The 63384-nt window shown below is 59.9% G+C and overlaps 20 protein-coding genes and 1 pseudogene across 20 annotated transcripts, besides 3 other annotated features; all 21 read left to right on the top strand.

Moving 5' to 3' along the window:
• Positions 1–930: 930 nt before the first annotated feature.
• Positions 931–1878, top strand: DRBD3 (RNA-binding protein, putative; the record flags this gene model as incomplete). The annotated part of the gene is made up of 1 exon (XM_010705455.1): positions 931–1878. One exon carries the CDS (start codon positions 931–933, stop codon positions 1876–1878), a length of 948 nt encoding a protein of 315 aa, XP_010703757.1.
• A 7018-nt stretch (positions 1879–8896) lies between these two features.
• Positions 8897–9442: a repeat region.
• A 1292-nt stretch (positions 9443–10734) lies between these two features.
• LPMP_041120 (methyltransferase, putative) lies at positions 10735–11796 on the top strand (the record flags this gene model as incomplete). Its single annotated transcript, XM_010705454.1, has 1 exon — positions 10735–11796. One exon carries the CDS (start codon positions 10735–10737, stop codon positions 11794–11796), a length of 1062 nt encoding a protein of 353 aa, XP_010703756.1.
• Positions 11797–13042: 1246 nt separating this feature from the next.
• FBP (fructose-1,6-bisphosphatase, cytosolic, putative) lies at positions 13043–14098 on the top strand (the record flags this gene model as incomplete). The annotated part of the gene is made up of 1 exon (XM_010705453.1): positions 13043–14098. One exon carries the CDS (start codon positions 13043–13045, stop codon positions 14096–14098), a length of 1056 nt encoding a protein of 351 aa, XP_010703755.1.
• A 2193-nt stretch (positions 14099–16291) lies between these two features.
• On the top strand, positions 16292–16798 carry LPMP_041100 (hypothetical protein; the record flags this gene model as incomplete). The annotated part of the gene is made up of 1 exon (XM_010705452.1): positions 16292–16798. One exon carries the CDS (start codon positions 16292–16294, stop codon positions 16796–16798), a length of 507 nt encoding a protein of 168 aa, XP_010703754.1.
• A 708-nt stretch (positions 16799–17506) lies between these two features.
• LPMP_041090 (hypothetical protein) lies at positions 17507–18418 on the top strand (the record flags this gene model as incomplete). The annotated part of the gene is made up of 1 exon (XM_010705451.1): positions 17507–18418. One exon carries the CDS (start codon positions 17507–17509, stop codon positions 18416–18418), a length of 912 nt encoding a protein of 303 aa, XP_010703753.1.
• An 828-nt stretch (positions 18419–19246) lies between these two features.
• Positions 19247–20143, top strand: LPMP_041080 (cytochrome c oxidase assembly factor, putative; the record flags this gene model as incomplete). The annotated part of the gene is made up of 1 exon (XM_010705450.1): positions 19247–20143. One exon carries the CDS (start codon positions 19247–19249, stop codon positions 20141–20143), a length of 897 nt encoding a protein of 298 aa, XP_010703752.1.
• Positions 20144–21204: 1061 nt separating this feature from the next.
• On the top strand, positions 21205–23328 carry LPMP_041070 (hypothetical protein; the record flags this gene model as incomplete). The annotated part of the gene is made up of 1 exon (XM_010705449.1): positions 21205–23328. The coding sequence occupies one exon, from the start codon at positions 21205–21207 to the stop codon at positions 23326–23328; it is 2124 nt and encodes a 707-aa protein (XP_010703751.1).
• A 1108-nt stretch (positions 23329–24436) lies between these two features.
• On the top strand, positions 24437–27355 carry LPMP_041060 (annotated as a pseudogene).
• Positions 27356–27953: 598 nt separating this feature from the next.
• On the top strand, positions 27954–28280 carry LPMP_041050 (hypothetical protein; the record flags this gene model as incomplete). Its single annotated transcript, XM_010705448.1, has 1 exon — positions 27954–28280. One exon carries the CDS (start codon positions 27954–27956, stop codon positions 28278–28280), a length of 327 nt encoding a protein of 108 aa, XP_010703750.1.
• A 1947-nt stretch (positions 28281–30227) lies between these two features.
• Positions 30228–34115, top strand: LPMP_041040 (hypothetical protein; the record flags this gene model as incomplete). The annotated part of the gene is made up of 1 exon (XM_010705447.1): positions 30228–34115. The coding sequence occupies one exon, from the start codon at positions 30228–30230 to the stop codon at positions 34113–34115; it is 3888 nt and encodes a 1295-aa protein (XP_010703749.1).
• Positions 34116–34709: 594 nt separating this feature from the next.
• LPMP_041030 (hypothetical protein) lies at positions 34710–37361 on the top strand (the record flags this gene model as incomplete). The annotated part of the gene is made up of 1 exon (XM_010705446.1): positions 34710–37361. The coding sequence occupies one exon, from the start codon at positions 34710–34712 to the stop codon at positions 37359–37361; it is 2652 nt and encodes an 883-aa protein (XP_010703748.1).
• Positions 37362–38119: 758 nt separating this feature from the next.
• LPMP_041020 (hypothetical protein) lies at positions 38120–38542 on the top strand (the record flags this gene model as incomplete). The annotated part of the gene is made up of 1 exon (XM_010705445.1): positions 38120–38542. One exon carries the CDS (start codon positions 38120–38122, stop codon positions 38540–38542), a length of 423 nt encoding a protein of 140 aa, XP_010703747.1.
• Positions 38543–39095: 553 nt separating this feature from the next.
• LPMP_041010 (hypothetical protein) lies at positions 39096–40505 on the top strand (the record flags this gene model as incomplete). The annotated part of the gene is made up of 1 exon (XM_010705444.1): positions 39096–40505. The coding sequence occupies one exon, from the start codon at positions 39096–39098 to the stop codon at positions 40503–40505; it is 1410 nt and encodes a 469-aa protein (XP_010703746.1).
• A 633-nt stretch (positions 40506–41138) lies between these two features.
• Positions 41139–41659: a repeat region.
• Positions 41660–42135: 476 nt separating this feature from the next.
• On the top strand, positions 42136–43203 carry LPMP_041000 (phospholipid/glycerol acyltransferase, putative; the record flags this gene model as incomplete). The annotated part of the gene is made up of 1 exon (XM_010705443.1): positions 42136–43203. One exon carries the CDS (start codon positions 42136–42138, stop codon positions 43201–43203), a length of 1068 nt encoding a protein of 355 aa, XP_010703745.1.
• A 1249-nt stretch (positions 43204–44452) lies between these two features.
• Positions 44453–44910: a repeat region.
• A 235-nt stretch (positions 44911–45145) lies between these two features.
• LPMP_040990 (phospholipid/glycerol acyltransferase, putative) lies at positions 45146–46114 on the top strand (the record flags this gene model as incomplete). Its single annotated transcript, XM_010705442.1, has 1 exon — positions 45146–46114. One exon carries the CDS (start codon positions 45146–45148, stop codon positions 46112–46114), a length of 969 nt encoding a protein of 322 aa, XP_010703744.1.
• Positions 46115–47419: 1305 nt separating this feature from the next.
• Positions 47420–48265, top strand: LPMP_040980 (hypothetical protein; the record flags this gene model as incomplete). Its single annotated transcript, XM_010705441.1, has 1 exon — positions 47420–48265. One exon carries the CDS (start codon positions 47420–47422, stop codon positions 48263–48265), a length of 846 nt encoding a protein of 281 aa, XP_010703743.1.
• An 823-nt stretch (positions 48266–49088) lies between these two features.
• Positions 49089–49760, top strand: LPMP_040970 (hypothetical protein; the record flags this gene model as incomplete). Its single annotated transcript, XM_010705440.1, has 1 exon — positions 49089–49760. The coding sequence occupies one exon, from the start codon at positions 49089–49091 to the stop codon at positions 49758–49760; it is 672 nt and encodes a 223-aa protein (XP_010703742.1).
• A 1795-nt stretch (positions 49761–51555) lies between these two features.
• LPMP_040960 (chloride channel protein, putative) lies at positions 51556–55113 on the top strand (the record flags this gene model as incomplete). The annotated part of the gene is made up of 1 exon (XM_010705439.1): positions 51556–55113. One exon carries the CDS (start codon positions 51556–51558, stop codon positions 55111–55113), a length of 3558 nt encoding a protein of 1185 aa, XP_010703741.1.
• Positions 55114–56127: 1014 nt separating this feature from the next.
• On the top strand, positions 56128–57003 carry LPMP_040950 (hypothetical protein; the record flags this gene model as incomplete). The annotated part of the gene is made up of 1 exon (XM_010705438.1): positions 56128–57003. One exon carries the CDS (start codon positions 56128–56130, stop codon positions 57001–57003), a length of 876 nt encoding a protein of 291 aa, XP_010703740.1.
• A 669-nt stretch (positions 57004–57672) lies between these two features.
• On the top strand, positions 57673–61422 carry LPMP_040940 (hypothetical protein; the record flags this gene model as incomplete). The annotated part of the gene is made up of 1 exon (XM_010705437.1): positions 57673–61422. The coding sequence occupies one exon, from the start codon at positions 57673–57675 to the stop codon at positions 61420–61422; it is 3750 nt and encodes a 1249-aa protein (XP_010703739.1).
• Positions 61423–61731: 309 nt separating this feature from the next.
• LPMP_040930 (hypothetical protein) lies at positions 61732–63075 on the top strand (the record flags this gene model as incomplete). Its single annotated transcript, XM_010705436.1, has 1 exon — positions 61732–63075. The coding sequence occupies one exon, from the start codon at positions 61732–61734 to the stop codon at positions 63073–63075; it is 1344 nt and encodes a 447-aa protein (XP_010703738.1).
• Positions 63076–63384: the final 309 nt, after the last annotated feature.

Raw genomic sequence — 63384 nt, 5'->3', positions numbered from 1 at the left:
TCTTGTCGTCCGTTACTCGTTCTTCTGTGTTGGTGCTTGGTGGTGGTGGTGGTCCGTCTGTCTGTCCGTCTGTGTGTGTGCGTGTGTGTGTCAAGTAGCGCTCTTGATTTCCCTCGTGTTCTTTTGTCTCTGCCCGTATTTTATTCCTCTCCTCTTCCTCCCCCTGCCGCTCACAACGCCAACCCACGCACTCACTCGTGTTCACTTTTTTCGCTTTGCTTTGTCTTTCGCTTTGCCTCGCTCACCTCGTGTTGTCTCTTCTCCTCCTCGTTCTCTTAAGTGCAGTCGCCATCACTAAGAGAAGAAAGGTGGATATTGCTGAGAAGGGCAGATAAACCGACTAACGACTGTACTTCTCAATCACCCTTTCTGCTTTCCTTCTTCTCCCCGTTTCTCTCAGTCTGTGGTTCTCTGTTTTGGCTTGCACGTGTATGCGTGTCTCTCTCTCTCGGCTGCTCTTCTCTTTCGTCTTTGCTTTCTGCGTGTGACCCCTCCTCCTCTTCTCCTGCCAGCCGTACTTTCCTCCGTTCAAATTTCGATTTCGCGTTTTGCGTGTGCGGTGAGGAATTTTTCGTGTTGCGTCTGTACGTTTTCTTCCTCTCCCTCTCTCATCTCACTTATTCATTCGGCCTTTTCTCTCTCTCTCGCACTCCCACCCACACTAGCGCCCTCTCTTCCCCGTGTCAGCCAACGAGATTCTTCCCCGTGTTATTAGCGTTCTTCTCGCCCGTGCCTTTCGCTTTTTTGTGTTTGTTGTTGATGGAAAACAGAACCAAGTAGATTTGTGCTCCCCCTTACTCCTCCTTTCCTCTCTGCCCCCTCGTGCGTCTCTGATCTGCGCGGACACTCGTCTCTTTCGTCTTCCACTTTTCCCTCGCCCCCCCCCCTTCTGTAGCCCCGCCGCTATCCCTTCTCTGGCACGTGCGTCTCATGTACGGACAGCAGTTCGTGCCCGGTCAAATGTACGGCCAACCCAACATGATTCCCTACCAGCCTGGCGTGCTGTCTCCTTCCATGTCCACTGGCGTGTCAGTGATGCCCAACTACGCCCCTCCTTACCAGAACGGGATGCCGCCAGCTTCGATGCAGCAGCAGCAGCAGCAGCAGCAAGGACAGGGACAGGCCCAGGGGCAGACTATGCCGCAGACGCAGCCGCGGCCTCGAAACAACGAGATTGGCAACACAAGCTCCGTCATTCATATGCGCAACGTCACACCCGAAGTGACGCAGCTTAGCATTCAGAACCTGGCCCAGAACTTTGGCGACATCAAGCACATCGTGATGCTGCGACAGATGAATCAGGCCCTCATCGAGATGAAGAGCCCCAAGAGTGCCGAACAGCTGGTGGACTTCTTTAAGGAACCCGGTTACGCGGAAATCGATGGCCGCCGTGTGTACATCCGTTTTAGCACCCACCAGAACCTCACCGCCACGCAGCACGCGACTCGCACCCTGCTGGTGTCGATGTTCAACACGCAGTATGACGTGTCTACCGCGGCTCACATTACGCCAGAGATTGTGTACCAAATCTTTGCTAGCTACGGCACCGTGGAGCGTATTGTGGTGCTGCCCAAGAACGAAAGTAGCCAATGGAACCACAACCGTGTTCAGGCGCTTGTCCAGTTCGACGCTCGCGAGTCCGCTGAACATGTGAAGAATATTCTGCAGGGTCAGCCCGTGACCCTCGGCGAGACCATCACTTTCACTCTCGACATTCAATTCTCACGTATGGACGAGATCAAGACGACGAACCCAACGACGTCGCTTGTCGTCGACGACGAAGGTGCCCACCGCCCTGCGGGGGCGATGGACCCCATGGCGATGAACGCAGCGGCGATGACCACCACCAGTATGTATCCGCCGATGGGATGGAGCTAAGCGCTGCTGCATACACTTTTCGGCCTGCCACAGCGATATAATCATCGTGAAGCCAAAGTGCACAAACGGAGAGTACTGAGAGAAGTGTGTGTATGCATGCATGTGTATGTGGATACGCGAACAGGTAGACGGTGTGGAGGCCGGGGAATTTTCTCTGTATTCTTGGGTGTGTGTGGTTGCGTGGGAGAAGGCGAGCGCGTTCGTTGATTCATCTGTGTGCTTGCGCGTGCGATGTATGCCCTTCATATCTGTCGAGTGAGCGAATGGAGGCGCGCGGCGTCAACCCAGGCAAGCGCACACGAACCTCCTCATCGCCATTCTTTTCTTTGCGGTAGAGCACTGTTGCGAGTCTACTTGGATCGATCCTCTTGCTCTATTTTATTATCCGCGTGCTCGTGCAGAGGTTCAGGTCTCTCTGTTCCATCTCTCTCTCTCTCTCTCTCTCTGTGCGCGCGGCGAGTAGTAAGAGAGCACATCTGCTTGCACACTGAGATGCAGATGGCGTTGGGGCTTCTATGGCTTCTTGAGTCTCGTGAGGCCATAGGGCCAGTACCGCAGGCAACCTATGCAAATAGAGAGCGGATGAAGAGAGACAATGAGAGAGAATGAGCGGGTGCAACCGGACGCGGTCTGCACCGCATCACTCACTGCACCCTTCTTCCTCCTCGCCCCTTCCCCGCCTCTCTTGTTGGTAAGCCTTGTTAGTCCTCAGCCTGCTGATGCCTGCACCCCACGTTGCACCCTTCATTATCTCCTTTCGTATCTCGCAGTGGAGCATTCCCACCTTGTTGATCTCTCCTCGATGTGTTGCTGATGGCGTTTTGCTTTTTTTTTTCATCACACATTTTCTCCTTCATCTCTCTTCCTCCCTTGTGCGTGTGTATGTGTGTGTGCGGGTCTACGCGTCTTGACTCTCTTTGTGGTTTTTCTCCGTCTGGTTCTCTCCTCCTCATCTCCGCTCACTCTGGCCTTTATACGTTCCTTCCTCTCCCGATGCCTGCTTTCTCATCTGGTGTAATCATCGCCTTCGATCATGATCAAGCACACGCTCACGCATACGCAACTACCTCCTCCTCCTCTCTGCGACTCTGTACAGACTCTCCTCCGAGCCCCCCTTTTTGCTTACTTTCGGCGGCGTGTGACGTCAGACGTGTTTTCTTCTCCCCCCCCCCCTTCGTTTAGGGTCAATAGAGGGGAAAGGGGACCCACATATATATATATATATATATATGGAGATCTACACTCACGTGAAAGTCCACAGCCATGCGTGCCTGTGCGCCCACGTGAACAGAGAGCGGATGATCGCGGCGGGATGGCATCGCTCTTTTCTTTTTCATTTCTCCCGCGAATGTATAGCGGCGTTGGGGTGTTTGTCTCTGTGCGCTTGTCGGCAGTTCGTGCGTGCGTGTCTGCGTCGTTTTTCTCCTATTTCGCCCCCCCCCCTTTTTGCAATATTTCTCTCTATCTTAGAGAAAAGGAAAGATAAACGGTGCCCTCGACTTTGATTTCCCCTCCCTTCCGTTCTTCCACTTGCTTCTGTGCGTGTATGTGCTTGTGTGTGCGTGTGCGTGTGCGTGTGGTTTCAGGCAACGCTTATTTTGCTGTCCTTTTTTTTTCCGGCACACCTCGTGGTGATTTCCTTGTTTGTCCAGCATAGCACTGCCATTTCTCTTCTGCGCCTTCGCCCTCTCTACGTACGCGTGTGTGTGGGATTGCGCTCTCGATAGTTCCCCTTTGTCTCTGGTGGGCTTTCTTTACCGCCTTCTCTCTTCTTCATTGTCTTTGTGTTTACTTGGCAGGGCCGGGTCTCTCCCTGCGTCGCTATTTTCTACCCTCCCCCGCACCTCCTCGTCGCGGAACTCCTTCCTCCTTTGCTCTGTCCTCTACTCTGGGTTCGCGAGCGAGGATGTTCCGCCTGTTTGATCGACCTTCTCCCGCCCGCTCAAGCACAAACGCGCGCGCAGGAGAAGAGGTGACCAGCGAGGCGCATGGGTCATGCCGATATGTAACGGGGAGGCCGCAGGCGGTGTTCGCTGTAGGGGTGGGGGGGGGGGGGGTATCCTGCGGATTGCGAAGAGCATGAGAAGAGGCCGGGAGTGGGGAGCGGATGTGCCAACACGCATGGGCCCGTCCGATGCGCTCGCTGTTGCCGGCACCTGCACGGGAGGCAGCACGAATGCCGACGGGCGAACAGCACCACAAGGAAAGCTCAAGCAAGAGGGAGGCCGAAGGGTCCTCTGAACCACAGCTTCACTGTCGTGTTCTGTGATGTTTGTGGCTCGTTGAGATGCAGCTCGCGCCTGCTGCTCTTGTTCTTTCCTCTGCTGTTGTTTACACGCCCTTCCCCTTTGCGCGCGCGCCCCTCACTGCGTCTGCCGCTGCGAACGCCTTGGTTACTTTTCCCTCTCTGTTTTCTTCCACACCTCACGTCAGCACCCGCCCCCTTCTTCCCGGAGCCATTCCCCTGCTCTCTCTCTCTCTCTTCTGCACTTTTTCATGTTATCGCCACGAAGTGACGCTTACACAAACGAAAAATAAAACCCCCAAAGAGTGCACGCACGCAGAGAGAGAGGGGGAGGGGGTGGGGAAACAGCAGAAACGTCTTCTTCTCGCGCGCGCGTGTGTGTGCGTGCGTGCGTGTACATGTCGTTGCCGCGGTATACCTGTGCTGGGTCCATTTGTTGTCTTCATGTCGCTCCTTCTTCTTTGCTTGTTTGGTGCTGCCTTTCCCTCTTTCCCCTCCCCCTCTCTCCCGTGTTCTCTTTCATGTTGGCTAGCGTCGTGGTGTTTCCTTTCTCCTCTCGTCCTCGTAACTCTCTCTCTCTCCGTCCAAGTGTATGCCCCATCAACCGCCCTTCCCCCTCTCCTAAGCGCTCTGTACGTACACGCTGCATTCAAGACGCGCACACATACACAGAGAGGGACAGATAGCCACACATAATTCAGAGAGAGAGAGAGAGTTTTTCTTTTCTGACTATCGCCTCGCCCTTGCTGCTTCGCTAGTGACCTCCCGCGGGTGGCCATGACTACCGCCGCGAAGATGCGGAAAGAGGGAGCACAACCACATATTTTGTCACCTGCTGAAGTAGGGAGACAAGGGAAAGCGAGAAGTCAAGGGCGCCTATAGCACAATGTAGACAATAGACGAGTGCAAAAGGGGCAGGCAATGGTGTGATGTGGGGGAGAGGGGGGACGTCTCAATTTGTCCTCCCCCTTTTCTCTCCCCGCTCCGTCTTGTTTCTGTCTTTCGCCTCCCTCCCTCACGCTCTCCTTCTTACGCACACTCGCCTACTCACGCCCAGACCCCCGCAAGTGGTGATCGTCTGCCCCCCTCTCCTCCTTCACCACCCGCACACACGCAAGCGCTCCGCCATTTTTGTTGCTCGTTGCGCTTGGTCTCTTCCGCTTCGACTTCCTCCTTTCCGTCTGCTCCCCCATCCCCCCATCCCTCACTTTTTCCCTTTCTTGATTGCTGTTGTCTCCGCCTCATCATCTTCTGCTCTGAAGGCCACGACGAGGATGCCCCATTATTACGCCTTGTGTCCACCGCCATAGCGCTGAGCTGTGGTTGTGTTTTTCGTTGCTCGTCTGTCGCGCGCGCATGTCCGCCTCTCCCTTCTGGAGTCGGGCGCTTTGGGTGTATTCATCGCGTCGGCTTCTCGGTGTGGCCCAAAAGGCAATGCGCGGGTGCCTTCCTCGAAATTGGAAGGAGTGTGAAGTGTGTGGCGGGCTGGGAAGAGCGGCAGGAGGAGGGGGGCGTACGAGGCCCTTTATGCATATGCGAATTTCGAAGCGCCACATAAAGTTGATTCCGTGTTGGACTGTGTGAGCGGTGTGTGGATCTGTCAGCCGCATTGGCAATCAGTGAGGCGACGGCACGGGCCACAAGGGGCCTTTCAGGGAATCAAGCAGCAAAATAAAGTCAGCAAACAGACTGAGCGACACGAGAGCGCATGCGCTGTAGCGAAACTCTTCTTTGGTCTTCTCTCGCTTTCCTTTTCTGGTTTGGAGTTCTTCAGCGCCCGTCCGGTTCCCGTGGGGAGGCGGCGGCTGAGGAAAAGCCCCCGAGAGAATCACCACTGCTGCCGTCTGCGTGTGTGTGTGCGTGTGCGTGTGCCTCTCTCTCTCTGATGGCTCAACTCTTCTACCACTTCTTCTTTCTTTGACGCTCGTGGGACGGTCTTTACGGTGTGTGCGCTCGCAGTCAGAGACACAGGACGAAAAGCGCTGCGTGTGCGAGTGCGGCACACACCTGTCTCGCCTCTCCCTCCCTCCCACTGCGCTCATAGCATGCACGCGTGTGTCGACCGGTGTTCCTCTCCTTCCCTCCCCCCCCCCCGGTGGCGGTACACCCGGCACTCGTACTTATCTCTCGTTCGTTTTTTCGTCTTCTCTATTTTGTTGGTGTGTGTGTGTGTGTGCGTGTGTGTGTGTGTTCGTGTAGCTCCTCTAACTCTCTCTGTGTGCGATTCATCCAGGCGTTCATTCTCGTGTCTGTCCGCGACGTCGCCTCTTTGCAACTCCGCCTACTCCCCTCCTCGAGCAGCTGGCGTCTTTCTCCGTGGCTCTCACTTGCCTGGTGCAGGCGAGTGTGGGAGAGAAGAGAAAAGCGCTCGGGTCCCTGCGACCCAGACGATAGAACGGAAAGGGAAAACAAACGGAAGGGCAAAGATGCGGCAGTGCGTGCAGCGAGTGCAGACACGGCGGAGCGAAGGAAAAGCACCAGCAGGAGAACACAAGAACAGGGCACACCGAGGGTGCGAGCCGGAGCCCCCGAAGACGCAATGCAAGCATCCAGAAGATCGCTGTACAAATTTACAAGAAACTGAGTTCACATTTGTTTTTTGTTGGCCTGGTAGCGCCTGCTAGGCTGTTAAGCTGATGGTGTGGGGCTCAGCGAAAAGTCCTGCACGCTCTTGTTGTCAAGGACCAGAAGGCAAGGAGGGAAACGAAATATGGAGGGGGAATAACGCCGAGGATTCAATGCGGCAACGTGATGAAAGGCGCACTCTTCATCCATCTTCTCTGCTCTCTTGCTCGATACTCTGAGATGGTCGCGTCTCAGCGCTCTCCCCTTTTCTTTTTCGTTGCCTGTTTCATACGTTGCGTGTCTCTGTGGTGGAGGGCCTGTGTGTCTGTGTATAATGCGAGATGCGGGCATTCTTTTCAGCTTCACGTGCGCGGAAGAGACAACGTAAGAGCGAAGGACACACGCGAGTACGCACCAAGCAGAAAAGAAAGGGTGGTGGATGAAGAGCAGAGAAAAAGCTGCTAATGTGCGCTGCCGCCCTTGCCGCACCGCATCGTATCACCTCCCCCTCCTGCCATACACTCCCGCGTTTCCTCGACAAGGAGCGTGAAGGTGACAGGGACTCGTGCAGACACCCACACACGCACGTGCAGCCGCCGCGCCTGTGCATGTGTTTCCTACTTTTCCCTCTGCTGCCAGCGAAACAAATTGATGCTCGCCGCTAAGTAAATATTTTCTATCTTGTTTTGTTGGCCCTTTTCCCTTCTCGCGGTGGTCCCTCTCTGTCCATTTTGTTCCGTCGTCTCTGGCGCTTTAATTAAGGCCACCCCCGTCCTACCCGTCCTCTTCCCCTCTCTGTCTGTCTGTCTGTCTGTCTGTCTGTGTGTGTGTGTGGGGGGGGGGATGTGGACTCTTCCCATCTCTCGTCTTTTTCCCCCTCTTCCTATCGAGTACTGCGCCTGGACCTTCATCGACAACGCGCAGGAAACGAGGTGAGTCCCAGCCGGTTGTGTGAACGCCTCTGCTTGCATTTTTTCGTGTGGAGCGGCGGTTGCCTTGCACTTTTCTCTTCCCGTGTCTCCCCCTCCCTCCACTCCCTCCCTCCATCCGCGTTGGTCTTTCCATTATCCCCTCCGTCTCCCCTCCCTCTCCCCTCGAAGCTTTGCTTGCATATTGGATCTCTGTTTTTCCTCGCTGTGTATGTGTGTGTGGTCGTCGACTTGTGCTGCTCTCACTTCTCTTCTTTTAGGTAATCCGCATGTTTTCTCGTTTGCCTTTGCTCGTTCTTGTCTGTAGCCGACTCGTGCCGACCACCCGCGGCTGGGAGAGGGTTAAGGCGAGGAGACGGAGTGTGTAGGGAAACCGTGTGCAGACCACAATAATGATGACGACTCTGATGGCACTTCACAAACTCTATTCTGCCGCTCTCTCTCTCTCTCTGTACGTATGACTCTCTCTCAGGTGCTTGTTTGCGTATAATCGCTTTCCCTCGACGGCTTATCTCTACTCAGCTTTGGTGTTTCTGCGTCTGTCCGTGTGCGTCTCTCTCCTCACTTCCTCAGTGTAGTTGTTACCCCTGCACCCGTTGTTGCTTTGCGTAGAGCGTATGTGCGTGTGCGTGTGTGCCTCGCTAGCACGCACACACGCACACATGACTCTCCCCCTTTCCGTTGTCGCCGTGTCTCTTTTCTTTTAGAGGGGTCTGTTGACTGTACTCGTATGCGTGTGTATGTGTGTGTTAGTCCGTACTTCCCGTGCTTCGGTGATGTCATTGTTTGCTTTTCCGGATGGGTGCCTCCTCCCCTCCCTTCTCTGCCTCTCCGTTGCTTCGGCGTTTGGCTGACTTGACTCGGCTGCCTTCTTTTCCTCTTCTCTCTTTGGCTTCTGTACGCGTTGTCTGGTTTTTCTTCTCTGTTGTATCGTGTCACGCGCTCGCTCTCCCACCTTCAGCTTTAAAGAACAAAGAGAAAGATGCGACGCCTACACCGTATCCCACGTTGCAGGCCAGGCAAGCTCACATGCAACGTGGGTAGTAAGAGAAAGAGACCAGTCGTGAGCTGTGCTTCCTGTCGGGACTCCTGTTTGTTTCACGTTCTCCCACCGTCTCTCCTTCTCTCTCTGGCCTACTATTCCCCCCTCTCTGGACTTCACACGGCCACTTTGATCCATTGACGAAGTTCACGAGAGCACCACGATGTCACCGGCTACGAGTCTCTCGCCCTGTTGTCTCTTGCTTTTCCTATCATGTGTGGGCCCGTCTCTCTCCCGCCCTGATGATGAGGCACATCTCAGCGCGGTATCAGAGGCCACTACCCATGCTGTGTAGGTAAGCCACGCAGTCCTCATCCCTGCCAAGGCAGGATCACTGCTGGTGGTGAGAGGGTTGGGTATCGAAAAGATGAGGGAGGGTCACGACGACGTATTGCTACCGATGTTGTCGGTTGGGTTGTAGATGGCACTGCGTCGGAGCGACTTGCGACAGAGGGAACACGTCTGTGCCACCCATGTAATGGGTGAGGTATCAGCGCGACCCGAACGTATCCCATTCATCCCTCAACAGCCTACTCGTATGCGCAGGCTGCGTGTCACCCCGAGGGAGGCTCCAGGTGGTGTCTCGCACAGTGGAGGCGTCTGTTAGGTGGGCGGATAGAGTTTGAGAGAGGGGCTATGCTCGAATGGCTGAGTCGGCGCACTGGTGTACCGCGTGTCCAGCTCTGCTTCACACCAAATAATTGGCTCGTGACAGGGCGGGTGTAGGAGTGGAGTTTGGCCCATGTGCTGTATGGCAGAGAATGCACACGTTGAGTAATAAGATCTCTCCTTGTGATGCGATGGGCTGGTGCTCGTGATTCGAGTGTCAACGTACGACTGTGTATGTCTTTTTAGTCTGCGTGTTAAGCAGAGACAGTGAGTGCCGCAGTCAGTGAGCGGGCGAACAGGAGAGAGTGAGAGAGACGCCTGTAAAAACAGAGAACGGACAGCACAGCCCTTTGAGTCTTCCCGCTACATTTTGCTTGTTCTCATTGGAGCGTACACGCGCACAGACGCCAGCGCGCACAGCAGACACGAGCCCTTCCGTCATTGCACCACGTGCAAGTGTGCGTGTGTGCGCCTGTCGTTCCACCTCTCTCTCTCTGTTTCTCTCTCTCTCAGCGTCTCATCATTATCTCCCCCCCCCCCATCCCACCGTCATCACCGCCATCAAAAGAAAACGTAAGGCACAGTGCGTTCTCCAGTGATGCCACCACCGACACCTTTGGGTGTGTGTGTGTGTCGCCTCCTGCATGCAAAGATAGAAATGCGTGGAAAGAGAAGGTTACTGCAGTCTGTCAACTGCCCACAGCCATTCGCCGCTGCGCCAACGCCGCGCCTCGTCAGTCATTCGGGCAGAAGCGCAAGCCCGAAGGGGTACGTGTGAGAGCAGACGGAAGCGTGTGGGACTAGGCAGCTAGGCGGAAGTGAAGGAAGAGATGAGGCCTGGCTTTCGCCTAGGAAGCGCGCGAGATACGCCTCGACCACTTCATTGCCTTCGCCTCTCACGCACTTCCTCTTGCACCACTGCACGTATACCACCTACTCGCTTACGTGCGAAGGGCTGGCGATGAGTGGGCGATACTACAGCGGACCTCAGCACTCTTCAAAGGCGCGGGGATCCTCTGAATAAGAGAGTCCGTGCTTACATCCATGCGGTGCGGATACGGCACCTGCTCTGCTTTCTGTCGCTCGATCACCTCCTGGGACAGACGCGCAGACAGAGACACAAGAGTCCTCCAGTCGATACTACTCTTGATGCTCTGCCTCACACCGACCCTCACACATCCTTCTCCCACGCACCCCCTCTTCTTCCTTCTGTCCTGAGCATTGCTGCCGCCACCACTGCACCCCTGCGCCTCTCTTCACTTCCTTCTTTCGTCTGCTGCTCACGTGATGCGTGGCACGCAGGAGCTCAGACGGATGCACAGACACAGCGATCTGCTCACATCTTCGGTCTTTAATACCTGCAGCTGTCGACAATGCATTAGCATCACGCGCGCTCACACCCCTCTCCCTCCCACAACGACCACAACTGTAACCCACAGGTGTGCACACGCCACTGGCACAGCGCTATGGCGTTCATGCTGCTGACTGGCTTCCTGGGGGCATACATTGCTCTCTGCGTGTGGGCACACCAATGCGTCCTGCGCACAGGCCAACTCGCGAAACGTACCCAGCAGTTTACCGATGCTTCCGGCTGCGCAAGGTCGGTGGAGTACAAGACCATCTGCGGAGACTGGGGGACGGCGATGGTGGTACGGGAAATCTTCAAGGACATGGTCTACACACGCCACGGCATTGACATTCCTGTGACCGGTAGTCCGTTGGTGATCGATGTTGGCTGTAACATTGGTCTTTTTAGCATGTTCGTGCTGGAAGTGAATCCGCACGCCGTCGTCGTAGCAGCGGAACCGATTCCTTGGCTGTGTGCGCTGGCGAAGGAGAACACGGCACGCTACGGGCAGCAGGTGTGGGTAGAGCAAGTTGGCATCTCGGCTGCTTCCCTGAGTGACGCAGAGTTTCTTGTCGATCCGCGCGTAATGGCTGGCGCCTCGATGTACGAGACGGAGATTACACGCGCGTGGAAGGACGCCGCGCTTTGCAGGCAGCTGTCGGTCGTGGGCCGCGACAACGTCACCGCGGGTAACCTGCCTGCGCAACCTACCCTACTCCTGTGCTCGCTGCTGGAGATGCCTGTTCTGCAGTGGCTTGTCACACTCCTGCTCATGCCAGCGTTGGTACTGTTTGTCATCTTTTTACTCCTCTCTCCGTCGAAGCGGAGGCACGTGCGATGCGACTGCGTGCCATTCGCTGAGCTTCTCGAGCGCTCGACGCTCCACATGCCAGACGTTGCGATGCGTCGCCGCATTACAGATGGGCCGATCGCTCTGGTGAAGGTAGACGTCGAGGGGGCCGAGTGGGACGTTCTCCTCGGTATTGCCGACTCAGAGTGGAGACGCATCGAGCAGATCGTCATTGAAGTGCACGACGTGCAAAACAGGGTTCGCCGTGTGGAGCAGCTGTTGAGGGCGAAGGGATTTCAGGAGGTGCACATCGCACAGGAGGAGTGGGTATCGCATAATGTGCTGCGCATTCACTCTGTCTTTGCCCGCCGCACCAAGACCGAAGGGTGAAGAGGCTGTCCTGCTGTTCGGTATGTGCACCTCACTGGTGGAGGAAACAGAGAGGGCCAAGGAGCGGTGGCGCGACGCCCGCTTCCCGTATCCACGCTGTGTATACGCCACGGCACCTCTCTGTGAAAAATGCATTTGGCGTCGTGCATCACTGCACATAGCCGCTCGAGTGTGGTGTCTCATCATGAGCGACTCGTGGCTGTCTGTGTCTCTTATCGTTTACCGCAACGACTCCGCTGCCTTATCGCCCACGTCTTTGTTAACCCGATCATCGCTGATTTCGTCAAGGAGAGCAGACGTGCGTGTCGAAGACGAAGCGCAGCTGCGCGTGTCCAGCCCACACGTGTGTACAGAAGCCCTTCGTGTAAAAGAGAAACAAAGGAAAACGAAGCCACAACTGTCGCACTCTTCTCCAGCTCTCACTCCTCCCCCCTTGCTGCTGTGGTACAGCATCTCCGCCCTGTGTTGCGAGGCACTCATGCGTGTCAGTGCCTGTTTGTTTGCAGTGGACTTCTCGCCTATCAGCGCTTCCTAAGCATCCTCCTGTGTGACTCTCTCTTTCTCATTCTCACCGACCGTCTCTGCTCCGGACCCCCACCTCCGCCATTGCTCTCTCTCTCTCTCTATCTACACACACGCACACCCACGCGCACAACGTGTGTGCTGTGAGAGCGTTGCCTGTTGAGCTCCCCACCCGCCCCGACTCTCCTCGTGCAGATACACATAGTCCTCCTCCCTATCTCTAGCTCACGTACGATACATACGCCTGTGTGGGCATATATCAACCCTGCCGCACAGATACCCGCGACGTTGTAGCACCACGTGCATAGTTTTCCCTTTGGTTTATCCCCCCCCACACACACACACACACGTCCAGCGAGGCTCTTTCCACTCCTGCACAGTACCGTCCTTCTTCTGCTCCCCATTCCGCGCTGCCACATCTTCAGCTATCCGGTGGCGGCTCTCTGTTTTGCGGGCCGCGGTCTCTCTCCACTTGCTTCTTCTCAGTACGGAATATACTACGACAACGACGACCACTACGACTACGTTCTTCTCCGTCAATTGCTTCTCTTGCCATATTTTAGGCTAACCCCTCCTCGTGCTCTCTCAGATAGGTCTATCACTACAGCAGTCTAGGACTCGGACACGTCGTCGGTGTTGCCCCCTCCATTCCAGCCTTCACCTCCCCTTTCCTTCCACACTTACCCCAAGCCTCCCACCGCAGCCGCGGCTCCCTTTGCTGAAAATGAACACCAGTCGCACCCTCACCCCCATTACCCTCACCCAGTACATCATCAAGAGCCAACCGCCACATTCTCGCGGCGAGTTCACGCTCTTGATGATGGCGATCCAGACTTCGGTGAAGGTGATTGAGAAAAACATCCGACGTGCTGGAATGAAGGGCATGTTAGGCTACATTGCTGGGCAGTCGGCGAACGCAACAGGCGACCACCAAGCGAAGCTAGACGTAATATCGAACCTAGCTTTCAAGGCATACCTGCTGAGCTCCACCAGCGTGTGTGTGCTCGGCAGCGAGGAGGAGGAGCAAATGATTATCGCCGAGAACAGCCACCGTGGCGACTACCTCATCTTCTTCGATCCTCTCGACGGCAGCAGTAACATTGATGCCAACGTCTCCGTAGGCTCTATCTGGGGTGTGTGGCGGCTGCCAAAAGGAACCACCATAAACAGCATTGAAGACGCCAACGCCGTGATCCGCTCGCTTAAGGGGACAGATATGGTTTCTGCTGGCTACGCCGTGTACGGCAGCGCCACGAACCTCGTGCTGACGAGCGGGCACGGCGTGGACGGCTTCACCCTGGACCCAAACATCGGTGAGTTCATCTTGACGCATCCGCACATCAGCATCCCGAAGAAACGCAGCATCTACAGCGTCAACGAGGGCAATTACGGCAAGTGGGAGCCATGGTTTAAGGAGTACATCAGCTACCTCAAGATGAACAAGTCGACCCGTTACAGCGCGCGCTACATTGGCTCCATGGTTGGCGACATCCACCGCACGCTCCTCTACGGCGGTATCTTCTGCTATCCGAAGGACTCAAACCAGGTGGAGGGAAAGCTGCGCTTCCTGTACGAGGCCGCACCGATGGCTATGCTCGTGGAGCAGGCAGGCGGTAAGGCGATGGGCAGCAATGGCCGTATTCTAGAGCAGTCCATCACTCGCCTTCATCAGCGCACGCCGGTCTACTTGGGCAGCCGCCAGGAGGTGGACCTGTGCATGGCCTTCCGCGACCGCAACATGAAGATGGAGACGCGAGCGCCGCTTTCCAGCAAGCTCTAGCAGCTTCTTATCTGTGTGTGATACCTGCAACCAGTGTATGTGTGCGTGTGGGTGGGTGGGTGTGCCTGTATACACGTGCATCTCCGCCCCTCCGGCATGCTTCACGGAGAGTAACCACAAAGACACACCCAACCACGCGTCCACCCACACACATACACACACATACGCTGACACGTATCGTGCTGAGCAAACGGTGGCCATCCCCCCGCCCCTACAAAGGAGAAGGAATGGGAAACAAAACGAAGCACTGACAGCGAAACAACTGCACCTTCAGCTTTGGCCCTTCTCCTCCTCCTCCCCCTCCCCACTTACCCTTGCTGGCCCGAGTGAGTTTCTCTCCCATTCCTCACTCATTGCTCATGCCTGCCCGGCGGTGGTGGAGCATCCGACACGTGGATGGCTGAAGGCGGAAAGAGTGCCAGGCGGGAGGAATGATGAGAAGTCCGAGGGGTTACATGGGGAAAAAGAATGAACGGAATAAGGGAGACAGTGGAGCATCGGTGAGACGGATGGTGGTGGTGAAGGTTGGAGGAGGGTTAGGGCCGCTCAGCCGTTGAAATTCAAAACGAAGCCTTATTGCCCTCGGCGTCATCCGCACTTCCTCCGCCCCCCTCTGGTCTGCTTTGCCGCGCATTTACCTTCTCAGCGCCCATCCAAGAAGAAAACAACGGAACGGAGCAAAACACCTAATGCAAACAGTGTGGGTTCTGAGAGCGCCAAGAGCGGCGTAGGGCGGGGAGTCGGCAACTGTGCAGAGGCGAGGGTGGCGCGCCGTGTTGTGTCTGTCATTCCTCGCCTCTCGCTCTTACTCCCTTTCCCCTCCCCTCCACTGAATTCCTCTTCCCATGCCTTCATTCTCCTCCGCACCGCTCTCCTAAGAAGTACTCCACACTCACGCACCGAAACAGGGCGCGTGTGGTGAAACAGTCGGGGGAAACGCCGACTTTGCTGCCCGTCCCCCCCCCCTTTCTTTCAATTATTTCTGTTCTTGTCGATTTCTTCCGTCTTTCTCTCATCGCCCTCGATCACCGACGCGCGCTGGCTACACCCCTCCATTCCTCTCGCGCAGATGGGCCGTACTGGGGGAAGGGGGAGGGGCGTGCTTCTTTCTCGCTCTTGCCTCTTTCAGTTATTGGGTGTGTGCCACTGGCCCCCCCCGCCTCTTTCCCCTGGTGTGGGCATGTGCAACCCTGCGGCGCTTCCTGCGGACTTACTCACCCAGTCGCCCACGCACCCGGGGAAAGCGGTGGGGGGGGGGGCCAGTGGCAGAGTGCGAAGAGAAGACCCCCCAACAAAAACGGCGAGGGCAGCAACAGCACACTGACCCCCCTCCCTCTCAGGCACTTGCGCTTCTTCATCGGCTGTTGTGGTGAGCATGGTGAGTTGTGCTACCCCCTCTACGCCTGCACATCGCTTATTCACTGCACGGGTGCGTGCGTGTCTGGTGCCTCGCTGCTCCTCTCTTCGCCTGCGCGGTGACCCTCTTTCCCTGCCCCCCCCCCTCACAAGACGCTTTTCGCCTCACCCTCCAAAACAAACGTAAGTGTCGCCTCTCGTCCCTCTCTCGAACTCGGGCGCCGCACTTGCCCCACCCCCCTTTTGTTGACTCGTGCGTTGAGTCGACCCTCTCAATACGACGCGCCATGCACAACGGTGGGAACAAGCGGGAGAGCGAGGATGGCGTGCTGGCTGGGTGGCACTCTTTCGTGGGTGTCTGCAAGTGGAGCCGCCTTGTCTAGTTCTTGTATACGTCCCTCACTCCCTCACCGTTGCCTCGCCTGTTGGTGCGCTTGCGTTGAGAGGTGCGTCAGAAAATGACACGGGGGCGGCCACGTGCGACCCGCGGCTTCCCTCGAGGGATCTAGCGTGGCTAGTGGACATGCTTCGAGCTCCCTCTCTCTCTCTCTCTCGCTGCCAGGTCCTTCCTTACATACGGCGCCTACGTCGAGTTACACATCTATGCAAATAAGTTCTGGCTCTTGTCCTTGCACCCCTATTAGCACTTGCCCCCTGAGTTCCTCTACTCTTTCCCCGCTCCGGCACCTTGATCCCCCTTCTCCTTCTTTGACTTGAGCGACGCTTAGCGTTTTGTTCTTATTCATGTCGTTCACACTCGGCGCTTTACGCAACCGCGTGATATTGTCATCCCCCCACATTCCTCTGCATAATAGTCCAGAGAGAGAGAGATCGACGATGCCACCAAAGTTCACCCACCCGCGGCTGGTGCACCACGTGAACCTGTTCACGCGCATAAAGGCGTGGTGGCTTGGCATCGAGAACCCCGAGGTGCTCTCCCGATACGGTGAACGGGGTGTTGTGCGAACGGCGTGGATCGAGTGGCGTGGCACGCTGGCCATATGCGCTGGCGGCTTTGTTTTGTTTGTCGGCCGTCAGCAGTCGAAGCGCGCGAATGACATTTTAGAGAATATTGAGCTGAACCGCCAGCGCTACTACCAGCGAGACTTTAAGCCGACGTACGTGCCGGGCGCGCCGGGCGGCGTGTACGATGGTGTAACGGGATATAGTTACCGCGATGGGCCCAGTGGACTCATGATTAACGCTGATAAGAAGCTTGTCTCGGATGAATCGCGGGCAGAGCGAGGGGAGCGCCTGGCGAAGACTGAGGTGACGCCGGAGATGGTCACCCATGCGCGCAATTTACTGCACAGCAGACGCTACGAGGGCACGCCAGAAGGCTGAGGAGGACACGACGTGTTAAAGTCTACCGGTAGCGGTGGTGTGACGCTGTCGGCTACTTAGACAGCGGCCACGTACACAGATACGCGTTTCTCTGTGACCTCGCACTTCTGCACGTTCTGTGTGGGCTCTCTCTCTCTCCCTCCCTCTGTGCTTCTGCTGGTGCGACTTCTTTCGGCTCTTTTTGTACTCGTGCTGAGCTGCTCGGCACCCTCGCGTACAGGCGTGCGCGTCGGGGGAGCAGCGACGGCGGAACTGCAGACACGCGTGAAGAGGCTCTCGCACTTTCTCTCTTGGGCTGCCTCCCACTCCTACATCTAGTAGACTGCAGCCCCCCTCTCTTTTGCCTTTTCGCTCTGTCCTCCCTGCGCCTCTCTCGTCTCCCTGTGGAGGACTTGAGTGTGCGGCGTTTACGGCGGTGTGTGTGGGCGTGTGTGGCCGATCGCCTTCATGTCTTCACCTGCCTTTGTTGCCCCCCCCCCTCTCTCTGCCCCTCTCTCTCTCTCTCTCTCGGCAGCCGCTGTGCACACCTCTGCCCTATTCACTCTGCACTTCAGCCCACACACCCACCCACACACACACACACACGCACTGCGCTTATCGCTGAGGGTCGAAGTGGCCCGCACAGGTGCGTCCGATCACGTCTTTTTTTCGTGACTTGTGTGCCATCAAAACGCTTCTTTGGCGCTAAGACAACTCGGTTGGTTCACCATGTCCTCGACGCACACTGCACCGCCCACAATGGCTACGAAGCGGTGTTACGCACCCCAGTTCCTCGAACCGGGTCAACATATCAAGGTCGCTTCCCGCAAGCCGGCTTCAAAGCTATGGGGTGCGGCAGGAGGTGACCCACTCGCCGGCAGGCCGCCACGCGATCCGTGGGAAGACTTGGACGACAGTGCTGAGGAGCCGTGCTCCACGTTGGCCGGTGAGCCTGGCTCGCAGCGGCCCCATCGCCACCACACTTGCACATCCGGCGGCCACCCGTACTCGGATCGGCTCAGCGCGTCGCGCAGCAACGCTGCGAGCACATCGCCGCACAGCAAGGAGGGCAGAAGCAGTGACTTGGCGCCGTCCACAGAGGCAACACCCCCTATGGACGACCTCAATGCAGCCGGTGACGAAGACGTTGACTGTGGCGCAACCATCAACAATGACCGTGAGAAGAACTACTACAGCGCCACGTCGGTTCTGCCAGAGCTGTCGGCGGCTGAACGAGCGAAGCGAGTGCGCGATGCGCAGCAGCGCGCTCTGGAAGCCAAGCACCTAAATGCGCTCGCGCATCAAAGGGTGGCGCCACGGCCCAAGACGCTGGTACGCAATCGGCATGGCAGGCTCAACGCGATCGCTATACACCCGGCATCTGGGACAGAAAAAGAGGCTGGGCCCACGATGCTCATCTCCGACACTCCTGCCAGTCCAAGCGGCCAACCAAAGATGATGCAAGGGTGCTCCTCAACGCCGCCAGAAGCGCAACCGGAGCCACCAAGATCACACGATGATGAAGGCGGCTCCGATAGCGGAGTCAAGTCTCCTCAAGACTCCCACAATGTTCTTACCGAGTCGTGTTCCTCGGCGCTGCTGGAGGTCCCGCCAGGGCAGCTAGAGATTGACCTGGACTGAGTATCACTTGCGTGTACATCGGTTGAGAAGCATCACGCGTGTTGTCTCACCGGAGGTCAGCCTCCCCTGCCTGCCTCGGTCTTCCACTTCATTCACTCCGTCTCTTCCTGGCGCATCGAAGGAAAGGAGGATACGGAGCAGACAATCAGCCCCCATGAACATAACGTTGCACACACCGTCACATCGGTTGTTCTCCTCTTTTTACGGCTAGTCTACCCCTCCCCCCCCCCCCCCGGGGGGGGGGGGGGTAAGCAAGGCGCAGTCCAGATAGCCTGTGTCGCGTCATTCGGCTCTGATCGGCGTCCCACAGCACTGGATTGGCACCTGTATGCTGCTTTGACCTCCTCCTCCTCCCCTTTCTTCCTCTCTCGCGCGCGTTCGCTGTTTTTCCCTCTGCCTCCACCCTAACCTCGCCGCTGCGCGTGAACCTGCTGCCCCTGTACGCAGACAGAATACATGCGCCTCATCCATGACTAACCCTCACCACTTGTCAACCATACCATCCTCGTCGCCTGTTCCCCCTCCCCTTTCTTTCCCTCTTCACTCCCGCACTTTGGTGTGTGTGGGAGAGTGAAGCAGCGGAGACAGCAGGTAGAAGAACAGCGAAGGGAACTGGAGCAGAGTGCTCTGTCGAAAACCTCAAAGCAAGAGAAGTCAGTTCTGAGAGCAACACGACACACACACACACCTCCCAGCCCAACGCACATACGCACGCACAGGCACACAATAAGAACAGAGAGAGAGAGAAGTGCTCCAAACTGCGAGGCCGCAGCGCATAACACGCCATACAACGCTCGCTTCCGGCGCGGTGCCGGCCGTCGGGAACCAATGACGGCGTCGTACCGCCCTGGCGCTCTATTGCATCTCCGATCCTCTTTCAGCTTCATGAGGCGCGGCTTTTCGACGGGTGCAACGGTGGCCGCAAAGGCTGCTGCCCTTCGTGACGCCACGACGACAACGTCGCTTACGTGCAGCCACCGCGCTTTCCGCAAGCAGGGCGCAGCGAATCCGAACAACACCGACGCGGCGGAGGCGGCGGAGCTCGAGAAAGATCGGCAGGCACTGAAGAAGTACGGCGCGCTTGGTGGCTTTGCTCTCCTGTGCATTGCAACACTGTGGTATGGCAGCCGGCAAGCCAAGCAGCGCTACTTTGGTGCGGAGGGCAGCGCGCGGGTAAGCGTCGAGACGCGTGGCCGTCCTGCACTCGGTGGGCCGTTTGTGCTGGTGAACACGAAGGGTTACCCAATGTCGCAGGCAGAGTTCCTCGGTTCGTGGGCCTTCTTCTACTTTGGCTTCACGCACTGCCCGGAGATCTGCCCAGTCGAGCTGAACCGTATGTCACACGTCGTCGACGCTGTCCACGCCGCCCGCCCGCAGGAACGCATTGCGCCATTGTTTGTCTCGTGCGACCCGCGCCGTGACTCGCTCGAGGCCATCGACGAGTATCTCTCCGTGTTCCACCCCGACTTCATTGGACTCGTTGGCACGCCGAAGCAAGTGAACGACGCGTGTCGCTCATACCGCATCTATTACTCCATCCCCACGGAGGAGGACACTCAGCAGGAGGATTACCTAATCGACCACAGCATTGCCATCTTCCTCTTTGATCCTCAGGGCCGCTTTGTCGACTTCTTCGGCAATCGCTACGACGAGCGCGAAATTACGGAGAAAGTGCTGCACTACATGTCCGAGTACGCCAAAGATCCGACGTGGACCAACTGGTGAGGAGGAGGAGGAGGAGGGGGTGGGTGGGGAAGGAGAAGCTGCCATTTCTCTCATGTTTAGCGTCGTGTTGGCCTTCGTTGCTTCTTGAGTAATGCTCATGATGGCAGTGTGGTTACTGTCGTCTGCTGCACCTGTGGTCCCTCTCCGTGTGTGTGGGGGGGTAGGGGGGTGTCGGTGGGTAAGTGTCGCGTATTACGCCTGCAACGGAGCTCGGCTGGGCACGCGCTTGGCTCAGCTGAGAGTTGTTTCCACAGTCTTCTCATCAGCAACAGAGAGCGAGTGTGCAACTCTCCTATTTCCCCCTATACGTCCCCTCACCCCTGCATGATGCGTATCGCCTCACATTGACGCGCACATCACTACAGGCAAAGATGCAAACACGAAAGGGAGGCGTGCACACGGGAGCCCACAGGTGCCATAGGCTCAGATTCGGTGTAAAGGTGCGTTCTTTGCTCTTGCATTGCCTCCACCCCACACCCTTGCCGTTCCATTCTCCTGCTTGGCTGGGAGTCACGCCATTTTATGCGGACGTCTGCGCTCACGTGTGCTGGAGCCTATTTCTCCATGGTGGTAGTGTTGCTCTGGCGTGCGTCTGCAATGGTCTCTGAAAGCACGGCAGTGATACGTGCCAATGCAGCTGTCCTCTCATCCCCCCCCCCCCGCACACATTTTCCCTCTCCCTCCCTCCCTCCCTCTCTTCAGGTCCGGCCTCTTTTCTTTTCAGTTTCCGCTTTCCCGGCGCATCCTCGACGCACGCACACGCAAGCAGAGCACGAAGTGTGAACGAGAGAAAAGGCCACACGCAGACAGTGGAACATTTTTGGCGGTACGCGTCGTCTTCCTGCTTCGCCACTTTGTCTCGCCACCACTGCCATCAACGCCCTCACCACTCTCGCGTTCTTTCTCGTTCGTGGTTCGCCTCGCTTCCCGCTACTGTGTGATTAGGAGAGGGGGTGCAGCTCGGCATCTGCATATCCGTGCGCGACGCAAGGTGCACTCAGCTGTGTCTCAGGTGAATTTCAATCGTATCGTCCAACAGCGGCAGCAGCACGGCGACAGCTATGTACGAGGCGCTTCCAGCCACACCGATGCGTCGCCAGCTTGGCACGTCCACCGATGACGCTGCCATCTTCCTCGAAGACACGGTTGATCGGGTGACGGCGCAGTGCATTGACGCCTCACCATCTGCCTTGGCGCTGCTGTCACCTCAGCACATGCCAACTAGCAGCGCCGCCCACGTCGACGTCACCGAGTACGACGCGAACTACCTTGGCCCTCTCTCGACTTCCCACCGGAAGAGCACCGGTGGAAGCAGCAGTGGCAGCAAAGGTCGCCCGAGCCACCATCACCACCGTGCGCTGCACGACGTCACGAACACATCCGCCACAAAGATGGGCTTCAGCGCAGCATCCGGTAGCAAATCTCCTACCCCCAAGGCGGTACGGGGGAGCACATCGCACACCACGCACCCGCAGAGTGTCTCGTCCAGCACCTCGCTCACCCGCAGCGTGTACGGTCGCAGCCCGTCCGCCTCTGAGCCGATGGTGCCGCTCGCCGACTATGAGGCACTGCAGCGGGAGCGGAACCGGTACGAGAAGATGTACGAACACCAGCGCGCGCTCTACGAGGATATGGCTGAGAAACACGCGGATGCGTACCAGGCGCTGCAGGACAAGATCATCGAGGTTGTCGCCCTCTCCACACGCAACGAGGAGGGCAAGCGCTTCATTCGGCAGCTAAAGCGGGAGATGTCCGAGAGCCGCACCCGTGTGATGGACATGCAGAACAGGGCACTGGAGGAGGCAAAGTTGGAGCGATCCGCAAAGATGCGGTACGAGGCGCTCATTCAGGAGCACGAACGCAAGTACGAACGGCTGGTGGAGCGGCATGAGATGAAGCTGGCGGGGATGGAGAGCCTCGTGAGGGATTTGACATCCCTGCGCGGGGAGCGAGACAACATCCACGTCTCGCAGTTGGACTCCTTGCTGAAGGCTGCCTACTCGAAAAGCACAGCCCTCTTCAGCGACCTGCTCCGCCAAGGCAAGCAGATTGATCTTCTCTACGAAGCCAAAGCCGCACTTGAGGCGCAGGTAGAGCAGCAACGCAAGGAGAAGCGGGAGGTTGAGGCAACACTGCGAGAGGAGCGGCGCCATATGGCCACCGAGATGGAGCGTATGATCGAGCAGATTGAGGAGCAGCAGCAGTCAATTCTGAATCTGCGTCAGATGCTTATTCGAACCATGGACAACCGCGACAATCTCTTCGCCTATAGCCGAGGTCCGCGTCATCCCCAAAGTGACGAGGACCATGATGGCAGCGATGACAGAAGCCACAGCAGCAACAGCAGTCTCACGTCCTCGCCACCGATATCACCGATTGTCGACAGGGGCGTGACCGCGGAGGTTACGGAGGATGAAAGCGAAGACACCGAAGGCGACGGCGTATACGCGGTGCCTGCGCGAAAGGAGGCAAAGGAAAAAGGCGCCGATGTGGAGCGCAACCCGGTACGCGTGTGCGGAGCCATGACAGCAACCGGGCCCATCACCCCCGCCTCCACCGTCTCCACGAACTTACTCTCGAGCAACAGCGTCGTCGCACCTCGGCGCACGGCGACTGTCGTGAACAAATCATCGGCTACCCTCTCGAAGGCGAGAGTCACAGTGGTGGTGCCACCACTCCCGTTGACATCACGGGATAGCTCGTTGTCGTTTCGGCAAGGTTCTTGCCGGTATCAGCGCAGCAAGAGCGACGCTGATGAACACACCACGGTGAGGGTGGCGGACGACGACCACCGCCTACGCCAGCGAAGCTCCAGTGATGAGGGTAGCGCCGCCAATCCCAGGCTAGCGGACGCCTCGCTGTGCACAGCATCTGCTGTCTCGTCGGTGGCGTCGCGACGGCGGCTGGACTTCACCACTGCGCTGGCTGTTGTTGCAGAGAAGCGCCGTCGCGACCGGGCCAACCGGGAGGAGAATACTCTCAAGCACGAATTAGATAAGGAGAACAGCAAGCCGACTGTGCCGCATCGCGTCATTGTCCGCTCCTGCGGAGCAGAAAACATAACGACAGCGCGCAAGACAGTGTTAGCAGAGCACGACGGCGACAACAGTGGAACACAGCGGGGCGAGGATGAGGAGGCGGAGCCGCGGTTGTTCCCATTCAACGTGCTGCGGCCTCGCGAGTGACGACGGTAGCTTCGTGCGGGTGTGCAACTGATTTCACATTCCTCTCTCTTCAACTGCGTGTTTGGCTGGCCATCCGCATCCTCTCTGTCCGCCTCTGCGCCTCTTCCCTCTTTACCCTGTTGAAGTACTCCGCTTTCTCTCCCCTCCCCCTTTGGCACCACGCCTTTCATCACTAGACCCTCTTCACCTCTTCACTTCTGAGTTGTTGTTTTGCTCGTTTCTTCTCTGTTGTTGTTCCCGGCAGCGTTAGAGGCCCTACTGCAGCGCACACGTCTCTCCTTCCTTTTTTTTGTTCGTTGGGTTTGCGTGGGCGCACTCTCGGGGCTCACGGCAGACACGTCTGCAGGCGTGCGTCGGTGCGCGTGTGTTTATACGGATCCCTGAGAGGATTGGCTTGTTGGTAACTCCGCATGTACAATGTCAGACCTCAACTCTCTACTTTGTTTTCTCAGTTCTGTTCTGTTCTCGCGCGCACTCTCTCTCTGCGTTCCCATGCAGCTGCGCGCGAAGTGGTTGACCACGTCCACGTAGATACTCGTAAAGGAAAACGAAGAAGTGGGGTTGGTGGGAAGCGTTGGTAGAATGTATCTCACGCACCAGACATACGCCGGTGACAGAGAAAGGCGGTCTCCGCCCGAAGAGGAAGAGGGAGTGTGACAGACATGGCTACCCGCTTCCATGCGTGGGCTTCTCTCTGTGCGCTCGCGTGCTGCCCCCCTCCCCCTCTCTCTCCACTTCTCGCTCTTTTATTCTCCAACGTCGGCTCTCCCACTTGTGCGAGTCTTCTCGTCGTTGAATCACACGCGGACTCGTGCAAACTACACACCAAAGAGTGAAAAGGCACCAACAACGAGCTGCTGCACGCACACACACACACACACACGCTGCAGCATGCGTGTGCGTCAGCTTGATAGACAGCCGAGAGTGTGAGGGTGGCTGTGGAGAAAGAGAGGAGACGACAGGGGAGGGCGCGCGCACACGCGCGCCGGCAGTCGGCGTGCCTCTCCCCTACTCATGTGCACGCAGACACGTACACTTGTGGAGCACTTGGTGTTGCTGCTGCCTCGCATGTCGCTTCACCTGTCTTGTCTACCGCTGTGCTTCTTAACTTTCATGCGGCCTCTTCCTCTCCTTACATGTTTGTGGCTACGCCTGCTGCAGGTTTGCGCCGTTCGCTCTGCTCGCCAATACTCGTCTCTCGGGCACTGGCGACGCACCTTCACACCTATCGAAGATGTGCACTAGCTCGGCTGCGGCGTCACTGGTTGACGGCAGTGGTGGTACTCCGGCGTCGTGGCTCTCACAGGACAGTGTGCATGCACCGTCGCGAGCGCTGGACTCAACCGCACTCTACGAAGCCCGGCAGCAGTTTGGAATGAACGAAGTGCGGATGACCGTGGCACCGCTCCACCCCCTCGTTCTGCGTGCCTTGCTATCCCCCAGCACGGTCCTCGTGGTGGGCGGGGCGCTCATCTACGACGTTGTTGGCGGCAGCTACCGCATGTGGTATACTGTGGTGTGGTTCGTGGTGATGCAAGTTGTTGTGCTGATGACGACGGCACTGGTGGACCACGCAAGAGTGCGGCGCCTCCAGCACTGCCTAGTGCTGGACCGTGCGGTTGCCTACCGCGAGGAGAGGTGGGCAATGGTGGGGTCAGCACAGTTGGTCCCTGGTGACCTTGTCCAGCTCGCCGCAGGGTCAGTGGTGCTTGCTGGCTGCTCTCTCTACAGCGGGTCCGTGCTGATCGATATGTCGGACGTGTCGGGGCGCACCCGCGCTAAGGTTGTCACCGCAGGCCAGCTGCTGATCGCCGGCGCCAAGGTGGTAGACGGGGCTGGAGATGCCGTGGTGCGCTACACAGGACTGGAATCGTGTGTGGGTCAGACTATTGAGCTTATCGTGGGCCTGCCCCACGGCTTTGTGCAACGGCAGTGGGTCAGTCGAAGCTACGCTGGCACGTACTTCCTCATAGCTGCCGTAGCGGTGGAAGCGGAGGTGGTGCTGTTCGGGACTCTGCGTGGGTGGGACGGCTTCTCCGCGCGGAGGATGGCGCGAGAGACGACGTTGTTTGCACTGCTGTGCGCCCCGCTTAGCTTTGATCTCACCGTGTACGTGGCCACGTCGCGGGGTGCGTCGGCAGCTATGCAGCGCGCTCAAGCCGTGGTCTTGCGCCTGGGCACCCTCCTGTCGCTCGCATCGGTGGACAAGACGGGCACCCTGTCCTCTGGTCACTGCACCCTCGCGGCGCAGCATCGCGTCTACTTGGCAGGATACCCATCTCGTGCAGCCGTGATTCAGCTGATGGCGCTGGCGTGCCAGTGGCGAAGGCCAAGTCTGCACGCGACGAAGCGAGCTGTGCTGCGCAGTGCAGACCTTGACGCCTGCGACGAATACACGCAGTTGAGCTACGTAGAGCACGAAGGTGAGCATCGCAGCTCCGCCGTGCTGCGCCGGCGGGATGGGACGCTTCTTCGAGTCACCGAAGGGCGTCTTCGCTCCGTCTTGGCGCTCGTCCAGCATAGAGAGTCCGCCACCGCATGTGTCGAGGCGCAGCGCCTGGTGTTCGCCTGGAGTCAGAGCGGTCTGCGGTGTGTAGCGGTGGCGGTCGCCGAGGGCGATGAGCCTTGGCGGTTCGCGGGCCTTCTCACCTTTGCTGACCCACTACGTGGCGACGCGGCTGCGCTGGTCTCGGGCTGTAGCCGACTTGGTGTCGACGTGACTCTGATCTCGGGCGATGAGCACCGGGCGGTCGCCGCCGCTGCAGAGGCAGTGCGGCTCCATTCTGAGGTAATGAGCGGGCGAGACGTACCGCCTCCTGAACGTGTGGGAAGCGCTGCCCCCGCTCGTCAGCGACTGGGGTGGACGTGACAGTCGACATGAGCGCCGCTGTATAATCTGTGAGCGAGTACGCCAGCCGTTGTGTGTACGCTGAGATGCAGCCTGACCAGAAGGCAGCACTTGTGCGGACGTGGCAGCAGTCGGGCCGCGTTGTGGGTGTGGTGGGCGACGGAGTGAACGACGCCGCAGCGGCGCGTCTTGCAGATGTCGGCATCGCGCTTCTCTCGGGTGAGGAAGGGCGATGCCGCAGCACGGGGAGCGCTGTGGGGTGCAGATATCGCTCTCACCTCCGATAGTCTCGGCGCCGCAGTGGAGCTGCTTATCGTCAGCCACGAACTCTTCGGCACTTTTTACCCCATCTTCTTCTGGATAACAGCATCGGCACTGCAGCTGGTGGTGCTCGCTGCCGCCTTGGCGGTGGCGGTTCCGCGGCGCTGTTCATGCAAACACTCGAAAGAGAACCGGCTAGGACTGCCGCCGAGTTGTCTTCACGTACTGACACTCGTCTGCGTCAACGGACTGACGCTGCTGTGGATATCCACGCAAGTTGGCGATGACGCCTACTGGACCGCGGCACCGTGTCGTTGCCGCTACACCGTGGCGCTCCTGCAGGCATCCACAATAGCTTTTGTCGGTCTAGTCGGCGGCCTCGCCTGTGGCGGACATGGGTGGTGGCCACTAGGCTCACGCAGCACTCCGCCGGCCATGACCCAGGAGCGTCTTGGCGGCATTCTCACGCTCTATGTCCTATACGCGAACCTTTTCTTGACAATGAACTGCTCCTCACCGGTGCGGACGGGGTGGCGCTTCTGGCGACAGTCACGTCTGCACGTCGTCCTTGCTCTCGCTGCGGCGTATGGGCTATATATGTGCTGGTCGATCGATGCGCATCCGAGCGTCGCCGCTTGCTTGTGCGGCTACTGTGGTGTCGTCGCCGTTCTGCAGGACATGGCAAAGCTCATGGTGCATGGCATCTTCGACTGCCTCAAGCGGTGCGGCAACGCCAATGTAGATGAGGTTGCCGCGGCGTCGCTGCCGCGCGCGACAACAAACATGCCATCTTGCGACCCCGCGTGTCGCCGTAGTTCCGTGTCGTTCCCTCTGGATGCAGTGGTGGGCTACATTGCCAGTCTCGATGCGGCGCTGCTCTGTCGAGCCCGGCCTGCCCCAATTGCCTCAACGGAGTGAGATGGACACGACACGGCAGCACGAAGAGTGGCGGTGCGGCCGACTCATCCGCACCGCGTGCTGCTCTGTGCTGGAAAACATGACGGAAAAACGCCTTCGCGTCAGACGTGTGCCTTTTTGTATTTTTGGTGTTGTGATGGCCGTTGTGGTAGTCGCCTCACGATGCCGGTGCCACACGCCATGCTCTCTCGCTGTCTCAGCGCCTCCTCCCCTTCTGCTCAGTCGAGTGTGCTGTAGCTCACCACACAGAAGCTTACACACTCTCAGTTGCACGATCATGTGCTGCACTGCCCGTCCCTGTCTCGCAGGGATGCGCACACGTACACATCCACCCACACCACCGACTAGTCTACTTCATCTTCTTCTCCCCTCCTCCCCCCTTTCTTTGCCGCACGTGTGGACGCGCTGCTGTGCGACTCTTTCCCACATTACGTGCGATGACGATCTGCACTTGGTCATTGCTGTTATTCACGCCGAATGACATAGGCTCACCTCGGTGAACACCGGCGGTGGCACAGACGCACACGCAAGCATAGCACATCTGCCACGTCTACGAACCTCTTTGGACATCGCTCATCGCACCCTTCTCCCCCCCATCATGTCCCGACCGAAGCAGCGAGCGGCGGAGGTAACGCTGCATCACTTCTTTAAAACAGAGCGCGTCGTCCGCATGGAGTGCGAGCGGCGGGAGGCCAAGGCTCGACTCAGGCTGATCGACACCATGTCCGGAGACTTGGACGACCAGCTGCTCTGCGTGGCGCAGTTCAAGAAGGAGTGGCTGCAGAGCCGACGTGTGTTGGAGGAAGCCAGGCAGGCCATTCTGCAGGAGGAATCCTCCAACCGTGCAGATGTGGAGGACGAGTACAAGAGAACGACCAAGAGGGTGATACGCCACTGTCATCCGTTAGGTACTCCTGCAGGATAAGGGCGGGGCGGTGGACAGCGGTAGCCAAGCAAGAAAGAGATACGGGACGCCTCTAGTGCGTCTGTGGCTGCAGCCGTCGCCACTACTGTTGCTGTTTTGAATCAGCTCTGAACGGGGGGCATCAACAGCATGCCGTTAACGATGAGGATGTCCCCCCATCCCACTTCTGCTCTCTGCCACCTGGCCGTGTAGAGAAATACAGTGATACATGCAGGCCCATCGAGATTGACTACACTCCTACCATCGGCGTACAACTCAATCAGCAGCACTGCTGCTCCCACAGGCAACTCGTCTCAGCGTCGGTCTGTATGTCTGCACCAGCGCCACCCACCCACCCCCCGATTGGGGAGTAGACGAACGATCAACGCTCCTCTTCGCTGCCTGAAGTTATTGCCTCTCTCTCTCTCTCGGCCTCCATCTTGTCGAGCACGAAGCGGACGCAGCAGCGTTCCATCGCACTTGCGGAGGCGACTTCAGCGTCGTGTTTCTCATTTCTCTTGTTTTTTTTTTTTGAAGTGGCGCCGCTGTTCACGGTGAGTCTGTCACCACCATCCTGCACACCCGCAGCCCCCTCCTCCCCCCAACGCCCACACAGTCAACCTACGGCGTAGATCTCTCATGCTTCCCTCGCTGCGAGCAAGTCCTACAATACAGGCTCCTCCCGCATTCTTCACCTTTATCGCTGCTACCCATGCGATCACCGCGGAGCTGAGATGCGAAACACAAACAGCAGAAAGCGGAGAGCCACGCAAGTGACCCGTCCCAACCGTCCTTTTCCTGCAACTGACTTGCAGCCTCAAACACACACACGTGCAACACTGGGGCTGCGGCGTGGGCAGCGCGAGCCCCTTGTCTACAGCTCTGTAGCGTGTTGCCTCCTTCGCTGCCGCTCTGGCACTGTCATTGCTGCTGCCGTCCTCGGCTACGGGCAGCTCACATCGCCTGTGATGGAAGCGGGAGCGAAGCGTGTGACGCTGGTGGTGATGTGGCGTTCTCCATAGACGCAGACAGCTGCGCCGTTTGCTCATTCAGCTTCTTACCTCACGGAATGTATGTGCGTGTGCACATTTGGGTCTCTCCTGTGCTTCGCCTCTACGTCCCTTCTCCCCCTTTCGCCTCATCACTTATGTCTGCTCTCCCTCCCCCTCTCTCACAGCACCAACATCAGTAGCAGCTGCACCGACCGGAGAGCGACGGAACACGGTGCGCTAAAGCACACCTAAAGAGGAAATTGAGGGTGTGCCAGCCAGAAGGCGCACATCAAGACGACAGTGTAGACACCCGCACCGGCACGCCCAGACATAAATTTCCGGAAGGCCCATACACACACTCATAGAGCACTGATAGACGTCCTGCACTACTACTGTAGCTACTACAGCTGTAAGTGCAGTCGCCTGCAAGCTACCTGCGCACACACAAACCCCCCCCCACCACCACCACCCTCTGGTTTGATTCATGTCAGCCTTTACCACTCCGAGCCGTACGTCATCGACTACCTCCCGGGCTGCTGGGATAGGGCACAGCGGCAGCTCCAGTCGCCGCGTTGTACGCTCGGCTCTCGAGGTACTGATGGAAACTACATCCCCAGAACTAGAAAGACTCCGCAGCACAGCTGGGGAGAGCTCTGTGAAGCGCTCAGCCGTCGCCCCTACCTCATCCTTCTCCGTTACCTACACCACTGCACCTGCTGCTGTGTCGACGTTATCGGCGACGCATGCTACCGTGAGGGGTGTGCCGGTAAGCGCACCATCTGCCGCTCCCACCGCCGCATCCGGCGGCGCAACGCCGACCGCAATGGCGCACTCGTGGGCAGAGCCCAGCGCACTAGATTTCTTGTCGCCGCACAGCAAGGATGCGCGGGAGTCATCATTTCAGCTTGTACCTTCCGCCGAGTCTCATCGCCCTCATCGTCGTCGTGGCTGTCGGAACACCTCCGCGTCTGGGGCGATGCTGCGACCACCTGCTGAGCATCCTCGTCATAAGCAGCACAACAGAGAGGACACACTGTACAACAAGGATGATTTCGACGGCCAACAAACCAGCGTTGGCGTCGATGGGGAGGCCTACACTGCGCCACCTCATTCAGCAGTCACAACACTCTCCCCTGCCTCCCCGTCTCGTAGCCTCTACGCCGACGTGGAGGCTGCCCAGCAGCCGCTGTCGCCAGTAGTTGAGGCCTTGTACGTGCCCCCCTCCACTCCCACCCCGGCGCCATCGTCGTCACATTCTGCTGTGAAACGCCGCCACCAAGAGAGCAGCACCTTTGATAAGAAGCAGAGGTGGGAGGAGAAGGGAGAAGATGACGTTGAGCAGGTCGAAGCGGCGACCCTCGTGACTCAAGCTGACGTGACGGCCGCTATCACAGCAGCTCTGCGCCGCTACGAGAAGGAGCGAGATGCGGAGGAGGAGGCGGTGCTTCAACAAGTCAGCAAGGAGGTCGAGGAACAGGCAAGCCGCTACGCCAACCTTATCGAGGCCTACAACACCGTGTGCGCTGACAGAGCGACGTTACAGGAGAAGCTCGCCGAGACAGCGAGGGAGTGTGATGAGCTGCGGCACGCACTGCAGCGGTCGCGCCAAACGCAACAGGCGCTAACGGACTCGGCGAAGCGGCTGGAAGTGGAGTTGTGCCACGCAAAGGATTTACAGCAGCAGCAGCAGCGTACGCTTCTGAAGACAGAGGTGGCTGAATGGGAGGCACAGCGCGCACGCTATGAGACACGCCAGGGCACGCTCGAGGCACAGCTGGATCAGGCGCGCGAAGAGTTGCGGGCGATGGAAGCGCGCGTTTCCGAGAAGAATGACGAGCTCGCCGCGCTGCGAGAGCGCGCCGCGAAGGCGTCTACCGAAACGGCGAATGAGTACGCCGACATCCATCTTCGGATGCGTCAGCTGGCGCAGAACATGGCCACGATGGAGGACGCCCTACGTGAGCGGGACACCACCATTGCAGAACAGGCGGCGCGGCTGCGTGAGGCCGCTGAGCGGCGGGAGTCGGAGGTGCGTGCGGCGACTGCGGAGAGGGAGAAGACCGAGGCAGCCCTGACGAGCGCACGCGACGCACTGCAACGGCAGACGGACGATACTCGGCGGCGCATGCACCGCGTCACCGAACTTCAGCACCAGAGGGACGCACTAAAGGAGGAGGAGAAGGCGACGCGACGTGCGCTGCAAGCGGCTTCAGAGGACCAGGGACGTGTGCTACAGTCATTGCAGCATGTGCTGGCCATCGCGAAGCAAAGTCTTTCCTGCACCACCGACAGCGCGGGACACGCCGGACCGCCGTCCTCCGAACTCTCGTCACGTAGTCCTCACAGATTCACTGCCAGTTGGCAGGGGGGTCACATGGATCGCACGCTCGTGTACGAGGACGACCATGAGGACAACGCCCATGCGCTGCGTAGCTGCTCCGCAATCTCGCCGCCTGAATCACGTTCGGGCTCGGCAAATTGTACACCGGAGCGGTCGTCCACGGAGGAGGAGGATAACGCAAGGAGTGAAAAGCTGTTCTCGCTTTCAGCGTTGGCTGCGGAGAAGAAGCACCGCAGCGCCTCTTCCCCAAAGTCCTGCAGTCACCGCGCATCACACTCTCCCTCCGTGGCGGCGCCTAGCCAGCGACGTGCGCGAACGTCGTCGCCGCCTCAGTCAGCACGCGTGGCAGCCAGAGAAACACCAGCGAAATACGCTAAGGGCAGCCCCTCCGTGCATAATACTTATCACGAGCTGCACCACCGGAGCTCGCAGGCGCTGATCCTGTTGCGTGAACTCCACCGATGCGTCTCAGCTCTCACCTTAAAGAGGCGGAAGTCGTCGTCCGGGAGGGACGTAGCTCCCTCAAACACCAGCGGCAGCTTTGGCCGATCTGGGGCAACTGCAGCGAAGCTCCAGCAAGCCTGCCGCTACCTCAAATCGGAGCTGGACCGGGTCCAAGCAGCGCTGAAGGAGACACAAGCGGAGTGCCAGTGGCGGTCGCTCTCGATGAAGAAGTTGGAGGAGGATGTGCAGGCTGCTCGCTGTGGTGTGCTCGCCGCGGAGAAGCAGCGGCTAGCGTGCGAAATGCACGTAGAGACGGCTGCACTTGTGCGCGAGGAGCTGGAGGCGCAGCTTATGGAACTGAAAGCCACGTGCGCGGAGACGACGGCTGGGCAGAGGGCATCCGAGGACGCGGTGGCGGAAGCGAAGGCGGCCGCCGAGCGCAGTGCAGCCCTAGCGGAGGAAGCGGCGCAGCTGAGAGAAGCTGCGGAGTCGGCCCTTGCTCGGGAGAAGGCCAAGAGTGCACGTCAGGCCACCTCGCTGCGCGATCAGGCTGCAGCGCAGACAGCTCTTACGGATGAACTGGAGGAGCTAAAGGAGAAACACAAGGCGGCCCTTGCACAGCTGCAGACGCACCACGCCCGTGAGGCGGCCCAGCAGCTGAAGCAGCAGGAAGAGAGTCACACGCGCGGGGCGGAGCTGGCAGAACTGCGCAGCGTTGTAGCAACGATGAGGACCACGCACGGGACTGCCGCGGAGGCGTGGAAGACAGAGCGTGCGTCCCTCGGTGCGCTCGTCTCAAGCCTTGAGACGAAGCTGCGTGCTTTGGCGGAGACGACGATGGCTGCGAAGCGCCGCTGTGCAACACTAGAGGAGCAGCTTGCACTGCACGCAGATGTGGAGAGGACGACCCTGAAGACAATTGGCGACATTGCCCACGCGCCACCGCTCCCACCCTCGCTCGACGCTGCAGCCATGGGCGGCGACTCCTACACATCGCACGCCCATGATGCTGTGTTGCCGACGGAGAAGCAGCTCTTCGGCGGCGATGATGAGGCGCCGGAGGTGGAGGACGTGGTCGTGGTGTCGACAGAGGCAACGCCATCGGGGAGTAGTGCGGACAGGGAGCTTGCACGTGTAGCCTCGCACACGCGCACGACTACGGTCCGAACTACCGCACTGTCGCTGGTGTCGGCGCGCCTTCCGGTGTCTAGCGCTACTCCATCTAGAGTAGCGCCATCAACGGCCGTTTCGCCAGCATCGGCTCCCCCCTTTGGCGGCGCCTCCCTGGAGGCAGCAACCTCTTCTCCTGTGGCTACTCTCGCGCCCCTACGTCAGCACATTGTTGCCGCTGTGCATCAGTTGGCGCTGGAGGCGGTGCGCTTACGGCAGGGCTCTGTACTACCGACCATGAGGTCACCCATCATAACGCAGCCTCGAATAGCAACTTGCCGGCCCCGCGACATGACCTCTTCAGAGGGGTGGTACACCGGTGAAACGGCACACGACGGCGTCTGCAGCGACGCGAAACGACCGTGCACTGCTGCTCTCTCCTCTCCACCACCGCTGGAGGCTTTCATCGCGCCTCAGCCACAGCCGCGATACCAGCACCAACATCAGTCGCCATGTACGCCACACAAATTGTGCCCCTCCACCACCTCTGCCGCCCAGCCTCGAACCTTGGAGAAGGCGCCGCAACCGATTCAGCACAGCGACCGTAGCCAGATAGGAGGTTCACCGATGCCGTCGCAACCGTCGCGGCATGCAACAGCAGGAAGCCCCTCAGGGTCGTACAGTCCGCCGGTGTCCGCTGCTACCACCGCCGCAGTTGGTGAGCACATTTACAATGTGACACGGCCGTCCAGTTTGCGGCCACAGTGGTCGTTATCGTTGCCTTCGAGTCCACCGGCCTCTCACGTCACCGTTGCGACTAACGGAAAGCTCTGGAACGAGGCGCGACGCTCTGCCTCCATAAAGGATGGGCTGTCGGGGTATTCTAGCAGCACTGGACGTGGGAGCGTCGATGGAAGCTGCTCCCCAGCGCGGCCGCCGTCTCTGCGTGCTTTGTCGCTCCCTCTCTGAGTCGTGAAACTGAAAACAAACGGAAGCGAGTGCGTGTGTGAGAGAAAGAGGTGGGTGCTCAACACCGCGCTCCCCCCCTTCTCCCCTCCCCTCACACGTGGGTGCTGCTGGTGGCGCTCCCCCATGCTCAGCGCCGTCGGTCTCTTGCGTTGTGTGGTGGATAGAACGAGATTTTCAAAGCGCGCACGCACACGCACACACACACTCTCTCTCTTTGTGTAAAGGTGCGCTATGAGAGTACAGAGGCAACGAGTCCCCTTCTCGCACGCAGGGGCTTCCCCCTCCAACTTTCGTTGTCGTTTCCTCACGTAGGGCATCGGTCGAGCGGAGACGACACTGCCACTGCCGCACTCCCACCCACCGCTCCCATGGATCTCAGCTGCGCAGTGGGGCTGGAGCGTAGCTGCGAAGAAAGTGAACACCTCTTCTCTGCCGTGGCAAACCTGAATAATCATCCCTGCTCACCTCCCTTCCCGATCTTCTCTCTCTCCCTCTGCCTCCCCCTCTGCCTCTCCAACTGAAAGGGAATATCCACCGCGTAGTATTGTTTACTTCTCTCGTTCTGCTCGTGTGCGCTGGCCTGAACCGACGACCATGTCCTCCCGGCAGATGCGCCGCCTACAGGAGTTCGTCGATCGTGCCACCGGCCCCGACGCAGAAAACTCGGGCAACAGTGATACCGTACCGAGCACGATGCAGGTGAAAAAATGGGCCCACCACCACCGACACAAGTCCAGGAAAACGAAGGCTGCCGCCGCCCTGACTGCAATCGCCACATCGTCTGCGGCCCCACAGGTGACCGGGACTAACATCCCTGCTGAGCCTCCTGCGCTGTCGTCCAGTACGTCAGAGCGATCCATGGGGGGTAAGAACAATGAGGTCAAAGCAGGTGCCTCTGCTTCAGCACCGCCGGCCGTGCCCAGCGCAAGGACGGACGACTGGGAGGAAGTGAGGGAAGGTGTGGAGCATACGAGTAACAGCACGGCAAGACGGTCTGCAAAGAGGGCACCGACGGAGGAGACGGCGGCCCGAGCAGAGGAGAGCGCTGCCGCCGCTGCCAAAGAAGCAAAGAGGCGGAAAAAGGCCGAGCAGAAGGAGTCGCGGCGGCGGCAGCAGCGGCAGCGACAGGCGGAGGAGGAGGCGCTGCTGGACGCCGTGTTGGCGCGCCGCGCCAATGAGCAAGTCGACCACTCCAGCAGCGACGGCGTGGGCAGTCCAGTCGCGGAGAATCACCCTGGTGGTGCGTCGATCACGGCAGCAGCATCTTTGCCAACGGGAGTGGGTCCGTCAGCGGGCGGTGCTGGTGAGACATCATTTCTTCATCTCGTTATGGCCTGCGACGTCAATCACCTCGACACGCGTCTGGAGCGGATTCGTTTGTTTGGCGCAGAGGCAGTCGAGGACGTCGGCGACGGGCGCACACCGCACCGCCGCGCTGACGGCCGCGTGCGGGACACTGGCAGCGTCTCTTTCTTCCCTGCGCATCACATGACGGTGAAATTTGTCCACAGCGCCTTCGCAACGCCGAACCGCTATCGCTGGATCCCGTACAACTCACTCGGCATTTTCCTCACCGTCGAAGAGGCCCACGATGCGTGGGGCCAAGCGTGGAGTGACTACCTCCTCGTCTGCTCCTCCAACGCCTTTCAGCGCGCGCAGGCGTCGCTGGAGAAGTGCCAGGAGCGCATGGGCAGCGTGCAAGACCTCGTCGACTGCCTTGCACGAAACCACGTCTACCACATACCCACCCTACTGCAGTGCATGTACGCCATGGAGGCCACCGGGGAGAGCGCCTTTGCCATGGAACTGCTGGATGTGGCGCTGTACCAAGTCGGCGTTGTGCTGCGCCGCTTTGCGCTCTCCGGAACGTGGGAGTCGCGGCAGCTGCCGTGCCACCGCAGCGCCAACGCGCTCGTCTTTCAGGTCATGCAGCGCGGCGTGCACGCGGCACTCAAGCGCGGCTGTCTCCACACCGCCTACGAGCGCACTCGCTGCCTCCTCTCTCTGGACCCGGAAGACCCGTGTGGCATGCTGCTACTGCTCGACTACACCGCTCTGCGAGCGAAGCGCTGGGTGTGGCTGCTGGAGCTGCGCCACCGTGCCCTTGCGGTGCGTGCGGCAAGCAGGCAGCTTCGCCGCGGCGTTGCCGCCGACTCCGAGGAAGCGGAGGTGAAGGAGGCGCTGGCAGCTGCGGGGCTGACGCTGCGTGACGCCACCCTCGCCGAAGACGTGCTTCGCCTTCCCAACTATGCGTTTAGCTGGGCGCTGGCGCGGCACTTCATTGAACGCGAAGAGGCGCGTCAGCGCTCTGACGAAGCGGGCGGCGGCGTGGGCCGGCCGTCGAAGGTGCTCCGTGGACTTACGAATGCGCAGCGTGCCTCCTTGGCAGCCACCCCGTCCTCAGGGGCGCTGCTCTCCGCGGCGGTGCTGCGCTTTCCGAAAGCGGCGGTTCGCCTGGTGGACGCCCTCGGTGGTGTTGACCTGGTGTGTGGCGACGAGGGGTCAACTCCGTCGTCGTCGTCGTCCCAGGTAAGCGTGTGGCAGCAGCTCATGGGCCAGGCAAGCGGCCAGCTTAACAACGTCGAGGAGGCCGCCATGCAGAGCCGCCTGGCGGATTTGTTCGTGACCCGTCACGTGGAGCTGTGGAAGCTGAGCGAGTGCGTCCTGCTTCTTCGGCACGTCGTGCAGCAGATAGTCTCCAATCCCACTAATCGCGTCGGTGCTGCAGACAGCGGTGAGGGCAGTGAGGAAAACCTCAACGAGACGTCCCTCACTCGTAGTGGTCAGTCACGCTACCGCAACGTCACGCGCGACTCCGTCATGGGAGCGAGTGTGGTGCCGATTCCTGCCGATCTGCTCGAGCCCGACACCGCGGAGTTGGCGATGGCGCAGGAAGCCACCGCGCTCGGCCTAGAGGCTGGTGGAGACGGAACGCAGCCAGCCACCGTGGAGCGGCTCATGCAGATGTTGCGTGGCAACCTAGAGGCGTTTGGCGAGAACGCGTACGTGCGCAACATGCTCGACGAGGTGCGCCGTGGGTTCCACGACCGCGTTGGGGGCAGCGCCCGCGAAGAGTCCGGAGACGATGAGGCTGGCGGGGAGGCGCACGACTGGTACGACGTCGACGAGAGCGAAGACATGGAGGCGCAGGAATGGTACAGCGTCGCCAGCGGTGAGAGCGGGGACGCCCACCAACACGAGACGCCAGGCGATGGTGATGTGGATGGCCACGCTGCGCGCCACTGAGCAAGTGCGTTGGGTGCAGGTCAAGTGCTGCTCACTATGGCCACCCCCCTCCTCTTCTCGTGGCACTGCAGGCACAGGACGACGCTGCCAACGTATAGACGGGAGGCAGTGTACTGGCATACACCCACGCTCACACGCACGTGTGTGTTGTGTGTGTGTGTGTGTGTGTGTGCTGTGCTGTGCTGCAGCACAATATGGGGGAGCGGCAACAGTGACATGCGTAATGGGTCGCGGGTGATTGTTTCGTTAAGGCCGCACCACGCGCCATACCTTCTTCTCGCTGACATCCATCTCAGGTGTCCTGGAGAGATGAGGGGACCGTCTCATGTGAAAACAATAGCGAGGGTGTACGAAGATAGAAAGAGGGGGGACGACGGGGTGGGGGGGGGGAGCAGCACCGCCACAGCCACTGCCGCGTCGGTGCAGATACCCTCTGCCCCTTCCTGTTCTCACCCCCGTCACGGGCTCGCTCACAATACGTTCAAGCTCGCTCCCAACGCACCTTGGGCGTCTCTCGAAGCCTCTTGAACGCGCGCGCGCCACATGATGATAATGAAGGGTATGTGTGTGTGTGTGGGTGTGGGTGTGAACCCGCCTCGTCGGAGAGTGCATGCAGAAGACCCCCGTGACCCACCCTCTCCTTCCCCCTCCCTTCATTCTTCTCCTCCTCCTCGGCGCGCACCCCCCCCCCTCGCTTCATCCCTACTCCCTTCGGCAGCAAACAACCACGACGGTGCCTTGGCAAGAATTCACGGCAAATGTGGCTCTTATCTTCCGTGGCCGCTAGGACACGGTCGTCATCCGCACTCACTTCACCGTTGTGGCCGATGAACGGCGATGGCAACGCATCACTACCGTTGGAGTGCCGCCTTATTCGTGTCAGCAAGGAGGACATCAGCCACGTCACAGCGGACGACATCAAACGTGTGAGAGCCCGCCTCACGAACGACGAGCTCACCACCTCACTGCGGCTTCTGGTGGAGACAAATCGATTCGCCGATGTACTCGCCTCAGCATCGTCCTCGGCGTGGGCGGAGGCAGCCACGGGGGTGACGGAGGTGCACATGGGCCTGAGTGGCAACGTGATGCGAGACCGCCTCAGTCTCTTGTACTCCATGTTGCCCTACGTGTCGGACAATTTCCTCCTCGCCATGGGTAACTCCTACTCACCCAGCCGCTAGGGTCGCTCTCACTCCCCGCCTCACCTCACCCTCCTCCCTCCCTCCCTCCCTCTCTCGTACACGTCCGAAGACACTCAGACGCGGGGAGCAGCGAGAAAAATAGGGAGAGGAGAGATCTGCTGGAATGAGTCGAGTGCTTCGTGGAATGCCGGTAGGACCATGAATGTGTGGATGACTGTGTATGCTTGACGGCAGCCAACCCCCTAGAGGGGAAAGGGGTGGATCAGTGGAGACATCGCCTTGCCCTTCGCGGAATGCCCACCCACCCCTCTTCCCTCCTCATATTACGTCTCTCCCCCCTTCCTCCTCTCTCGCACACACACGGGCGGCATCTCGCTAGCCCCCTGCGTTAGGCCCCATTTCTGCACCTCTCTCCCTCTCTCTCTTCCCTACTCCTTGCCCTGGAGCCTTCACTCTGGTTGCCCTCCGTCTCGTTGTCGCCTCTCACAGAAACGCCAAGCGCATCGGCATACACACAAGCGCGCCCACAGCTCATATTCGCAGCCACACCTCGCCGCCTCATCCCCTCTTTCTCCTCCTGCGTCTCTTAGAGATGTCCGACACCTCTGCGTCTCCGTCGCCGTCGCTCGCACCCTACGAGGCGTTCACCCTTCGTGACTACGTGCTGCATCAACGTGTATTACAGCAGCTGTTGTTGTCGCAGCCTGTGTGGCTGCTCGACGAAGTGCTCGGCCTGCGGTATCGCGCACGACTCCAGCTGCGTCTCTCACCACACCCGCAGCTGTGCTTCAGGGAGGACGCTGCAGGTGGCCTTTACTCCGAGGTGGACCAGCAGCTGAAGGAACGTCATGACGCATCGGAGCACCGTGGCAATGACTGCCAGGCGACCGAAGGGGAGGATGGATATCCTGTTGTCCCTCTCACCCCCGCGTGCAGCATCGAGCTGTCGGCGGGGGTGAGCGAGACGTGTGACAGTGGCCTGCGTCTCTGTGTTGCGCCTGCCGCTGACTGTGGTACCACCACGTCAGCCGAGTCGGTTTCCTTTCTCATCATCCCCGCTTCCACGGCGGCTGGTTTCACCCCTGCCTCGGCCTGGGTGACAGTACTGCGTCGTCTCTGCCGATTGCCAAGTGCGCCGCAACGCTCGAGTGGCGCTATCGACGTTACTGAACGAGCGAGAGGCAACTGGAACTCACTGTCGGTGCTTTCTCACGTGGATCCCGTGTCGACCGACCAGAGACGCGCAGACACTTCCTCAGCGATCAAGGAAAGTGATGAGGACACGTTGCCGCTAGCAGCGCCGACCCCAAGCCCTCGTAGTCGTTGTGCCTCGCCTCCCCCGCCTGTACAGGCACTTCCTGGATCTCCGGCGCACTTGACAGCCGGTGCAGATATGGGCAGGGAAGTGAAAGAAGAGAATAGTCGACAACTCGAGTTCCTCTCCGCGGCCCTGCGCGCCCGAACTCGCGAAGCCGCTGAGCTCAAAGCACATCTCCAACGAGTGGCTACGACGACATCCACCGTAGCTGCCGTGGTTGACAGCGTCACCCATGCCACTCCTGCTGAAACGACCGCTGAGGAGGAAGTCGAGCGACCTTCGACGATGGCGCACGTCAGCAGCGGCCTCGTGCCGGCCCTGCAGCGGTTTCCGCCTCACCTAACCGAGGCGTCGTCCGAGGACGATGAGGGCTGTGGAAACGAGGACGAGGGGAAAGCTGCAGGCGAGCAAGGCGCTATTCAAGAGGTGCGGAGCAGCTTCAGAGACAACGCCAACTGCGCGTCCTTCAGCCTCTCCGAAGACTCGGGACGGCCACAGGCGCCACGCAGCGGTCATGTGTGCAACCTCGGCTCCCTCGGCCCTACGTATGGCGACGAGGATGCGCTGCGCATTTACAACGAAATCCACGGAGGTCACAGCAGCACCTGCAGTAGTGCCAATGACTCCTCGACCTCATCCATGTCAAGCGCCACCTCGGTACACATGCCACCACCAGGTGAGTGAAGTGGCCTAGTACGGACCGACAGCACCGCAGAGTGTGTTTGGGTGTGCAAAGCGTCTCTGCATGCGCTGCCAGAAGAGGCGCACCCGTGCGTCTACGTCAAGGCAACATTTAGGGAGAGAAAGGAGGCCATAGCTGCCTCGCTGTGGACATGTGCGTGTGCCTGTCGGTCAGTGCAGCCGATGCGTCCACGATGACTTCCTATTTGTGTGCGCCTCTCTCGCAGCTTGTCGCTCTCTCTCTCTCTCTCCCTCCCCCCTCCAGTCTGCCTCGTTACGTGACCCAATGTTCATTTCACTCGATGCGCACCCACTCGATGCACACACGCACACACTCGCACAAGTGTGTATGTGTGGGCGCGTGTGTGCATCGAGTGAAAAACAAAGAAGTCTCAGCGGGACGCGTGCACGTCTGCTCTCGACAACCGGATACATCAAGTAGGGGGTCAACTCTTCCTCCACCCAGTAGACCCCCACATACACACACACCCACACATACACTCCCCTAGAGCATTCCAGCATCCCTCAGGCACGTGCACTATCGTCTCTTCCTTCGCCTCCCCCCCCCTTTGCTCACTCGGTGACGAAAACACGCGGGCTACCCCATCGTTACACGCACGGCCATTCGTTTTTTTTCCTCCCCCCTCCCTCTCTCTGATGACGGAGGAGGGGATACCGCAGTGCCTGGCAGCTTGGGGGTCAAGCACCTACAACGTAGGGGAGGTCAGAGCGATGCATCGCTACGGGTGTCGGCGGTGAGGTCCTGGGTGGCGTTGCGTCGGAGCGACCCGCGACAGCAAACGCGTCTGTGCCATCCGTGTGATGGACACTGCGTGAGCCTGACTCGAGCGCATCCCACCCGACCCTCTCTGCCTACTGGTCTGGGGAGTCTGCCCCACTCCCCAAGTGATGTACCAGGTGGTGGCCGGCACAGTGGGAGCGTCTGTGGGGTGACCTGCGGAGGGGGGGGGGGGGTAGAGTTTGACGCAGGAGCCGTGCTTCGATGACTGAGTCTGCGCATTGCCGTAGCGCGTGTGTCTACGGCTGGTTCGCACCGCGCGATGGGCCCTGCGAGACAGGCCGTGGCGGGGGGTGGTGACCGAGTGGGGGAGCTCGACCTCATGTGCTGCGTGGCAAAAGGGCTGGACTCGTTAGGAGAAAACGAGTGACGGCTTTGCCCCCCCCCCCCTTCTTGTCTCGATGCGTTTCTCTTCGTGTTCTTCGCTCAGCTTACGCACGTCTCAGCGTCGTCCTTGTATCTTTCGTCCGCCTATTGTCTCCAACTCTTCATTTTTGCTCTGCTGCTCCCTCTCGCGGAGTCACGCGCAGGTTCGCACCAACACCGACACACACGCAGGCATATTTTACATTGGCAGCACTCCCTCCACCGTTTCTCTTCCTCTCTTCCTCCAGGCACACTCCTCATCAAGAGCTCTACTGATTCGTCTTGAGGGAAACCCCTTTTTGCCTGGCGTGAGAGAATTCTCAGCCCGGAGGTATTGGCGCTCTCACCTTGTCCGCCTGCCTTGGGGGGTTTGACGGTGCGGCAAAGCGTTTGTCTCCTTGGGTGATTGCCGTCAAGCGTACACACGCACAGCACTACGTCTCCCCCTCCCTCTCTTCGTAGATCATTATGGGTGCAGCGGTGGCTCGCGTATTGCATGATGTGGCCGCATGTCTGCCACGCCTGCCGCCCGCCCGGCATGGTACTCTACTGGCCGTCGCACTCGGCGCTGGCTACGTGCTCCTGCGCCAGCGCCTCGTACCCAAGTGGGCCACGCAGAAGTGGTTCCTGCTCTCCACCACCGCGCTGATGATTCCGTCCTGTGCGCTTGCCTACCTACTTGATCCACTCCGCTACCTCGGGGTGCCGCGGCTGTGTGTGCAAAACGTCTGCGTCTTTATCCTTAGCCACGCCTTCAAGGCCATCTGGTGGCTTAACCCGCAGATCCGCATGCACGTGAAATTTGACGCCAATGGAGATGAAAAGCCGGCGTGCTGGGACGACATCTCCCGCACTGGGGTTGCCTTCATGCTGAACCACACCTCCTTCTGGGACCCCTTCCAAATGATTGGCATTACGCCCACAGCGCACCTCATGCAGACCCGCACACTGATGAAGTCGTCGCTGCGCAAAATCCCGATCTTCGGTGGCATCTTCGACCGCGTCGGGCACTTTCCAGTGTACTTCAAGTCGGACTCGGCCTGTAGCTTTGAGGTGGACAAGGAGCGGCAAGCGCAGGTGCAGCAGGCGATCGACGCCCACCTGCGCCTCGGCGGCAGCCTCGCAATGTTTCCTGAAGGCGCCATCAACAAACACCCGCAGGTGCTGCTGACGTTCCGCTACGGCACCTTCGCCACCATCATCAAGCATCGCATGGAAGTCTACTATATGGTCTCTGTTGGCAGCGAGAAGACGTGGCCGTTGGGGATGCTTTACGGTGGGCTACCGGCCGACATCTACATCCGCATTGGTGCCTACCCGATCGACTATGACAGAGACTCCAGCAAAAGCCTCGCGGTGGGGCTGCAGAAGCGCATGCAGGAGGTGCGGGACGAGATCGAAGCGGAGGTGGCCGCCGCGGAGGAGGCGGAGCGGCGGCGCAGGGGTCTGGTGTCGGAGGCGAAGGAGACGATCATACGGAGCGTTAAGCCGCTCCGCGCTGCTCGTGAAGCCCATGCGGCAACCTTGACGGCATAAAGCGGCCACAACGCCTCCGCGAGTAGCGAATTGCGTTGTTGTGCGGCATCTGACCGGTGTGGTTGTGTGCGAGGGCGTGAGGGTAACGAGAAGGAAAAGAACACCGAGATGTGTCTGTGGCCCAATGGTCGAAGACGCACGAACAGAGAAGTACAAGCTTCATCACCCCACTGCTCTAGCGGGGTCCAGCGCCTCGTAACCCACCGCCCGGCACCTCGCCCTCTCTGCTTGTATGTAGTTTGCTCCTTCCTCCCTCGTTCCCTCTCATGTACCCTTGCATGATGTTTCAACGTTAGTTTCGTAGCACTGATGCTGTCCGGCGGCTGCGATCGTCTTGGCTGCTCGTTGATCGGTGCTTGATCAACCTGCGTAACTGCAGAGGTGTGCATCGATGCCTGTTGTCAGCGTGTTCCGCTTCTTCCTTGAGTTGTACTGCGCTATAGCATGGCTCTCCTCGCCACCCCACCGCTGCTCTTGAGTCTGTGGCCGAGGTGCACGGCCAGGAATAACGGGAGGAGTGACGAGGAGGAGGAGGAGGAAGAGGGCAGGCCGGAGGACACATGAAGCAACCCTCGGTCGCTGCCACAATACACACACACACACACACAGTGCAGCGCTCATGTTCTCGTCTTCTATACTTACCCCCACCCCATCGCACGTGCACAGCGCCCGGTACTCGTGCGGAGTCGCGCTCCCGCGTCGTGCACACACCCCCCCCCCTATGAGGGGATGTGGGGCGCTATTCTGCTGCACCTCAGCACTTTCGCAGCGCTCTCAGAGGCGTCGTCTTATTCGGCCCCCCCCCCCCCGCCCTCCCCCCCTCTTGAGCCAGCTGGCGTGGCGACGAAGCGGCAGAAGAGAGGGGAACAGGCGGGGGACAACGCCGCGTTGCTCATTCACGCCACCGACACAGCGACTTGCCAGCACGCCCATTGCAAAGCAAACAGACGTCCTTGAGGCGTTTGAGTACACGTAAACGCCACCATGTGCGACCTCCACTCTCCCTCTTCAGGTTTTCCTCGCACCTCCGCACCACTTCTGCAATCCAACGCGCATGCGAGAGATGCAGAACACGAGAGACACAGGCATGAACGCATGCGCGCGTTCCCTGAGCACAATCGGTGTCGAGTATATGACGGGCCAGGCATATCTGCTTCAGCCCCCCTTACATGCTGTCTATGTTCTCCATCCTCCCCCCTCCCTCTCTCTGATGACGGAGGAGGGGATACCGCAGTGCCTGGCAGCTTGGGGGTCAAGCACCTACAACGTAGGGGAGGTCAGAGCGATGCATCGCTACGGGTGTCAGCGGTGAGGTCCTGGGTGGCGTTGCGTCGGAGCGACCCGCGACAGCAAATGCGTCTGTGCCATCCGTGTGATGGACACTGCGTGAGTCTGACTCGAGCGCATCCCACCCGACCCTCTCTGCCTACTGGTCTGGGGAGTCTGCCCCACTCCCCAAGTGATGTACCAGGTGGTGGCCGGCACAGTGGGAGCGTCTGTGGGGTGACCTGCGGAGCGGGGGGGGTAGAGTTTGACGCAGGAGCCGTGCTTCGATGACTGAGTCTGCGCATTGCCGTAGCGCGTGTGTCTACGGCTGGCTCGCACCGCGCGATGGGCCCTGCGAGACAGGCCGTGGCGGGGGGTGGTGACCGAGTGGGGGAGCTCGACCTCATGTGCTGCGTGGCAAAAGGGCTGGACTCGTTAGGAGAAAACGATAGAGTCTTCGTGCTCTTCGACTCCCTCTCACACACGTCCCTTGTCTCTCCTCCTTTCTCTCCTTCAGTGTTCATGTGCACGTGTACGTGTGTGTGTGTGTATGCAGTGCGCTTCTTCGTCGGTCTGCGCTCTACAAACGCTCGCTCGTTTTGTCTCTCACACTCCCACACTCGTGCCGTCCCTCTCGCTCTACGAATAACGCAACGGAAAGAGGGAAGCCGCAGTCATGATAATCAGCAACTCCACCCTCGTCCTGTGGACTGCCTTCGCGATCTGGTACGTACTACTTGCTCGGCGCTTTGTGCCTGTCAAGCTCATGCGTGTATGGTTTCTGTTGGTTAACCTTTTCACGATTCTGCCAGTGTCAGCGGTGACGAAGGTTATTGCGCAGCTGGGACGCCTCGGTGTGCCAACACACCACGTGCAGCGTCTGTGCATCATACCGCTGGTTTTAGCCTTCCGCACGGTGTCGTGGCTTAACCCGCAGATCCGCATGCGCCTCCGCTTTCACTGTGATGAGAAGTGCAGGCAACTATCGTGGAGGGACATTCCCCTGCATAACTGCGCGTACGTCGGCAATCACACCTCCTTCTGGGACGTCTACGCCTTCATTGTACTGACACCGCTGAGGCACATCCTCAACACGCGCACACTGATGAAGTCGTCGCTGCGCAAAATCCCGATCTTCGGTGGCATCTTCGACCGCGTCGGGCACTTTCCAGTGTACTTCAAGTCGGACTCGGCCTGTAGCTTTGAGGTGGACAAGGAGCGGCAAGCGCAGGTGCAGCAGGCGATCGACGCCCACCTGCGCCTCGGTGGCAGCCTCGCAGTGTTCCCTGAAGGCGCCATCAACAAACACCCGCAGGTGCTGCTGACGTTCCGCTACGGCACCTTCGCCACCATCATCAAGCATCGCATGGAAGTCTACTACATGGTCCATGTGGGTGGTGAGAAGACGTGGCCGTGGTGGACAATGCTCGGGGGTATGCCAGCAGACCTGCATATACGCGTCGGCCGCTTTCTCATCGACTATGACAGAGACTCCAGCAAAGACGTGGCATGGCGGATGCAGCAGCACATGCAGAGGGTCTACAACGAAGTTCTTAACGAGGCGGAAGGCGAGGACGCCGTGACCGCTGAGGCAAAGGCGAGGGTGTCCTTGGTACCAGCTCCAACCAAGGAGAAGCAGAGCTGATGAAGAGTGACGTAGGGCACTGCTTTCCCCCTGCAGGTCAGTGCGTCGTGAGCTGTGGTGGGCGAGCAGCAGGTGGCTGTATGCGAGAGAAACCAAATCGATACCGGAAGGAGAGCGCAATTTATGGGAAGGAGCCGGGTACTGTAGCGCATCGCCGTCTGGGTGGGCTCACTTGCATGGACCTCCCCCACCCACCCCTCGCACGCTCTGCTACGCACGGTGCGCGGCGACGACAGGCCTTTCATTTTTGTGGCTCGCTAGCCTTTTGTTGGTGGCAAGAGTGTGTGGGGGAGTTGTGCGTCGGCTACCTCTCCCGTCCTCCCTCCCTACTGTCACCTATCATGATGTTGCCAGGGGGATATTAGGCTGCTTGCTGGCACAGGGCTATTCGGCTTCGCTCCAGCATGTGCACTGACACCGTTGATATCGCTCATGTGTGTGTGTGTGTTCGCCAGCGTGACGAGGAGGGCCTTTCTTTGAATGACGATGGTGCGCTCGCAGGCACGGCGCCGCCGCCGCCGCCGCCCCCCTCTTTCAAGGCTTTTTCTGTTTTATTTGTCTATTCTTTGACGGTATCGTTGGGGGATGGTGTCTCTCTTCTCCCCACACCCTGCCCGCTTCGCCAAGTGGGGCGTTCCAGCTCCCGCGCCACCTCAGCGCGCACACATCGCTGTCCTCCTGAGTTCCTTCTCTCTTCCAGATCATAATCGGCTCGACAACCATCACCCCACCCCTGACTTAAAGGGCCGAAAAGAAAGAAACGCAAAGAGTAGAGCACACGTGTACCAACTCGGTGCTAGCGTATCAGGCGTGCTCACCGCTACTTGAAGGTCGGCGCGGCAGCTCCCCAACGGTGAGCGAGATAGCTGATGTACGTGGGCGCAGAAGGAAAGCTAAGCGACTTGAACACACACACACGCGCGCGCGTGTGTGTGCGCTGTAGCCACTGGGCTCGCCTCCACCTTTCCCTCTCCCTTTCCTCGACATTCTATGACTCATGTCTCTAGCTCTCTTTCCTCCCCCGCTCCTCGCTCTCACCACTGCCTCTGGGGCTGCCCCTCTCTTTGCTGCTTCCTGGCAGTCTACATCCCTTCCGTCGGTATACACACAGTCGCCAGTGCACCCCGCCGCTCTCTCGCCAAGCAGCAGCGAGGGGGAAAAGCGAGAACTTTTTCATCGGCGTGCTCCCGCCCCCTCGCGTGCGCGGTAGGGGAGAAAAAAGCGGAGCAGAGGTCACTCCGGCTCGGATTGTCACCACAACTCTTCACCCGTGTCTCCCCGTGCCTCTCCGTCACAGCGGTCGCCATGTTCACGACTCACAGCGCACAGTCGCGGGCGCAGGCCAATCAGTCGTGCTGGGTGCGCAACTGGCCACGCGCTTTTCTCGGCATGTCGCTTGCCGTCGTCGTGCTGTCCTTTGTGGGCATCATCCTGAGCTTTATCAAGATCATCTACTCCCCGAATGTGGTGTTGCTGAATGTGTACTGTCTCATCTTCAGCCTGCTCGGCCTCTCTGCAGAGCTGCGGCAGTTTTCAGTGCTACGCAGAGTCGTGTACAAGTGGATGAAGTATTTTTACTTCCTCGTCTACTACCGCGCGCGTGGCATCTTTTACATCCTTTTCGGCATTTTGCTGCTCGGCAACGGCACCATTGAGACCGTCGGCGGCGTCGTCGCAATTGTACTCGGCGTGTTGATGCTACTCGTGGGCGTGGGGGTGGGCCTGCCCGAGTTCGAGGACGCGGCAGAGGCGAGGCGCGTCCAGGAGGAGTTCCAGCGGTACTACGGCGGCGGCTCATCGAGCTCTGCCGCGCCAGCGGCAGCGTCCGTCCCAGCGCCGGCTTCCTCAGCCACCAACAACTGTGGGCAGGCTGAGACCCTTGCCGTGCCGGCGGGAGCCAACTTATACCGCGAGTACAACTTCGGCGACTCGCCACTCAGGGAAGAGCCTACGGCGATCAGCAACCCCAAGTCAAGCGCGAATCCCTATGAGGAAGAGAGGGGCCTCCAGAGAGAGGGGCCCAATATGTTCGCCGCCACCGTAACCCCGCCGGTGTCGGAGACTCGCCTCACACGCGGTGAAAGTGAGAGTGCATTGAAGCAGGAGTTCGCGCAGGCGATGGCCAAAGACGTTGAAGAGGATCTTAAGTAGAGAGCGTATCGGTTATGGCAAGAGCCGGGGAAGGAAATGGTTCGGCCCCTCCTCCTCCTCCACGTACGCTCGACACGAAGAGAGGAGCAGACGAAAAGGCCCGCGTGCTGGAACATCACGCAAGGGATGTGCGGGGAAATGCACGGACTGTGCGCGTGCGTGAGTGGGTGCGTGTGGGAGGGTGTGAAGCGGGTCTCTCCTGCACCCCCTTTCTCCTCTTCTTATGGGGAAAGTGTGGCGTCACTGTCTCCCCCCCTCTGCTTGTGGCTGTTTATTTCTGCGCCTATGAGGTGGATCTGCTGCCCCTGCCCCTCTCACCACGGTGCTGCCGTCTCGGTGGTCAGCGACATTCCTCGCCGTGCTCGGCGGTATGTGGGAGGGTTGCGCCTTTCTTTTACCTCTTCGAAACTGAGGGAAATGCGGCCGCAAACACGAGGGAAAAGATGTATGAGTGGCGACTTCTCTCTCTCTCTAGCCCCACGGTACGCTATGCTGGCGCGACCGCTTTTACGTATCAGCGCAGGCGGTGGCACCGCTGTGTATAGTCGCGACGTACGACTGCAATGTCAGCGGAAGTCGCTGAAGACTCACTCTTCTTTTCCCCCACATCTCCAGCCTATCGGCACAGTCACGCCCGCTGATCTCTCTCGCTCTTCCACCGGCCTCTCTCTCCCTCTCTCTCTCGGTTCTAGAACTGCGGCGTATTGCTTCGCTGCCGCCTCTTACTCACCAGGGCATACAACACCATACACGCCTCCACGCCGCGGCAACAGGCGAGCGCCGTGCGGCTTCTCCCTTCTCCGACACGGTCAGCTGCACCTCAATGAAAAAGGGCGACGGCCCTCCGCCGGCTCATGACGCGCATAGGCGTCCGCCTCGGACGGCGTCGTTGTATGGACCCACCAGCAGCACTGGTGCCACAGCAGCTGCGAAGTCGGCAGTGGCGCAGTGGCGCGTTGACCCACGCTTTGATCCGATGTTTGGGCGCGCAGATAAGCGCGCGTTCGAGCAACATTACGGCTTCCTGCGCGAGGCGGAGGCAAAGGAGGAAGAGGAGCGGCGCTTCCGCATCAAGTGTCTGAGGTGCGTCATTCGCCGCTGCGAGTTGGAGGAGGTCGGCGAGGACCTCGATGACTATGATTTGTCTGACTACGAGCAGGAGGTCTTCGGCGAGGATCATCAGCGCGAGCTGCGCGAGATGAAGCTCACACCGCCACAGCGGCTCTACGCTGAACTCGAGCAGCTTCAACGAGCCTCACAACTGTATGTGTCCAAGACGCGCGATGCCTCTGTCAAGGACCGGCGATCCAGCGTGAAGAAGAACCTCCTCCGGAAGGAGGTGGCGGCCGTGAAGGCCGGAATAAAGGCAAGGCCGTACTTCCCGAAGCGCGCCGAGGTGAAGCGTGCGACGACGGCGGACACCTTCTCACGCCTCCACGACAGGGGCGGCAAAGCCGCGGTGGAGCGCTACGTAATTCGCAAGCGGAAAAAGTAGCGCAGGGGAGAGGCTGAGGGCACGAGGGGGGTGTAGAATTAGGGGAGAGGGCACGGGAGAGGGCACAGGAGAAGAGGCGCTCTTCAACCTACCGCGCCGGTCCGCGTCCCTCCGCCCCCCCCCCCCACTCCCACTCCTACTCCCGCACCCCCTCGTGCCGCCTTTCTCTCTCTCTCTTCATCGCCAGGACCTGCTCGTGCTGAAACGCTCTGCTGCACTCCCGTTGACCTCCGCCCTTCCTTTCCCTTCTCTCTCTCTCATGTGTGTGTGTGTGGGGGGGATATGTTTGATCGGCGTAATATGACACATCGTCTAAGACGTAAGCGGGGGAGAAGTGTAGTCCGCCCTTATTGCCAGTGCTGCTCTGTTGTCGCAGCAACCGGCCAACCGCCCGCACGCACGTTGCTGTGTTGAAGAAGGACAGGTGAAACGAGGGGGCCACTTAAAACACGCACACGTACCCACGCCGGGCACGTGTCCGGCGTGGGTACGTGTGCGTCAGCTGAAGAGAGCTGACGGCGGCCTTAGGATGGGGGGATCGTCATCTTTGCCACGGCTATAGCGTGATGCACTGGCATTTGGTGCGAGCATGTCTGGCGAAGATGGTCACACGCGGATATCAGCAATGCACGCCGTACAAAGCTACGGTGGGCACACGAAAGGGGTAAAGGGAGGGGGTTGCTCCGGACAGCGTCGCTTCTCCCCCCCCCCCACACACACACACACGCACTGCCCCTCCCGTCTTATACTGCTTTGAACTCTGGGGTCCATTCGCTTCTCCCCTCCCCCCCGCCCCGACTCTCTCTCGCTCTCGTCTTCGTGCTTCGACGGCACTTTCTGAGGACCATCCACCACGCACACCTTCTCGAAGAGTTAGATTCACCACCGTCGCCGTGCATACGCCCACCTGCCCCACCCCCAAGTTGCCTAACGCATACGCACGCACGCGCGCAGGTTGTCAAGCACGCGCACAGGGCGTTCATCAAAACTTACACACGAACACCATCGCTGACCGGCTCACACACACACACACATCCTTCTCTTACTTCATATCCCTTTCTTCCCCTCTTCCCCTCCCTCTCCTTTGTGCTCTTGTTGGCTTCTGCGATTTTCGCTCTCCTTTGTTTTCCTGCTCCTCCCACATTGCTGCTTGCCTGTCTGTCTGTCTGTCTTGGGTGTCAGTGAGGGAGTCCCCGTCGTACGTGGGCGGGGCCACCTCTGCTTGGCGTTGGACAGAGAGACAGGGAGAGGCAGAGGCACATCGGGTGCACCGATTCTTTGACACCTCACCCCACCTCCACCCCACCCCTCCCTCTACTGCAGGCATTGGCACCTCCTCTCTGTCGGTCTCGTAGTTGTGTATCCTCTGCCAGTTGTCTCGCTCCGCCTCTCCCCCCCCCCCCCGTGAAGGCCATTCGCGTCCTCGGGGCCGTGAACTGGCTGACTCCTCTACGGGGACACCAAAAAAAAAACACCCGTTGCACACACACACACACACACACGGGCACAGCCCACCGCCATTTACGCCTCCGTCTCTTGGAAATTAATCACCGCCTTTACCTCCTTTGCACCTCGACGAGTAACGCCGGCGCGTGCCCTGTGCATTGCACCTCTGCCCACGGCTGGCTCCAGTAGGCATTTTTCCCGAAGCCAGACGTGCGTACGCGTCTTCCACTTCACTTACGCATTCATCTTGCTGCGTGGGTGTGTGTGTTCGCTGTCGGGTGCTGAGGGTTGCCTCGGCTAAGCGATAAGCTTAAAACGCAACCCGTGGTGCTATAGGAAACGTGGCGCCATGCGACTGTCGACGGACGACTTTGGGGGCGCGGTGGAGGAGCTACCGCCTTACTACCACGAGAGCTGGCTGGGGTGGTTCTGGCGTGCGCTGCGTGAGACGGCGAACCCGAACACAATGCATACCGAGTATCTGACACCAGCGGAGCTGGTGAAGCAGGCGAGCTTTGAGAGCCTTGACTACTACAAGCCCTACCCAGATATGTACGTTGAGTATCTGCGAGAGAGGCATGAGGACCGATGGCACCACTACACGCACGGCAACGAGGCGGCCACGCCACCGACAGCAAACGCGGATAGCTTCACTTCACCTGACGCAGACAGTGGGAGTGTGAAGCACACGCGCTACGACGTCACGGCTCCCCTCGGCAGCATGGCCGAGAGCCTCGCTCGGCTACAGATGGACACGGCAGAGCATCACATCATGCTGCGATGGCTGCTGCACGTCCTCATCGCCCTCTCCGTTGGTGTTGTCGCCACAGTCGTGTCGTACGCCGTCGACATCCTCGAGCGCTACCGAGCGGAGGTGCTGTACCACATCATGGCAAGCCAGCGGCACCGCTCCATCGGCTGCCTTCAGGGATTCTTCTACACGGTGCTCGGCTCTGTCGTGCTCGTGGCGATCTCCGCCGGCGTCGTCGTGTACTTCGAGCCTGCCGCGTCGGGTGGCGGCATCCCTGATGTGATGGCGTACCTCAACGGTGTGCACCTCCGCAAAGCCATGAACCTGCGCACTTTCATCGCGAAGGCCATTTCGTGCATCTGCGCCGTCGGGGGTGGGCTACCAGTGGGACTGGAGGCACCCCTCATCCACCTCGGCGCCATCACCGGGGCCGGCGTGACGCAGGGCCGCAGTCGCACCCTTGGGTTTCAAACATCGCTGCTCCAGGCCTTCCGAAACAACAAGGACCGCCGCGACTTCATTACGGCCGGTGCGGCGTGCGGCGTGTCCGTCGCCTTTGGTGCCCCCATCGGCGGCCTGCTCTTCGTCGTGGAGGAGGTGAGCAGCTTTTGGGATCGGAGCTCCAACGGGCAGATCTTCCTCGCCACAATGCTGTGCTTCACCTTCAGCACCATTATCAACTCCATCGTCGAGGACCGGCGGCTGCTGGGCTGGGTCTCCAACACGGCCGCCGTTTTGTTTGAGGTCAACATCACCATACCGCTAAACCTGGTGTCCATCATTCCCTCGTTGTTCCTCGGCATCATCATCGGCTCCTTGGCTGCCTTCTTCACCAAGACGAACCTAATCCTTATCAAGTGGCGGCGCCGTGTGCTACGGCCGTATCAACTCCGCCGCTTCCTCGAGCCGGTCGTGATCGCTGCTGTTTTCTCTAGCTGCATGTACGTCCTCTCTCTCGCCTCCCCCTGCGCCGAACTGCACGACATCGGTCGTGTCAACGAGACAGTGCAACAGTGGGGCACAGAGGGTGGCTGGCGCCTCTTCAACAACACCTGCGCCAAGCCAAAGACGTACTCGCCGCTGGGCACACTCAACATGGCCTCCGGCAAGAACACAATCCGCCATCTCTTCTCGCGGCAGACGGCTGAGGAGTTCCCTATAGTGACGCTGATTGTGTACTTCCTCGTCTACTTCGCCTCTGCCTGTATAGCCAGCGGTACGTCCGTTTCGGGTGGCCTCGTCGTGCCCAGCCTCGTGCTTGGCGCTGTCTTTGGCCGCCTGTTCGGCCTGCTCATGTTCAAGGCTGGAGCCACGAAGATACCGGGCGTGCCGCGCGGCTACACGGCGGCGGATGCGTGGATGGACCCCGGCGTATTTGCCCTCATCGGAGCCGGCGCCTTCCTCGCCGGCACCTCGCGCATGTCCATGGCCATCTGCGTCATTATGGTCGAGCTCTCGGCGGAGCTGCACTACCTGCTGCCTGTCATGGTGGCGATTGTGATGTCCAAAACAACTGCTGACTGGCTGTGCGAACCCCTGTACCACCAGATGCTCTTCATGGACAGCGTCCCCTACCTGCCACCGAACATTGTGAAGCCAGAGTTTGAGCAGCTGACGGCGGCGGACGTTATGGCATCTGAGGTGGTAATGCTGCGGATGCGCGAGCGTACGGAGGTGGTGTTGGCCGCTCTGCGCGATACCACACACCACGCCTTTCCTGTTGTAGAGGCCGTCCCGATCGACGATGTCGCTGCTGACGACGAGGACAATAAAGCGATGTCCCCGCCAACACAGCCGGACAGCGCATCCACACAGTGCAAGCTGCACAGCACAAAGCTCGGGGCTGGTGACGCCAGCGCCCGACCTGTCGCGGAGGCTGGGGTGCTGGGGCCTCGCTCCACGAGGGATGCATTCACAGTAGCGTCGGCAGCAACGCACGTGCGCTACAAGTTTGTCGGCCTTGTCACTCGCGAGGATCTTCAGGTATACTTCACCCTTCCAGAGTTGCAAGAGTACAAGGAGACGTCGACGGCATTGCCGATGACTGCGGTCCCGCTGACAGCCAAAGACAGCGACGGCTTCGGCGGCCGCCTTGCATCCTGCGTACTGGCAATCCGTCATCTCTCATGGACGCAGTGGACGTGGCAGAAGAGTCGCCTGTTCTTCAGGACCTCGGACCGCTACGAGTGGGTTCGAACGCACATGCCGGATGGTGCCCCAAACGGGGCTGAGGTGGGGGCCGAGCGCACCGCCTTCATCAGTGAAAACCACCTGCCTCCCGTCCTCGACCTTTCGCTTATCGTGAACCGCAGCCCGTGGGTGATTCCCCCCTTCTTCAACCTGCAGATGACGTACCATACCTTCCGCATGATGGGCTTGCGGCACATGGTGGTCGTCGATGGCGACACCGTGGCGGGCATGATCACCCGCAAGGACCTGCTCGTCAACTCGCTGCGACACAAGATGAAGGAGCTCCGCGCGCGGCTGGCGACGGCGGACTCAGCTGCGCCGTCGCTTCCACAGAGCTCCACCACGCGTGGGATGCTCGGCGACCACTCGCAGCACCCCCACAGCGACGGCGACCGGAACGAGATGGCCAGTGTGCAGCTGACGCGGGCAGGGGCACACGCTAACAGGGGGGGCACACCACTAGAGTTCCGCAACTCCGCGAATGCCAACGGACGTGCTGCTGCTTCGACGTGGAAGTCACCGTCGCCGCATGTCGCACTCTCTGCGGGTGCTGAGAGGTCGACAAGACAGAATTTGGGCCTTTCGCTGTCCATCGCAACTAAGGATGCGCCGTCAATGCCAAATGCGTCGATCTCTTCGCCGCTGAGTGCCCTCTTCGATCCCTCCTCGTCGCCCTCGGCAGTTCCCAAGGTCGATCCGGGTCTCCCCGCCATCACCACGGTGGCGGCGGCTCACTGGATGGCGATGCCGTCGTCCTCGCGCACCATACGACAACCAGCCTCTGTGGCAACCGGGGTGATGGTGGAGAATGGCAGCACCAGCGCCTCCGAAGGCGAGACGAGAGGCAGAGGCATTAGTCACTTCTTTGAGCCCGGGCACCACACGCCGGTGTCGCCGCCACTACCGGCTGACGTGGCGTCACTGTTCGACTTGAGTGCGCTGTTCCCCGCTAAAGGGGCTTCGTGAGGCGCGCGAGCCCTGCACTCACACATGTGTGCCTCTTTTTGCGTCTGCGTGCACCGTTGTGCGGCTGCTGAGAGGGGGGGCGGTCATGGCACCCCTTCGCGCTACGCTCTTTAGTCCTCTCTCTCTCTGTTCTATGCGTACTTCAGAGCGCTAGCCTGTTTCCGCGGGCTTAACTCCGTTCACCTGCTGCTGCTGCTGCGTGTTCTCCCTCCCTCCCTCCCCCCTTCTTTGTATGTGTGCTACCGCTTTGCCCTCTGTTGCTCTAACAGGCACATTGGCAATGCTTGCGGATATCGGTGGCGGCGATGACGGAGTCGCTCGCAGCAGTGGTGGACGGGGAGGGGAGGATGGCGCCGAGCCCGTTGTGCAGCTCGATCGCCTCCCCCCCCCCCCCGCCCCCTCTCCGCCGCACAACTCAGGCGGACTTTTCTTCCCACCTCCTCGTGGCAACAAATGAAACGCAGAGGAGGGGAAAACGGGAGTGTGCGCCGGCGCACCCTTCCGACTTCCCCTCCTCTCATCCTCCTCGCGACGCGTTCACTCCCACCCCTCCCTCTTCCAAAGTACTGGTGCTGCCTACACACTTATAAAATGCGTCTGCAGCCTCATCCCATGCGCGGCCCTCTCTCTCTCTCTCTCGTCTCTACAGTCTACTTCGCCTCTCTCTCTCCCACATTGTACCTTCTCGCTCCACCTTGACGCGTGGGACCAACTGACTCGCAGTCACGCGCGCACCCGCACCAGACAGCACGCTGCTTGCATAGAGGAAGAGAGCAGACGATACACGATAGAGTCACGCAAGCGGTCTGTATCGAGCTCTCTTCTCTCCTCCGCCACCCACCCACCCACCCCCCGGTGTTCTACCCAGCTACAACTGGGTAGAGCGTATCAGGGTGACGTCGCGTCTTGTCCCTCACTCCCCCACCCCTTTCGCTTGCGCGTCGGGTGTGTTTGATCTTTGGCTCCACTCCTCCGCCTCTCCCTCGCTCTGCAAGCGCGTGAGTGCCAACGCGGATGTCCTCAGACGCCGAGCTGGATGCGAAGCTCACCGAGCTGCTGCGACTCATGGTGAGTCGTCTGCCGAGCAACAAGACGCTGCCAACAGCGATCGTGCAGCAGCTTCTGCGCGCTAAGTACGGTGACACGTACCCCGAGGCGTATGTGGCCAGCCACTTGACCTTCATTAGCGATACAATCATGAAGCTCATGATAGAGAAGGAGAGGGCTGCGGCAGGAGTGACGGCGAACGGGGGCGCTAGTGAAGAGGAGGACGAGGATGACAGCAGCACATCAGACGAAGATGACTCTGACGAGGGGGATTCCGAAGAGGACGAGGAGGAGGATGGAGTATCCGGCTCCGATGATGACGACGACTTTGATTCCGATGAGGACGACGACGATGACGATGACGATGACGACGGCGACAACACAGAGGAGCCGAAGAGGAAGAAAACACGAGAGGAGGTGGTGGAGGGGATTGCGGTAAAGGAGCAGCAGGGGCCTTCTGATCCCTCCTCGGCAACGTCCGTGGCCGAGCGCTGCAAGGCCATGGCAGAGTGCCTGCGCAAGCTGAGCTACCGCGTTCGAGGCCCCACCGCTGAGGAAAGCCTAGAGGAGTACCTGCAAAAGTTCCTGTCTGCCGAATTCGAGAAGCACGGCATGGACCCGAACAAGTACAGCAAGTCGGACATCAAGCGCTATCGCATCCAGCGGGAAGTGGAGCTTCTGCAGCAGGACGGAGCGAGTCTCAGTCTCGACCGCCGCAACCGTGCAGGCCGCGGCTTCGGTGACGTGACGCTCAGCAAGGAAGCAGGCGGCAGCGTCACGAGAGCCACCCCGTCTTCGGCAGCGGCATCGGCGCGGAAAACTTCGATGTTCCTCGATGATTAGCGGAACGATGCAGTGGCGGAGCATCTGTCGGACTCGCACACACCGCGCTCTCTCGTGCTTTCTCTCTTAGCTGTGGTTTACTTCCTCGCCTTCTGAAGTCGCAATAGGGCTGCGTCGGTTGTCGAGTCTGCGCCGGCGTGTGCGTGTGGGTGTGCGTGTGTGTGGAAGGGGGGGGAGGTGCTTGTGGTCCTGCAGTGGACAGCCTGTTCTCAGCTCATGCCGTCACCTGCTTAATGGTGGTTGATTGACTCTGTTCCTCGTAACCCCATAGACGTTCTTACTCTACTCATCCCCAAATAAAAGACGCATCGACTCTTCCCGTGAGGAGGCGCATGTTTGCTTGGGAAGGGGGGTACGCACACCAGTGACCCCTGTCCTGCATTCGCCATCTCTCGTCTTCGCTGGCCCTCGACGTCCCCCTCCTAGTCTCTCCTTCTCCCTCCTCTTCTCTTCTACGCACACCCGTAGTCACACTAACACCTAGGTCATCCGGTAGGGGCCCACGCGACTCACACGGTGGCGTCGCCTCTAACTGTGCGCCACGCCCTAGACAGAGGTCCCTGTGTCATCCTATACAAGTACGCATGCACTCAAACACTCCCTCACCCTCAGAGATACCAGGTAGTCTTCACCCACCTGCGCCTGCGCCTCCCTCCTCTTTCCTATCGCATGCCGCAGCGCAAGAATGAAGCCGTCGCGCCCGTTCAACAGGCGCAAGCGCCTTGGGACGATGGTAGCCTCTCCGATGACGGCGACGGCGAACTCTGCACAGTGCTGGAAGACGCATGGACGATGCAAGCCAGAAATCTTGGAAAAAGTCAGCCCACTGCAGCGACATCGCGCTCGAGGCTACCTGTCGCCGTGTCGCCGCCCAGCGGCCAGGACCACCCCCACCCATGCGACAACGCGAGCGCCGACTTGTGCGAGACAAGGCAAACGCAGGAGCTCAGGGACGACTTCTTTGCCCTCTATACATCGCAGTCAGCTGCTGAGTCCCCAAATGATCGCCGTGGTCGCGGCGGTATGACAGGTTCGGCCGCCAGCTTGTCTGCGGCAGCCGCCGACTCCAATGAAGACGGCAGTAGTTCGTGTCTCAGCGACCAGGAAGATGAAGGGACTGATCGCGACAACGCTGTAAGCACGGACGTCGAGGTACGGGTGAGTCGAACCGATGACCATCACGCGCAGCAGTCGCAGTACGTGCCCGAGTGCGCCGATTATTTAGAGGAGGAAGACGGCATCGCCGACTCGACCGAGTCGCCGCTGGTATCAGAGCAGCCGGAGGAGGGATTCAAGGCCGAGACTCAACAACTGCCAAGCCACTCGGGCACCATGCCAGCAATAGAGGCGCCGCGGCATCCGGAGTGCTGGCCCCACCCTCACCCGCCCCCCTTTTCCGCGCTTCCGCGTCCGTGTCAGACGCGCGTGACTTTCCACACGCAACGCTACGGTGCCTTTATCAAAGCCTACCTTGGCCTCTCCGACGTGGAGGTGGAGCAGGCGCAGCGACGCGGCCGGGGTATTTGCATGATCGGAGTTCGCAAGGCGCCTCCATCGAGCTCGCACCTCGTCTCGAGCGCATCCTACATTACCCCTTTCACCCTAACCTCGTCATCATCCGCGGCAGCGGTGGCGAACAGTGGCGCCTACCAGCCTGTGCACCACCGCCACTCGCACCACGGCTTTGGCGAGCCGGTGAAAGTGCAGCGAACTTTTCTGCGTCACTCTGTGCTGGCAGTGGAGGGAGATGCCGTGTTCAGCGAGCTGATTGATCGGGCCGAGGTGCTGTACGCCACCGAGCAGCACAGACTCGACGCGGCGTGGAAGACATACGCACACAACGCCGGTGCTGCCGGAGAAGACACAGCGGCGGCACCTGGCGCACCAGCACAGTCTCCGCTATACCCGCAGTTCCGCAAGCTGCCGCGAGTAGTGGAGCCGTACCTGCGCCCCAACGCTCGCTGCATCGCTCTCCACTATGGTCTCCCGGACCAGGCCAACTCTGATAGTAGCCCAGGCAGCGCCGGGAGGGGGGCCACCACCGACATGGCGGCCGCAAAGCAGGAAGGTGGCCAAGAGAAAGAGCGAATGCCACGCATGCATCACACGCACAGTGGAGCAGGGTGTCTGAACCCCTACCCCCGCGCGTCGCTGATGGCTGTTGTATGTACTACGCGGCTGGGGGAGGGTGAGGAAATTTACGTATCCCTGGAGTCGTACTACCGCTGCCTTGATGAGGTCTCCTGGTATCGGCGCTGCTACAGTGAGCTGAACAAGAGATACGCGTGCCCAGATGGCATTGGTACGCCGTGCACCGCTACTGCCGCTGAGGGCGACGGTGGTAGGACGGAGGCCACTGCTTGCCACGGTGACCTGATGGGTAATGTGTACACCGGTGTAAAGCGGTTCCCCGAGTGGCCGGCTGACCTGGCCTACTACCACGGCGTGGGAAGGCGGCATGCAAGCAGCGTCGCGGAAGGGGCCTTTCCCTTCACACTGGTTGCCCTCGGCCCGGCGCCGGAACTGGGGGACAATCAGAAAGGCGTCGTCGCCTCCGCCTGGCTGCCCTATGGCACATGCCTCCTGTACTGCGGCCCCTCGGTCGCAGCGCGCAAGGTGGAGCGGCTCGTTAGCGAGCGAGCGCTGCGCGGTAGTAGCGCAGTCGACCCTATCGCCGCCCAGAATCAGACGCCGACCGAGCAGGAAGGGGATGAGGAGGATATCTCTTTTGCTTCTGACGACACCTACGCACTGGGGCTTGGGCGCCATGGCGTGTGCTTTGGCCAGGGCCTCACCCGCTACATTAACCACCGCTACAACACATCCCGCTTTGGCAACGTGGAGCTGTGCTCGGTGATACTATCTGTGCCTAGTGAGTTCGCCGGTGCACATGAGACGGCGGTGGGGACGCCGGCATCGACCGCGTCAGCCACTGCTGGTGGCACGGTGGGGCTGAGGAACGCGGGCGAGAAGCTTACCCTGAAGTCCACTGGCGCGAGCGCAACGTCGTCTCTGATTACCGAGGAGCAGCGTGCGCAGGTGGCGCGTGCCGCGACGGCGAAGCGACCCTACCGTCGACGTCGCGCGCAGCGGGCCAAGAAGGAGACGGCAGCCTCTGTCGCGGAGGCCAACGGTGCTGTTGTCGTCCCTGCCCCTACGGTGGCCGACGGTCTCGCCGCGCTGTACGCGAAGCCCAGGCGACGCCCGCCGCGTCGCCGCGCGCCGTGCCTCTTCCTCGAGGAGCGCAGCCTCTTCGTCACTGTCCCCTTTTTTTTGGCCACCACCGACATCCCGCCCGGCACGCCGCTGCTCGCCTGGACGTACGGCGAGGACTACGACGCTAAACTGGAGCGGCACGCAGTGGCCGACGGCTATGTGGTACCCTACGCCGATGCCGTGCTGCTCAACCGCCGCCTTGCAGCGACAGCCGCCATCTCGGCATCGTCACCAGCTACCGATTGTCGGTTCCAGCGCTACGGCGGCGATTACCGCTTTGCAGTCGGTGTAGGCGATATCGTATGGCGCCGGCGGCCCGTGCGTCTTGGTGTGCTGCCCTCCTCGGCCAACTGTGCTGACGGCCACGACAGCGCTGATGTGTCTGTGCCACCCCCAGAGGAGGACCTCTTCGTTGTTGTACAAACGCTCCGGTCGAGTGTCGAGAGGGTCCTCCTGCGACCTCTGCAGCGCATCCCACTCACAAATCCGCAGCTCGGCAGGCTCTTAAGGGAGCAGCACCTAGACAACTACGTGTCCCCACACACCTCGAGTAACGCGCGACCGGGACTACGGAAGGGGTGCCGACGAGTCGGTTGCCCGCCGTCAGCTAACTCGAAGCGACAACGAGCGGCGGCGCCGGCCTACGACTGGGCGGCGCACTGGGCAGTGTTTCGGCTGACAGACATCAGCGCCTTGGCACCAGCACCCTTCACTGCGGCATCGTCCAACCTCACACCACACACCCTCGCCCGCTACGAGGAGGCACTGCGGACATGCGTGGTGGCGACAATCGATTCAGTGGGGCTGTTGCTTATGGACATCGACTACAGCGCCGTGCACTGCACCCGAGACACCAGCGGCGAGGCAGCCGACACGGTAGCGGCCCAGCTGACCGCGCGCGACTTGCAGGGGTCGACGACTCGACCATCAGCAGGTGGCAGGCGTAGCCTCAACGCGAAGCAACGCTCCAGTCGCGGCGGTGAGGGCGAGACACACCGTCTTATCCTCGTTAACCTCGATGATCTGCACCACGCCACGTCACTAGTGCGGATGTCGCCAGGGCGGGCGGCAGCCGTGCCAGCGCTCTGCAACGGTCTGCTGTGGCCGCTCTACTGTATGTCACCAAGGCCGCTCACTGCTGCGGCGGCGGCGTTAGGTGCATCAGCCGACGTCCTTCGCACGCGCTCTGGCAGTTGCGTGTGACCGTACGCTTGTTTGTCGCTACGAACCCCCCCCCTCCTTGTTTGTTTTATCAAGCCCAACACAGTCGTAGCGAACGCCGTGGTGCCATGGGGCACTTGGTGAGTGGCGCTCAATCTTGTCGCGCGCTCTCACGTGGACGCCTGTCCATTCCTCGATGCGGGTATACATGGATTGCCCGTGAGCTGTGCCCTCTGGGCACACACCGGCACACCATTCACTCGTCCCTCTCAACTGCCCCGTCTCCGACTTGTCCTTCTTTGGTCTTTTCCCTGCCTCAAATCAGTCCCCTCTCCCTCCCTCTATGCAGGAATGTCCTCGACGATTCCGTGGTACTGCCGCTACGGCGTTCACGGCGACTTCACCAAGGAGGTAAACGTGGACGGCACTGTCGTCTATCGTACTCGTGAGCAACGGTGTGACTGTACGCCACCGCCACTTTGTTCGCTTGCCTCGTCTATGGCGCCCCCTCGTCCGCATCCACCGCAGCGAAAGAGCCGGCGTGGCCGCGCCACTGGCATTGGTCGTGCGTACATAACGCCACCATGGCAGGACGCTCATGTGCCGTTGCCCCTTTCTGCAGCACCTCGTCCCCCTGGCGAGATGGACGACATGCGCCTCCACGTCTTGGTGCCGCCGCTGGCGTTGGACAGCGCTGTCGGCGACTTCTATGCGGGCTATGTATCGTCCACATCGCATGACATCACGGCAGCTTTGCCGTTCATCCCGGTCATCCGGGCTCAATCCGCCCTGGCAGGGGTAGTGCCGTTCACGGCGGTTGGCGACCCTCCCTCTGCTGCCACAGGGCCTCTCGGCGTGGGCGGATGCAGTGATATGCTGCCGGGGACCACTTCACCTGCTCCACCGCTGCTGCAGCAGGGCCTACTGTCGCCATCGGTTCCTCCGCTAGCAGCTGCTGTTGCTGCTCCCTTACCAGTCTGCACCACCGAAAGTCATACTGTGGATCGGCTCTGTGGCTTCGTGTTCTGCCCGACGTGCGGCCAACGTGTCGCAGCGGCCGCTCCGGGCACTTCAGAGACGGCGCAGCCCACGCCTGCGACGTGTCCGATGGGGCCGCACGTGGCACTTGATGGGGAACGCGGCACTCAAGCCCAAGGCGCTACTTTGGTGGGTCGTTTCTGCTTCCTCTGCGGCACTGACAAGCAGGCGCCCACTTGCGTAGCCGAAGCTTCCGTGCTGCCGCCGTCGCCATCACGACAGCAGCCGCCACTGGCCGCCACCGAAGGCCACACGATCAACGCCCCCACAAAGGATGAGGCGGGTGCCAGTCATACACTGTCGCCTCCGGCTGCAGGTGGGAATCCCGCTGCTGCGACATCAGCAACCACCACCACACCACCACCAGTGCCAACCGCCGCCCGAGCTGCGCCCCCAGACCTTCACCTTGCACAGGATATGCTCACTGTGGACGAATTGATATCGCACCTGCTATCCAATGCAGCCGATAATGACGGGAAATTGCGGCCTCCGTGCGGGCTGCCACAGTGCCGCCTGTGCGATCCATCCGCAGCGGCGCCGTCAGCCAGCCCCTCGGCGTGGACGTTCCCACCATGGCGCTGCGGATTGTGGGGAACGGCACCGGTAATGTGCGGCAGCCCCGCCGTGGCCATCATCCACCATCACTATGCCAAGTAGACTCTCCCCCCTCTCCCCTTCTTTTGCTCCTTGCGTCGGAGCCCATCAACGTGCGCATCGCGTGCTCCCCACCTCTCTTCACGTCACTGCCGCGATGTCGGTGCTGCGTGACTATTAAATTCTCCCATCTCGTTGGGGGTGAGTGAGAGTGAGAGTGCAGGGGGGCGGAGGGGACGAGGACGGAGGAGAGCGTCCGTGAAGGCGTGGTGATCTGTCTTGTCCGCTGTACCCTCCCCGTCCCCACCTCCCTTGTCCTTAGCCTCTCACTCTAGCCTTCTCTCTCCTCCGCCTCCGTTGTTCTAGACTGGA

This window comes from Leishmania panamensis (assembly GCF_000755165.1).
Source record: "Leishmania panamensis strain MHOM/PA/94/PSC-1 chromosome 4 sequence".
Classification (NCBI taxonomy): domain Eukaryota; phylum Euglenozoa; class Kinetoplastea; order Trypanosomatida; family Trypanosomatidae; genus Leishmania; species Leishmania panamensis.
This window is presented reverse-complemented; position numbering and strand designations above follow the sequence as displayed.